At 40.1% G+C, this 72,089-nt stretch overlaps 1 protein-coding gene across 1 annotated transcript; it reads left to right on the top strand.

The window, feature by feature from the left end:
* Window positions 1-45,737: 45,737 nt before the first annotated feature.
* Window positions 45,738-63,613, top strand: IMPAD1 (inositol monophosphatase domain containing 1). The gene is made up of 5 exons (XM_008492201.2): window positions 45,738-46,483; window positions 58,246-58,405; window positions 59,319-59,414; window positions 61,253-61,414; window positions 62,862-63,613. The coding sequence occupies exons 1-5, from the start codon at window positions 45,854-45,856 to the stop codon at window positions 63,131-63,133; spliced, it is 1,320 nt and encodes a 439-aa protein (XP_008490423.2). The 5' UTR covers window positions 45,738-45,853; the 3' UTR covers window positions 63,134-63,613.
* Window positions 63,614-72,089: the final 8,476 nt, after the last annotated feature.

Raw genomic sequence — 72,089 nt, 5'->3', positions numbered from 1 at the left:
CAGGGATATTCATTTGCACAGGGTTGCCTGCACAATAAGCTTTCTAAAAGGCATGTTTGACCTCTGCCTTAAACATATATAATGCAATGTTATAATAAACTCAAAAAAATAAGGTATCTCCAATAGATTTTTTTCTGAGTCTCATTATTCCTCTCTGAGGCCAATAGGTAATGGTGATGAGCAAGTAATTGCTCAGTGCAGAATAGTACTATCCCTGTACACTCTCCTGGTGAGGCCACAGCTCAAGTTCTATATTCAGCTCTGGTCTCCTCCCTACAAGGACATTGAGATGCTGGAATGAGTTCAGAGAAGGGCAAAGAAGCAAATGAAGGTCTGGAGAACAAGTCTTACAAGGAGCATCTGAGGGAAATTGTGTTGTTTAGCCAGCAGAAAAGGGGTCTGAGGGGAGAACTCACTGTTCTCTACAACTACCTGAAAGGCTGTAGCAAGGAAGGTGTTGGTCTCTTCTCTTAAGTAACAATCCGTAGGACAAGAAGAAATGGCCTCAAGTTGTGCCAGGGGAAGTTTAGGTTAGATATGAGGAGGGAACTTCTTCACCAGGAGGCATATCAGGCACAGGATGCATAGGGATGGAGTCACCATCCCTGAAGGTATTTACAAGATGTGCAGATGTAGTGCTTAGGGTTTAGTGGTGGTCTTAGCAATGTAATGTTAACAGTTGAAGTTAATAATCTTAAAGGTCTTTTCCAACAAAAATGATTCTATGGTTCTATGAAGTGAAGATATGCAGGTTCAGAGTGTTGGAACAACACACAACTATCCCTCCCTCCACCTCTCCATCCTCCTCCCATCTGGGCCTTGTGCTCAGCATCCCTCCACCTTCTCCTCATGGATGCTGCCACTGCAGCCCCCAACTCTGGGGCCAGGTTAATTAGCACCAGCACCCCCATTATTCATCACAGTTTTATACCACTGCTGTGCTGACAAGGACCCAGGGATCAATGATGTGCTGCTGTACAGGAATAAATAAGAAGGGAAAGGGATGGAGGCATGGCTGGTCTGCCTTCCCTCACCACTTAGGGTGGGCAGGGTGGCCTGTGCTGGGGTGCTGTGGAGCTGGGGTGTCCTTTGTGGGTCCTGGAGCAAAGACCTCCCACCCTGGGACCTGCAGTTATTCACAGGCAGCATTTCCCTCACTGCTTGATCACCTGGGGTGTCACCAAGGTGGTTTTCTTTCTGTGCTCCTCAGGCCATAAGGGGCTCATCCTCCTCCTCAAGCAGCCTTTAAAGGAGTCCCAGAGATTTTAATATTATTCAAAGAGATACTTGAATGCCTTGATGTAGAAGTCTTTGGGTGAATGCTACCTGCACACCTGGGGTGATTTACCTACACACCTGCAGAGGTGGTACACACCACAGAAAAGAGCAGTAGAGCCTCCCTTTGCAAAGTGTTTTTCAATCATATCCCTCTAGCATAAATAAGAAATTAGCCTAAACACAAAACATCTGTAAGGACAGCAAGCTGTATCAGGGATTTTTATGGTAGGTTGATTCAGTGGTGACCAGAAAAGAAACAAAAGATTTCCAAAAGCACAGACACAAAGGTGTTATTTAAAATTGAAAGTTGTTGGTTTTAACCCTTCTTGACAAAGTTCTGTGTAGACTTAGATAAAGAGGTGACACTGAGCATTGGAAAGATGAGATACATTGATTTCTTCAGAGGTGAAAGGCTCAAAGATAGACTTCAGGGAGGTTTACTTACAATTCTGATGCATGAAGGCTTTTATTCTTCCCACACTTCGCATTTATACAGAATAAATAGGTAATCTGTGCAACTGGAATGAACCTCCTATGTACAGGTTACTGAATGTAAAATCTCTGGTCCTGTATTTAAACAGGGACTTGTCTTGTTAGCTGGAACTATGGGTGAGACACAATATTGTTCCCCCACCAACTGCCCCCACCCCACCCTGAGATTCTTGCCTTGTTCATATCTATGGGCTATTGCAGATACCAGAACACCAATACTACGTAAATAACTTCAAATAAGTTGCCAGTCAGCCCAAAGGTACTGGATCCACAAAGGCTTATGCTTTGTAAGATCTTTGTTTCTCTGGCTAATTAATCACTTGAATTCGGTGGCAATGTTCACAGTGCAGGATGGCAAGTCTAAGCACACATCTTTATTAGGGCAGGACCTTGAATGGCTAGGCATGTTATATAAATGTACTAAATAACCTCTTGGCCCACTATAAAGAAAAAAGTTTAATACCACTATTTCACTGAACAGGCATTGAATAGAAGGATGACAACAGAGTAAGTGAAAAAGGAGTCGGCCGTAAGTGTCTGTGAGAATCAGCAGATTCTGTTGGTTCTGAAGAAAACAGTGTTGCAAAAGCGGGGCAAAAGGAGCTGAACTCTGGTATCAGCAAAACAGACATTAAATGCTTGAAAAACACAAGAGTCTTTGCTGGCAGAACAAGAGGAATAATCTGAACAATAACCAAAAATCCAGCTTGGCTAAATACAGAAAATCATTACTGCAGCCTGGTAACAGACAAGTTTTCCATCCCCCTTTTTTTAATAATTAGAGGCATTCAGGAGCAACTTAGCAAATTATATGAAGCAGGCCAGAAAATCAGCTGGGTCCTGGGATGCATCAAAAGAAGCATAGGCAGCTGGTCAAGGGAGGTGATTTTCCCCCTCTGCTCTTGCAAGACCCCAGCTGGAGTAATGTGTCCAGTTCTGGAGTGCCCAATGTGAGAAGGACATGGAGCTCCTAGAATGTGTTCAGTGGAGAGCCACTAAAATGATCAGAGGGCTGGAGCACCTCCCCTATGAAGACAGGCTGAGGAAATTGGAGTTGTTCAACCTGGAAAAGAGGAGGCTCCAAGGTGACCCTATAGCAACCTTCCAATATCTGAAGGGGGCCTACAAGAAAGCTGGGGTAGGGCTTTTTACACAGGTATGTAATGAGAGGACAAGAGGAAATGGTTTAAAACTTGAAGAGAGGAGATCTAGGTTAGACATTAGGAAGAAATCCTTTCCTCAGAGGGTGGAACATATTACCCAAGGAAGCTGTGGATTCCCTTTCCCTGGAAGTGCTCAGTGCCAGGCTGGATGGGGCTCTCAGCAACCTGGTCTAGTGGGAGGTGTCCCTGCCCATGCAGGGGGCTGGTTTTAGATGATCTTTCAGGTCCCTTCCAACTCTAGCCATTCTATGATTCTATGATTTTTTAAATGAGGCCAACAGAGAAATATTGTTTGCAGCTTTATTTCTAAGTGAATAGCTAATGAAGTAGCAAACTTCATCTGCAAATTTGAGCTGCTGTGCACCATCATGATAACTAGGCACTATTTTCCAAATTGCTTGAACTGCATGAGTGGGTCAGAAATAAGATTGTGTTAAAGAGAATTGCCTGGAATAATTTTTCTTTTGTAAACCTTAAATAAGTGCTAGACATTCTTATCAGTTCCCCTGGTGGTGCTCATTTAGTACCTCATTCCTCTTTCATGAGCAGGGCTCCTGGCCCAAACTGCACGTGTGCTCTCTTTGAGACCAGATTTATGTAACTGAAGACAAAAACCCTTCGTCATCAAAGTCTTCACAGACTAAAATAAATTTGTACACCATCAGCATAAAGTAGTAAGTACTAACAAGTGAAAGGAGACAGCTCGGAGGAGGAATAGTATTTAAAAACGGGATAAGACAAAAGTCACCAAATAGATGCTCATGGAAAAACAGATTAAATCTGGGAGACAAAGGATGTCTCCACAGTTAGAGACCACAGGGCATTTATTTGGATGAGAGTAGAAATCACCCAATGTACCCTGATGGCCTTAAGCCAAAATGCTTGCAGTTCATTCCACAACACAACACAGTTATGTTGATAAAACAAGCCAAATAGATATAAATATTTCTGAACTTTTAAGGGAATTGACAAGTTCTAAAGTTCTTTCACTCAAATAGACACCCTTCACTCTCTTTTTCACACTGGTTGGTTTCTTTCTCTGGACAGGATAGGTAGGAAAACAGTGTTTCTGGATATGATTGTAGGGACTTTGGTATTCTCATTATTGCAACTACTCAAATATTGCAGTTTCATGGGATTACCAATAGCTGTTCAAACAGCACAGGCTAGTATAGTATTATAATCCATGACAAAAAGAAGGGAAGAAATTTCCACTAGGAACAATGAGAAATGAACTCTGTAGAAAGGGCCACTAAAGCTACAGCCAGATGAAAGCTTCACATAAGGGAATGTAGAATGAAATAAAATGGAGATATATTCAAGTGTCATGATTAGCTCATGAAGTAAGCCTTGCTTTGTAACATGAAAAAGGTCTGTATCAGGTCTTTACAGGTCCCATCAGTTATTTACTCTGTGATTTCCTATGGTAAACACAGGTAATTTTCACTGGAATATACACTACCTGCCTTCTGCAATGTTCCCCACAAAGGGGAACCAGTCTTATCTGCCATTGAAAAGAAATGGGCATTTAATACAATTGATAACTATATCTATAGGCTATTTTTAACTTGCCAGGACCACACCAGGTGTAGACCTCTGTTTTTCACTTCCAGCAGCAAAACGTAACTCTGCTGGGCACCACAGCACGAGTCATTGGTCAGGCCCCTTGAAAGCAGAAGACAGATTATCAGAGACTGAGCATTTGGTGGGGATTTCCTGAAAGAAAACTAATGATTAATAAATATTGCTAAATGGTGAACTCCTTCCCTGACACCCTTTCATTCAAGTCTAGAGATGGTAAAAGAAATGGGTTAGCCCAATTTGTTCAGTGAGTGGAAGTGGGAGGGAAGATGAAGACCAGAACTGAAGGAAGGAAAAATACAACAGAATTTATTTTTCATTTTCACATAGCAAAAAACCCAATAAAACCCAGTACCAGAGAAACAGTTTTTAGGTAAGCCTTCAACTTTTTTCTCAGGGAAAAGAAAAATCAGTGTTTCAATTATGTTACTCTCACTACTCTTTCTTTGAGACATAGATCAATTTTAAATGAAAACAGTGTTCTCTTGAAATGAAAATAAGAAACTTTTCATCTAGAAACCATCAAGCTAAATAGGCTGATATTATTCATTATTAAAATGCTTAAATGAATGCTTCTGCTTTCCACTATCTTTCCCCATTTTTTTCAATTTAGATTGCTAATCCAAGTTCAGAGACAAATGATGCCTCCAATATGTACACTACTTTTGGTCAGGAGAAAAAGGAAGCATGTCAGAGCCAGAGGACCAGAAAAACCCCACAGTGAACTGCTGAGGCCATCCTCAACTCATGGGGGACTGCCCACAGTCAGATGTCTATACTCAGGTCACTGTGACCTTCTGGTTTGGCAAGAAAAAAGGCAACAAGCAGGAAAACCATCTCTGTGGAAGTGGAAGAAACATAAGAATCCCTACCTTCACTTTGATGCCAAAATTGCCAAAATAATTTTCTTTTAGCCAGTAAACTATTGTTAGGGTCAGAATTAACAGCCCATCAATTTATTTTTTTTAAGTTGGGTTTTTTGTTTTTTTTTTTTGGTGTCTCACCACCAGTCCCTAACCATTCAGTTCTGCTTCCACAATACCTACAGTAACATTTTCTCTCAGTATCATACCAATGCCCCTTTACCTTGCATGCTGAGGAGCCCAGAGCAGCTGATACAGCTCAGACTGCTTGCACTGTCTCAGATCACACAGCCCTTTTTATAGAATGGAATTGTCACCCACTTCTCATCTCCTGTGGGATGAGAAAGTTCCCAGTTTTTTTTATGAAGTCACCGTAGCAAAAAAAATTTCAAAATATATGGTGAGAATGGGGAGAAGGCTTGCCAGAATAGATCTCTGTTATTTCTGCAGGGAACCTGAGGGATTGCACTTGCCTTATATTTGTTAACTCACACAGGTACCAAACTCTTGAAGATCCTTGCCCACTCTCCTCACTGCCTAGACAGTGTCTCAAACCCTTTCTTTTTCTATGGATTTCATGGCTCCATTTTGCAGCAGTAAGGGATGAATAATCTGGATCTCAGTGTTCTCAAAGAGAATGCACATCGATTGTGAATCTGTGTAGCTTTTTATTTCTTCACATCAAAAAAGGTTCACATCATTGACTTGCACACTGAGAACTGCAACTGCTTTTACTTCTGACACTCAGAACTGAAAAATTAGTTGGACTCTTGCAATTTACATGAGTTTTCATCCAAATATAATCCAATATTCAATCAAGGGAGGCACTATGCAGAACTTTGAACATTGTGATCAATATATTAAAGACCAGGGAGTCTTTGAAGATGAGGTGTTCTAATTAATCTCCTTTATTTTTCATTTTGCTCTCCAGTCTGTTCACAGTATTGACAACTGATCCTGCCCAGCATGGAGGGTCTGATAAGATGCCCTCCTGAGATGACACCCAGCCCTCCATTTCTCAGATGCCTTAATGAATGAGTTAATCTTTGAGCTGCAACCTGCAAACAAAACCAGAATTTGTCTCTTTTGCAAATGCATCCTGATTATCCTAGGCTTATAGGTGCAAGCCTTAGACTTGCCTGCTTTCCTTAAGGTACCTCCTGATGTTGTACCAGCCAAGTCTTGGTCTAATGCAACATGCCAGACTAGGAATCCATTACAACAAGACCACTAAATATATACTAGAAAGAGTAGCAGATGTGCCCAATAGCTTGGGAAGAGCAGATATTTTGTTTAATTGTGTGACAGAGTTTAAAAATAAAAATCACCTATGCAATTAATTAAGTGCAGAAAACTTTTACTAGATTGAAGTACATAATTATAAGCGAGTAGTTTGCTCAGATGAGACAGTTTTCTGAAGTCAAATCACTAACTAAACCTGAGCTGTCTGTCTGGGTCCTAAACTCCATAATGCTTTGAATCAGAGTTTAGATCATCAGGGTAGGAGTATTTAAACTCAGATTCAAATACCTTCAGAGTGGAGTACAAATTAATAGTTTAAACTTGCAGCCTTTTGTGGTGGGGTTTATCATCCCTTGACCCTGAAGAGGGAGCAATTACCAGAAGTCTTTGGCAATTATGAAATATAGGATGGTGGTACTTTACCCATGACAGGCTTCAGACACCATTAAATATACCTATATGGCACTGCAGTAAGGGGATCTCAAAATTGTGTCTTATGCTGAACTTAACAGCCCTCAAAATGCTTCATATGCAGCCTGCAAAAGGGTGCCAATGATGGAAGGAAGGAAGTCCACAAAGTTCCAGAACCAGCACTCTCCCAAAGCTTACATCCCCTCTCCTCTTCCTCTGCTGTGTAGGGGCTGGGCACACCAGCAACACTCAGGTTAGGACATGAAATGGTGGCCTATCCCCAGGTATATGTGTTGTCACTAGCATTTTTGTATAAGGCCTAAGCTTCTCCAGGACATCAGTTAGCTCAGACAGCAGTCTAAAAAGTCTGCAGAAAGCAAAATTTGTACATCATCACCATTTCTGCCCTACTCTCATCACAGATAGTGGAGAGTTTGTCCTGGCTGAAACACTACAGGGGCATCTTGTGCTTAGTGTGGGCCCTAGCATACAAGTGAAATGATACTCCTCATCAAACTCCCTTGTTATTTTCCCCAGTTTTTACTGATTCTCCCTGTTCTACATGCTTGAGAGATGTGTAACTGAATATTGAGCAAAGTGGTGTATAAATGACTGTTGGATAGCACTTTGGTCACTTGGCACAGCCAGTTTTGCCATTTTTGACAAGATTCTTTTTTGAGAAAACCAGAATGTGATTATGCCATTATTTGAAGGACCACAGCTCAGCCTCTTCCATGAAAAGTGCAAAACTTTGATTGTAGCAGGAAACTTACCTATGACACTACAAGTACTTTATTTTGCCACCCTACTACTCATTCTGTGGAGGTTTTAATGGAACCTTATGAAACATGAAAAATTATTAATACCTGAGGACAGATAGCTCAAAAAGTGTTAATGAAAATATGCAAATAAGGAGAAATGTTAGTATGAATTATACCTTCAAACACATTGCCCTACTCCAGTCTTGGGTTTAGCAGGTCATTACATATGCTGTGTTTGCAGCCAAGTACTTATTGCAAGATATTGCTAGCAATTGACTGACAACGGTTAATACAATAAAAAAGTTCATCTGAGGGAGCTGCAAGATTTATGGACTCTGTAACACTTAAACAAAACATAAGTGATCTTGAGCTAATGCAAAATTTCCGGGACAACAGGGCAAGCCATGGCTATAGTGGAACTTTAACCAGCTCCCACTGTAGTTTTAAAATACACACAAAAGTCAATATTGTATATTCTATGATAATAACTTACTTTCAGAGATATCTAACAGTAACCAATTAGCCAGAGGCACTGTAATGTACCAATAATGAATTATTTTAACCAGCGCTTTGCACTTAAGTGGTGCCAATGTGCTTTAAAGTTTAAATACTCAGCTGGTTTAATCCACTGAAACTGGAGTAGTTTCAGAGGATCTACACTTGTATACATGAGTGAAGGATGTAAAGATGTTTTATTTCACGTACATTGACATTCAGCGATGGATGAACAGCTGTCTACTAGCTAACAACACTGTTTCATGTGACTTCAGATAAGACTTGTCTGCTTGAAACCTGGAGGGAAATAAGATAGAACTGAATCATGAACTGAGAGGTTTGAGCCTTAATGAAGCAGCCTGGGGCCAGTTTGTAGCACTACTATTGATTCATATACTGGAGCACATAAGATAATTATTTACCTCTTGATTTTTCCCCTATAAATCCATGCAAGAACAGACATATTTTGTGTACAGACGTGTTGTTTTGCCTTTTTGACCTCAGTCATTACCAGTCCCATCACCAAACACCTCACGGTGGCAGTGACATTTCCCTCATGTAGTTTCTTTGCATATCGCAGTCTTGATATTCCTCCCACACGCAGCAGAAATCTCACAAAGAGGTCACATGGAGGAAAAGCTAAACAAAAAATAAAAGTGATTCAGAACCTCATGATTAATCTTCAAGCATTTTATCTCAGATGGGGCAGATATCTTGAGTCAGTTATTAATTACTTACATCTGTTTCTGCCATAGGTGGGCCTGCCAGAGCTCTCTAACTCTTGGATCCATAAAGCAACTTTCCCATGTGTATCGGTTCTTGGCTCTGCTGTTTTGGTTGGGTTTATGCCATATCTCTTTTCTCTGACAGAGTGTTTTTGTATTTTAAACCAAGAAAACTCCATCTGCTGCATGGGAAACCAAACTGCAGCTAATGCCACTGTATTTCTCTTGTCCACAATCAGGGACAGAACTGCCATTCAGAAAGTACTGTCACAAACCTATAAATATCCAGACAGGGTATTTGTTTCTCTCTGACTCCTTTGCACTAAAATGTAGTAACAACAGAAGAAAAACAGTTGGTCCTGCCTTGAGCCCCATAAAGGTGAAGTTACTTCCACACAAGTGACCCACTGGGACCTGTATCACCCCAGAAGTCTGTGGTCCCTGCCTCCCATTGACTCCCAAAGTCAACTCCCATTGAATTTCAGGTGTTCTGGATCAGGCCCAAGGGCTCTGCACAGCTTTTCCAGGGACCCTGGTTTTCCACAGCACTTAGCACCAGTGCTTCCATGGATCAGGTGGGCTCGCAGCCTGCAGCAGCCTCCAGCAAAGTCCTGAGCAGAGGACTTCCCCTTCAGGAAGATCTGGGACACCCAAACAGTGGCTGGAGGAGACAAGTTGACCACTGGATAAAAACATGAGGCTCTTTAAGAGATGGCAGCTCCAAAAGATTAGAGATTTGCATTGTAAATAGCCAGTTCCCCAGTGACAGACAGATCCTACCCCCCAGTAGCATGCATACCTCGGTGACTCATTTATACCAATTGCTGACTGATTTATCTAAATAGTTTCCATTTTGTGCACTCCTGACTTCTCCAGTTCTTCTCACTTGTATGCATGTGCCCAGACCTTCTCCTGCAGGGGCAGCCATGACATTGCTGCAAGCTGGGGAGGAGGTGAGGAAGGAGCATGGTCTGGCCACGACCATGTGCCAGAGCAAGCCAGATTGCTCCCCAGCCCAGGCAGGTGGCAGTGCTTGGCACAGGGTGCCAAGGAGATGGAAGGAGATGACACACTGGGATTAACTGGGATGTCAGCAGAGTGCTAGGGCATCAGGAAAAAAATAGGCCCTTAACAAATTTATTAAATAAAAAAAAACAAAACAAACACTAAAAAGTTTGTTATAATTTACAGAACTGCAGAAAGGCTCCACAGGGTAATTCTAGGTGAAACTAAAGAAACCAGTAAATCCAACTGAGATTAACTGGGAAAAAAACCTTAGGCAAACATGTGATAAAGAGGCAATCTGAAACTCACAGATTATGCTTTTGCTCTAAGATTTCAGAACCACACCTGACCTTTGGAACATGCAAATCTTAAAGAGATTTCATAAACCAGAAAATTCAATCAGTGAACTTTACTCACTTTGTCAAAATGTCAAAGTTGCTTTTTAATGAAGTCCTAACACTGTATCATTTGTCTGGACCCTGTGGTTTAATATCTACTCCTAATGTTTTTCTTTTGGTCCATGTCAGGGAAGGGATGAAAAAACATGTATTTGTGTCAATGGGTTTACAGATTTTTGAAAGGTGTGGTGCCAGGTTAAAAAGCATTTATTGTCACTGCCTGCATTACCTTACTGAGTTCATGAACTGTGTTCTCATCTCCTGTGGTTGTCTGAATGCTCTGATTCAATGTCAGAGCGTGCAACCCTTAATCTGATCAAATTCAAGATAGGGCTCAAAATGCAACACTCAGAGCCATCCTGGCAACCCAGTGAGTCACTGTGGACTCTCTACTTCCAAAAGTCTGCTAAATGCCCAGCTACAAGACCATGAGATACATTCATAAAGCACTTTTTATTCTTCTGGGGCAGTAGCTTGCTCAAATGCCACTCAAGCTGTACTGGTTTCTGCTGGTCAGTGTTCCACAATTCATTGTCAGGAGACAGTGCGTGAAGATTCAGAGTTTTCAAAGATTTTTTAAAGCAATCTGGAAAAAAGCCAATGGAGCAAACTAATAAAAACATGTAAAGTAGATTCTGGGAAAAAATATATGGCCTTGATACAAGAACAGCATCTCCAAACTGCTTTTAGTCACCAAATCCATCCTCACCAATTAGATTGCATGATAATTTGGAAAATAAAATGGCTTTGTGATACTTTAAGATTAATATCCTGTACACAGACAAATGAGCTACACTCTCATATCTGCTCTCATGTCATGCAGTCAGATAAACTGCTAAAGTAGAAATAAAACAAAAACAAATACCAGATTTCTTTTTTTTTTTTTGTCTGGTTTTAAGAAAAGTACACTATGCACCCTAAATAAATCCTCATTATATTACTTTTCTTGAAATAAGATTTGTGGGAAAATAGTTTAGCACATGAAAAATTCCTCTTCTACCATAGATTAGTTGGCAAGTCCTGATAGAGAGGCCAGAGACATTACTTTTATCTGATGGAAAAAATCTTTCTTCCTGGACTGAGCTATGGCAACTTTATTCGTTAGCATTTTCTTCTTCTGTTGAAAAATGCCAGTGGGTGAAAGAAGCAGACTGTCTTTAGTAGGACATTATTAACCTAGTCTTTGGGAAGCTGCAGTTTGCTGCTTCCCACAGACTGGGAAAATCATTGAAATCAACACTCAAATATATTCTCTGAAGGAGCTGAGGCATCACGTCTCCGTGCTAGTTTATGATCAGGAAAATAAGGGTCAAATATTATGTCACTTTAAAGGAGGCATGAAAGAATTACACTAATTGACTTACCCAGGTAAAATACAGATATCCATTAACAAATTATAAAAAGGATTTCTGTCTCTGAATTGCCTCTCTTCAGCCAAAATAAAGTGCAGCATGTAGTAAGAAGAACATTTGCCACCCTGTACTGAAAAATATTTTATCACATGCACTGGTAAACAAGGAGATGTAAACCCGTGCTTGGAGGGTTAATTTCCCTGTGATGAAAGGAGGGTGATCTACAGGGTAGGGAGTCATGGATCACCTTTCTGTTTCACCTTTCTGTTTGGTGTTTGTAAAGTCATCAGTGCAACAGTTGTCCTGATCCATGACAGGCAACAAAGCTAACAATGAACAGGCTCCCAAACAATTTGGACAGCAACTTAACTTCTGCAGATGCAGACAGATCAGGTTTACAGGAATGAGCACATAAGATATTGCAGAGTTTAGATTACTTTTCAAAATACAAAGCTGGGGAATGTCAGTCCCTGAGGTTTTTAAAGCAGGAGTCAAAATAAGCAAACAGAGCAAAAGAAAGCAGCACATTTGTCAAGCGAAACAGGGATATCACGACGTGGCCAGGAAGGTTCTTCTGTCACTTGTGGGAGTTTCCTGAACAGTGGTGGTGTAATGCAATTAGAAATATCATCATTCATAGGAAAAAAAAAAACCAATACTGAAAATTAGTGTCAAAACCCATGAATTTAACTAGAACCTTTTGGTAAGTAATGCCACCTAAAAGCCGAGCATCACAGGCAGGTTTATCCATTGCCAAACAAGAATGATTTGCAAATCAAGGCATCAAAAATTATGTAATATTGTAGCACAATGTAACTTCTGACTACTAGGTTGAGAAACTCGGATAAAGAGTTTTCTTTGATCAGGCAAACTAATGTATACTTACAGTTACAGCTTGCTTTAGTGGTGGATTCTAGATGTTAGCACCTTCTTCCTTTGGTTTCTGTACTAGAGATAAGTGATATCCCAAAGTTTGTAGCTCTCACTAGCAACATATTCCCACAAAGAGAAAGACTGTGTCAGATTGTTCCAACAGTTCCTCCTTGTACCATTCCATACCTTTGTGAATAGCTTTTTGTCAAAACAGCCTGAGGGATCCAAAAAGTCACAACAGTGTGAGCTGTCAATGCACACGTAGCTCAAGCAGAGACTGCGTGACAGCACAGAATTGCTGTGCTGACTATTGAGTACCCAGCCCAGGTGGCACGGGTGAAATCTCCAGAAATTTAACTTAATGCTCTGTTGAACTTCATTATGAGAACTGCCAAATTAACACCCTATTAATGATTTACTCTGGCACTTGTACACCAAACTGCTTATGTGGAAAATTAGATCAAGATCAATGTCTCAAATGTCTAAATGTCTTATTTAAGGGGATCTTTCAAAAGTTTCAGAGCATAGGTTGAAATTTTCCTTTTTTTTTTCTTCTTTCTTTTTTTTTTTTTTTTTTTTTTTTCTGTGTATGAGAGGCTGCAAAAGACAGGAATCTCAAAGACATCTCATGAATGTGCACAAATACCTGATGGGAGCAGACGAAGATCACAGAGATAGAATTTTTTCAGTAGTGCCTACCAACAGGACAAGAGATAATGGACACAAATTAAAACATATCATATTGCCCTCTACTCTGCTCTCATGAGACTCCACCTGGAGCATTGTGTCCAGTTCTGAAACCCCAGCATAAGAAGGACATAGAGGTGTTGGAGCAAGTCCAGAGGAGGCCCACAAAGATGGTCAGAGGGCTGAGGCAACTCTCCTATGAAGACAGACTGAGAGAGTTGGGGCTGTTCAGATGGGAGAAGAGACAGGTCCTGAGAGAACTTATAGTGGCTTTCCAGTACCTGAAAGGGCTATAGGAAAGCTGGAGAGGGACTTTTTACAAGGGTATGTAATGATAGGATGAGAAGTAATGACTTTAAACTGAAAGATGGTAGATTTAGATCAGGTATTAGGAAGAAATTTTTCATTATGTGGGTAGTGAGACACTGAAACAGGTTGCTCAGAGAAGCTGTTTCTGACCCCTCCCTGGCAGTATTCAAGGCCAGGTTGGGTGGGACTTTGAGCAACCTGATCCAGTGGGAGATGTCCCTGCCCATGCAGAGGGGTTGGAATGAGATGATCCTTAAGATCCTTTCCAACCAGAAACATTCTGTGGTTCTGTGATACCATGATATTCCATCTGTGCACAAGAAAACTATTTTTCACCATGTGTGGTCAACCACTGGCAGAGATTGCCCAAGAGCTATGGAGTCTTCATCCCTGGAGATCTTCAAAACCAGATTGGACATGACCCTGGGCAACTTGCTTTAGGTGACACTGCTTGAACTGGGGAATTGAACTTGAAAACTTCCAGCAGTCCCTTCCAGCCTTGACCATTCTGTGGTTCTGTGATTCAGTAATTCTGTTCTATTCCTAAAGATTGTAATCTCAGTTCTGATGCACTCTGGAAAGGTTTCTGAGACAATAGATGATCCCAGACTGCTCCACTAGGATTCTTCACAAGCCAAAATCTTACCCATTCCAGAGTATCATATGACAGACACAGGCATCTACTAAACGTTTGAAACAGAAGAGAAAAAATACAGTGCTATTGTGGACATGGTGGATTATGCAAAGTACTACTTATTGTAGGTGCTGATGGAAATATTTTAAATTTATTCCAGGATTACAGTAGTTGGCCTTGGAAATCCAGCTGTCCTTGGAATCTCACCTTTACCATATCAGGAAATAACTCCACTTCTCAAACCCAGACAGGGCTGTGGTTGCTCATTACAAATCTGAAGACATTCTGCAGGGCTGCAGGTATCCTGATGGATCACGCTTCACAGGTGATTCATACTAAAAGCTAAAAATTGAAATCAAGAGAAAGAAAACATGGATTTTCCTGACATCTTATTTCATCTTTCATTGCTGAAAATAGCTCCAAAGTTCCAAGTTTTCAGTCAAATCTAATGAAGTAGGCTGAAGAGTCAATGCAGTTGAGGTTACTAAGCAACATATCTAAGGATTTGGGCCCTGTTCCTGTGAATACTTTAACTGGTAATTAGTTTTTTTTCAAATAATTTCAGTACCACTGCTCACACTAATTATTTGCATGGCTGGAAACATAAGTCAAGATACAGTCTATTGGTAAGGTGACTCTGAAGGCCCAAACTCACCAAAAGGATGGGGACCAAGGTGGAATTCAGTTAATGTGATTTGAATCTTCATTATTAAATTCAATAACATGAATCATGAGCATATCTTCATGATAGAACTCTCATTAAAATGTGACTCTACAGACCATAAATGTAGCTCATTTGAAAATGTATGTCCTACCAAGCCTGATTCCAGAGTAAGGCTAAGTCAGCAACATCTTAATGTCCATTCCATTATACTTCAGATCCACAGATATCCCTTTTTTCCCATTAAAAAGAAACAAAACCCACACGTCACATTCTTGGCTGATTTCAGTAATATGATGTAGAGCTTCGAACACCAATTCTGCTACTCAGATGTGCAGCTTTGGAACAGAAGATACACATTTTATGAGGAAAATTAAATGAGAACAGGTTAAACTACCAAAAAGATAAAATTCCCCAAAACAGTACTTATTTGCTTTTACTGATTAATTTATGTCACCTACATAAAAGACTTTTAAAAGATAAGTGAAATGTGGCATCTGGCTGGAAGCTAAACAGTTTTTTTAATATATATCAGAAACATGTATTTTACAAAGCAAGACATTTGTCTCTCTTGTATTACACTGAATAATTAGACTCAGTAGCTATAAACTGCTTCCAAGTGAATAAGATTTTAATACAAAATGCTATCAAATTTCAGTGATAATCTGATTATGGTAAAATTAATAATGGAAAAAAATGGCTCCACACTTGATGCATCCCTTAAAAAACAAGGATTCCTGGGTATTACCTCATTCAATAAAGATGCTGCAAAAACCAAAATCCCCAAGTGTTACACTTAGCAGTTTTGAATATTTGTGCCTTTCATCTGATTAAAATGCATTAAAATTTGCATACAGATATCCAAATTTATCTGGAGTTAGAACTGCATTTAAGTTTACTTTCTCTGCATTGCAACTTTGCACTTCAAATTTATGTTTCAATTTATGTTTCAATTTATGCTAGACATGCCTAGGAAAAACTGGAATCTAATAGTTTTTTGGCTCTGTTTTTCAATAATTTCTGGGGTTTTTTTCCATATTCTCCCATCTTAATCATAGCTAGCAATGATTGGCCATTTTCTGTGCTGTCAACCAGCAGAGGTTTTATCATTCTGCACTACACAGCAGCTACCCTTGTTAATAGGTAAGATTTCAGACTAAACACTTTTGCAGCTCTTGGTCATTTCTTTTAGTTGCCTAATTGGCAAAATAACTCTTTGGAAAGGCATGCACTTCTAAGACTGAGTGGAAAAGGAATTATTGATGAAATGTTAGGAGTACTGATGGGATTCATGAAAGTAAGTGAAAAGGAAATTTCTTCTAATTAAAACTCTGGGTTAGAATTTGAAAATGTACAATGTCCTACATAGGCCATTGATCTGAAAAGATTCCTCTTAAAGAGCTAAATGTACTGCAGAAGATGTTCTTGGGACAGGAAAAAAATAATTTATCCATTTAGGATAACAAATTCCCAGGCTGCAAGGAAGCCATTCCCCATTCTTCTCCCATCTTCTTCAACAGCCCTTCCACTTAAAAACCTCCCATATTAAGGAGGAAACTTAAAGGTCAAAATCCCTTGAGCATTTCCAAAAAAATGTAGACCAAGATAGCACACATATTTTACACTTAATCTGAATGGGAGGGGGTTACCTATGTTGAACGACCTTCTTTTATTACCTACAGAGGCACTCGTGCTACAAGAAATCTTGAGGCTCTTGCTCCCAGGCTCTGGGATTGGTCCATTTAAACAAGCTGTAGGGGAGCAAATCAGGTAGGAAATTAAAAAAAGAAGATTTCCCTGGGAAAACTACTTTGTTTCTTCTGAAATTATCCACAGACTGACATGATTTTACAGGATGTTTTGATTTCGTCCATACTGTTTTTTCCTGACAGAAAAAGAAAAATAAGGAAAGGGAAAGGGAAAGGGAAAGGAAAGGGAAAGGGAAAGGGAAAGGGAAAGGGAAAGGGAAAGGGAAAGGGAAAGGGAAAGGGAAAGGGAAAGGGAAAGGAAGAGGGAAAGGGAAAGGAAAGGGAAAAGGAAAAGGAAAAGGAAAGGAAAAGGAAAAGGAAAAGGAAAAGGAAAAGGAAAGGAAAAGGAAAAGAAAAAAAAAGGAAAGGGAAAGGGAGAGGGAGAGGGAGAGGGAGAGGGAGAGGGAGAGGGAGAGGGAGAGGGAGAGGGAGAGGGAGAGGGAGAGGGAGAGGGAGAGGGAGAGGGAGAGGGAGAGGGAGAGGGAGAGGGAGAGGGAGAGGGAGAGGGAGAGGGAGAGGGAAAGGAAAAAGGAAAGGGAAAGGAAAAGGAAAAGGAAAAGGAGAAGGGAAATGGAAAGGGAAAGGGAAAGGGAAAGGGAAAGGGAAAGGGAAAGGGAAAGGAAAAGGAAAAGGGAGAGGAAAAGGAAAAGGAAAAGGAAAAGGAAAAGGAAAAGGAAAAGGAAAAGGAAAAGGAAAAGGAAAGGGAAAAGGAAAAGGAAAGGGAAAAGGAAAAGGAAAAGGAAAAGGAAAGGAAAAGGAAAAGGAAAAGGAAAAGGAAAAGTTTCCTCTGAAATTTTCCATGTGACTGCATTCCAGATCTTATGCAGCAGAATGTTTCTTGTCAAATCCTAAGAGTTAAGCGGAAGAGACCTAAACAGCCTGGAGATCAACAGTTTATGTTTGGCTGATGTTAAAGTGGGTTCTGGAGGTCTCTTGACAGTTTTGATCAAAGCATAGAGTGAATTGCTATAAATATCCTGACATAAAGCAATGTTGTTCCAGGACAGGAACTTAAATTAAACCTTCTGTCCTCAGAAAGTTCACTCTTTAACCACAAGCACCAGGGGCAACTCCCACCTCACCAGTCTCTCTGTGTGGTTTCTTTCTGCAGCAGGGCAAGCACTTCCCTGCAAACACAGCCTACCTATACATGCCATTTATCCAAGCAGATGAAAAAAGGGTTTATCCAGGATCTGCCATATTCACTAAATAATTCAACAAAATATTTTTTCTTTAGGCTAGTACCTGAAGTACATGTACTTTGGGTCTGAGCCTAGCACTTGTTGTTCAGGTTCATTAAGTTCCTACTGTTCAACTGACCTTGTCCCTTTTTTGTTGGTTTGGTTTTTATGTTGTTTTGGGGGTTTTTTATTGTGCCTTTTGAGTGGTTTTGATTGCTATTTTGTTTTTTTTTAACATTGCAATGAGATAAAATATTTTTCCCCCAATTAATATAAACACTCAAATGTTTAAATATGGGCCGGCTCCATCAAGACTGCTTTGAGGAAATAAGCTGTTATTTTATTTCCTGGTGGAATTAGTTCTTGTCAAATACATTTTTAATACACTTCTGGTATCTAATGAATTATGTAGCATGCTCCTTTTTCTTCTGTCAAATGAGGCTTGGAAGAAATCAGGTCAAGTCCAAAAAAATGGCATAGCATTCTGCAATAACTCCTAATCTGAGTGGAAGAATCATTCTAATGAAAGCTAATTCCTGTTGAAAAAAAGGGAAAACATTACAAATGTGCTAGGCTTCCCTATTTCTGGGGCCACCACTACCAAAACTTCTTCCAATGAAGCAGAGGACAAGTACAATTTTTACAGGCCTTAAAGGAAGCTGATAAAAACCATTCATATGAGCTTGTCCTGTTCCTCCTCCTTCCTGGGCACCCATTGTCATCATTGTGGAATACAAAATGTACCTTAGATGACTCCTTGCTCTAAACTGTTATGATTATTCTTGCGTTCTCATCACTATAAAATAGTAAAATCCTAGAATAAAAGAAAATTTTCCAAGGTTATTTTTATTGTTTGGTCACAGGTCCAAAGCCCAAAACAACTCTTCTTTCTAAGAGAGGAGTGACTCAGATTTCTGTGGAATAGCACCCTTAATGCAGTAGGGTGTATGTTCAACATGAGAAGTGAGGATAACTTCTAACATCTCCCTCCCTCTAGGTTTGCTTCTATGGTGCTGACACACTGATTCACTCCAGGATGAGAGGAAGATTATTTTAATTTTTTTTTTCTTTTACAGCACTGTAACATTGTGGTTATTGCTATTAAAAAGTGAACAGGTACATAATTTCTAATTAAACTTTGACCATCACATTTGTTCTGTTTTTAAAAATAGCTCATTGGTAATTTTCCTGACAAGAATCAAATTAACAGTTTTGCATTGCCTTGAGCTCATACCATTCTCAAAGACCTGTGAGCTTCCATGCTCTATTTCGATTGGGATAAAAGGCCTTTCCAGGTCAGACAGGGAAGATTATTTGTCATGGGGGTTTTACACTTAATTAAATACCAGATACATCATTTTTTTGACTGAAGCAATTTAAGCTCAAATAATCCCTATGGAACTCCTGAGATGAAAATTGTTCTTCTACCTCCTGTTTCCAACATATTGTTTTTCTTCCAAAATTTCATCTCCTAAAATAACCAAAGATGTCACACACACCTTAAAGGAAGAAAAAAGGACAAGTTCTTGTAAACTCAAGGCTTTTTCTTTTCCCCAGCAACACTACTGCTTTTCAATTTTATTTTTATTTTTCCTGAAGAGTTGTCATTAATCACTAATAAGGAAAGATTCAGTTAATTAAAACCTACCTTGACATGATGTCTGAAATTTACCCATTAATACATCATGTCCTATAGATTCTGCTTTTCTTCTGGTCCAGTCATGCTCATACATTCAAATCCCCTCTAGAACATAAACTTGGCTTATCCACTTCTCAGGAAGGTGGCCTCATCAGGAGTTTAGATAAGCTGGAAACAGATTCCTCTTAATTTCTTCTATTGAATCTCTTCCCTGGGATGCACTCAATTAAATATTAATTGTCCCCAGAGAAAAAAATGAGGAGAGAGCGACTTCTACTGGGTGAAAGTGGGAAAGTCATGCTTTAGTCCCTGCTCTGATGATATAACTACGTCAGTAAAACACCTTTTTTTTTTTTTTTTTTTACAAGGAAAAGAGATCATTTTGGGGCACTCTAGGTGCAACAAATCAGCTTTTCACCAGGTTCTCTGTCACTGGAAAAGTTTTCCCTAACGACAGAACAGGAAAGTACAGATGGGGCAGTAGCAATGTGCTTCCCTGGGATTTTTCTGCCCAACCAAGCATATTCTAAGATATTTTACCTTCAGACAAGTCTTGTACACAAGATGTGGAGGCAGAGGTGTGGGCTGAGCCACAGGTTATCAAAACTGGAACAGTTTATGATACGTACAGAATATGTGAGTGGCCAATTGAAGGTGTAAGGCACACACAGCTTTGTCACACCATGTGAGGAACAGCCCTCACCATCACCGAATGCTGGACACTGTGCCCATGGAAAAGTGCCAAGGGAACTTCACAGGTGACAAAATAATGATGAGGTTCCCTCACCAGCACTACAAGCAAAGCCAGGAATGTCTTTATCAGATCTGACCCCTGTGTCTCAGAGAGGGAATGAGAATTTCAAGACATCTGGACAACAGATGTGAAATGCAACCCACCCGTGTCCATGCCACTTGTACTGTTATAACTGAGCAAAGCTCAGAGACATGAATCATCACTGCCAATTACTGCAATTCACATCCAGATGGGCAAGGAGACTCACAGGACCAAAGTAATAAGACAAACAAGAGGAGGCAGGAGTGAAGATGAAAATTAATATATAAGGAAAAAATTGTTACTGTAATAGGCAGTAAACTGCCATTATTACTATCTGGTTTAGTACCTTTGGACAAATCTTGCAAATGGGATAATTATCCATGTTGTTTGGACTTCTGTTTGTTTATTGACTTCTTGCTTTCCCTGCTGGCATAGGTGTAAAACTCTAGTGGCACAAGATTCCTTTAGGATGCTCAGAAATTCATGCACATGATACAAATGGGAGGAAGAGCTTCTGCCTTTCCCATGGGGGTGGCTGGGAGTGAGAAGAAATTCAGCAATGCAGCAGCAGGGATAGAAGCAATTTAGCAAGCCAGACTAACCACACAGTAAAACTTAGGACCTGAAGTAGGCAAGCATTTCTACCCTCACTGGGTTGGAAATCCCAATCTTTTGCTTCTTTAAGCAGGAACACAAGCTACAGTCAGAGAACAGCACTTCTTTCTAGCTGCTAACCATGTATAGAGGCCTCTGCTTCAAAGAGGTAACAATGGAAATGGGAGATAAATGCTGGATAACAGAAAATGCACCAGTGAACTCCAGCTGACTCAGGTTTTCCATAGAGACCTTTTTCACACTGAAAAGTATATGGAAAGACTGATTTGGAACACTTTTATTTTTTAATTTATCAGATTGGCTCCCCCCCCCCCACCCGCAGGAACTGAAATGGAACTTTAAAGCAAGTTAAAATGTTTTGGCTTGACATTTTGAATTTTTTCCAATGTTTTCATTCTGAAATACTTTAATTTATTTTTTTTGTTTCTCAGACGTTAAGATAGTAACAGGAGGAACAGGCCCCTTTTATCCCTGTCCTTTTTAAAATTATCTGAAAAACCTTTTTCAGACAGAAACTTAATTTGGTTTTGGTATGAACATTTAAAAAGCTTTGATTTCAGTTAACTTCTATTTTAATTTGTTTTTACTATTAGTACAAATATTAGTATTTTTAATTTAAGTTAAGCTATGGAATTAAAAATTCAATTACTTACAGAACTACCAACTAAGATGACTCCACAAATGAACAATAGCAGCCCTTCAGTGTTGATTTTTTTGCAGGCATCACAGAAGAAATAAGTTTTCAAGAGAGCCTAGGAGAGCAATGCAGTGACTACCAGGATTTTGTCAGGGGAAAGCATGAGAGATCTTGACTGGGGGATTGATGGAGTGCAGGATCATCAGGAAAGCAGAGAAAAGGTTGGTTATTTTCATTCTAAAGGAAGGGATGGCACCAAGCTGAACTGCCATGGTTTTGCCAAATGGGAAGATGCTCCATAGTCTTTTATTCTTGTTCCATCTCACTCATGCACAAATGAAAGCTGCTGGAAAGAGCAGCAGGTCATGGGAGCTTCTCGTCTTCTCTCTTCTCCTCACACTGACTTCCCTTACATCCACCAAGAAGATGCTGGGGCAGCATAACATCCCTGGTAGTCCAGGAGTCAAAGCTCAGCTGCCCACTGAATAAAAATAAAATATCAGCTACAATGACAGTCAGAAAGCACTGAGACCATAATTTATTTTATTTTATTTTATTTTATTTTATTTTATTTTATTTTATTTTATTTTAGTATACCAGCTTTTTCAACTCCTTTCTGGTCAATCCCTCAGCATATTTGTCCCTCGAAACAAAGTCTCAACATATTCTGTTGCAAGGGGCAGGCAGCACCATGGTCAGGCTGCAGACACAAATGTGGGCTTTGTCTCCTGACTGCTGAGCACAGGGCTGATGGGAGGTTACAGGAGATAAATGGATGGTTGGGGCTTGCCTCTGTGTGATGTTTCTCTTCCCAAAGAGTCTGTCACTGATACCTGCCCTTCTGAGAAAGGCAAGACTTCAAAACAAATTGAAATGAATCGGTCCAGAGACACTATTTCAGAAGATGATAGATATTTTTGGTAACTCATAACAATTTGCTGTAGGTACAGTGGAAAAAGATACTGTATAATTATGACCATAGCTTTTGCAGCTGTGCAATCAAGCATGGGTACAGTGAAATAGCAGTCAAGACCTGCTGTATGACACCAGTCAGTAAAAATAAAGCTTCATTTTTGCACTCAAGCTACTTCATAGGGTGGTGGCTGAATATCCTAGCAAATCTGGCCTCTTGGAGACTTTCTGGCTAAGGTAGGAAGAGCTGCTCTGACATAAAAATAGGTTTTGTGTTGCCAGACTGTTTATCTGGGAGCTGTTCCTAGGGAGATTTGGGATGGGTCCATCAAAAATAGCTGCTGCACAGGAAGAGGGGAGACATAGGTCCTCTATCCACTCTGCTCACTGCTGCCACAAGCACAGTGACCAGTCTGGCTTCAGGTGGTGGGGTTGTCTTCTCTTGAGGAGGAACAAACCACAAAGCAAAAATGGGAGAAAAAATTAATGACTGAGCAATTAGCTCTGCTGAGCCCCATCACCACTGATACCTTCACTTATTGCCCTTGGAGCCTCCAACTGAAAATACGTAAACATAGATCTTCTGAATGTGGAGTTTTTATGATTCTTCAGGAGGAGATGGTGTGGAAATCAAGAAATAGAAATTAGTGAAGGAGGGATAATTTAATCTACCCATCATTTGAAAATGCAGCATCAGTTTAATATTACTAGTATTTTAGATTGTTCTCTGGGTTGAAAGACTCATTTAAGGGTTATCCTTTGTACACTAAAAGGATACTCTCGTATCTGAAGGATACAAGAGTATGTACAGTTCAATTGTTTCATTGATATCATGAAATATGATTGTCATGGTACTCTCCAAATGGAAAAATCATTCACAGAAACCATTTCACTTTTATCTGGGCCCACATTATTAGCTCTCTCCATCACCTCCTGCTGTTGTGTGTTACAGGCACAAATGCATGGCAGGCAAAAAGTTCCTGGGATGGGAACACAGGTTACAGGATGCATGAGTGTGCAAAAGCCAGTAAAAAGCTGCACTGCAGCTCAAAGAGCTGTGGACTGAAGCTGAATCCAAAGGATTGTTTGACAAGAAGAGCTCTGGAAGTGCATCTTGCTTTGAGGAAGAAAGTTAGGCAATGTTTGTGACCACAGTCTATAAGGCACCTATTTCCAAAACTTTATAAATAGAAGGTTTATGGGTCAGGCTCCTTCGCTAGCAGTAATGCAGAGAGTGCTCCCCATCCATTCACATAAACATGTGGGGTCCTGGGAGGACTGTACAGAGGGTAGAGCAAGGGTCATGGAAAGAGACAAGAAGGGGAAGTGGTAACAAATACTGATTTATTACCATTTGGTCTATTAATCTTTTCAATTTGCCAAGCAGGAACACATTTCTATCTTTATGCTTTCATGTATGAACCTATTATTGAGCCATTAATATTAAAAAGGAGTGCCATATTAAAAAAAATACATTTGAATAAAGCCCTCAAGCTAAGTCTGTTGTGTTTTGGATGTCAGAGTACAGTAGTCAGCAGCACTGCTATAGCTACAAATGTATGCAACTGAAACAATTACTGTTTTTTATTACAGTAACAGAAGCTTGGACTTGTTTTAGCAGGCATACATTTGTTTTTAATTTTCATTAGTCTGGAAAAAATATCATTAGTATAGTGGGATTTCATGCTCTGTATTAAATGTAAGTAAATTAACATGTATACAGAAAGAATCTTTTCCTTCTTACAAATCAGGTTAAAATGGTGAGCAAATCTGAACTGCAAGGTAAAGAAGGCCCTGGTGCACAAAAGCCTAGGCTTCAAAGTTCTCTGTTTCTCAGAGAATTATTAAGAGAATTTTCTCCTCCTTGGCACAGGCAGTTCCATAGTTCTGTTTCCTTTAACCAGTAAGCCAGATTATTGAAACCTTTCCACTTGCAAGTAAATATTTACACCCATTGGTGATCAAAAAAGCATCTTAGCATGTTTGAAAATCCCATAGATGAGGCTTCAAGGTCCCTATATTAGCAGAATTCAATGCATTGGAAAGAACTTGTACATCAGTTGGGTGTATCTGTCTCCCCTGAAATAGCTGCATGTATTTATTTTACAATAAAACCTCTGGTTAGTCTGAGTTATTGACATAATTACAAGGTAGGAAGTAGGGACCAATTCAGATAAGCTGCTGAATATATCAACCTCTTTGATGATCTGGTCAAGAAATACATTTTCAATTCTTTCAAAAGCTATGAAATTGACAATATCCTGAATCCTGAAATAGAAAATATATCTGGGTCCTAATCACTTTAGTCCTTGCTTTAAAGGAGGATAAAAAATATTTTTGGAAATAGGATCTGTTGCTGAAGAACTGGGCTCCCCAGTGCTCTTCATGGGTGGTGGAGACACCTCTGATCTTTGCAATCTGGTGGGCATTTGCTTGTGGGGCTGAAAAATGAACCAGCAAAGTCTCCTCCCAGGGTGGCCATCTCTTGCTCCCCTGTAAAAAGCAAAGGACTCAGTGCTGCCCTCACACTGAGAGGGTCCTCAGGGGCATTTCATCCCTTTTGAAGGGAAGTGTGTCTGAGGATGCTGCAGAGGTGCCCTGGAGTAGGGACAGCAGTGGGGACACTTAGCCCTAGAACCTGGTGCCCCAGAGCACCCATTTTTGATCCATCCCAGTACCCTCCAAATGAAATCAACCAGCAAGAGAAGAAGGGCACAGAGAAGCAGCTCCTCTTCTCACCTCACTTCGACTCCATCATGAGGACACTGAGGCCACACTGCACCTCTGGGAGACCAGGAGTCACAGCTCAGCTGACCTCTGGTAAAAATAAACCTGCACCCACAACAATAGTGTCAGAAAGGACTGATAGGATCATAAAGGCAAAAGTAGGCATAATATTGTTCCCTTTCCTTTGTGAAATACAATGTAGAAGGAATTGTTCATAACACAAAAGAGGAAACTCTTGCTTGCAGTGACTATGGTATTGCTTTGGCCCCTTTTAAACATAAGTTTTAGGCAGCTGCAGGTTTACAAAGATTCACAGGTCCTCTTTGCAGGCCTCAAGAGGCAGCCCTGGGTATCTATCACATAGCCATTTCCAAAACCTGAGCAGCAGCATCCCCCACTGTCCCTTTCTGGCAACCCAGGTTTAGAGACAAAAAAAAGCCTCCTCAGGAACAGCTGCTGAGCTGGTCAGGACTGGTCTGCTCCTAGGACTTACATTCTGCTTTCTGCAAAACACACTTCTGAGCTGTCTGGGTTGATCCCTTTGCACTGAGTCAGCCTGGACTGCTTTGTTCTCTAGTAGGCAGGGAAAGAGAATAAAAAGGCACCCTTTTTTTCTATTTTTTTTCCTCTAAATTCTCTCAGGAGATATACCCCGTTTTTCAGGAAGTGCCACTATCTTCATGTCTAAAGCTACTTGTAATAGATCCTTGCCATGTATTTCAGACACTACAAGCCCACATTAGGATGCTGACTGACATGACCAAAAAAGAGGGACTTTGCCTATTTATTTAGGGAGCAGGTCAAGCTTGTGATTTTTGTGACCTTTCCAAGGTGTCTGCTAACCTTTGTATAAGCAGAGCTTCAACAGGTAAAATTAAAACTGTAAAATGCAGAGTGGTATTTTTCTTCAGACACACATTTCCTCTGACAGGTGCATATTTCCTAATTGGGTCATCTTTGTTACCTTCTTGTTTTTCTCAGCCTTCTTGGATTTTTTCAATTGCCAGTCCCTGAAAGCTCTTTTTCTCACTTACTTCTTTTCTTGTCTGGTTGCATTTTACTCCCCTCTTCACAGGTATATTTTCTATTTCTGTTTATGTGTTGATTCCCTGAGAATCTGCAAACCTTTCCATGTAATGGTATTATTCAGCCAAAGCTTCTGGCACCTACAATGAAAATGTAAGCTACCAGGTGGCAAGAACCTCCCTGGAGTAGTAAGCTTCTGTTTGCCAGATTTCTGCCTTAGCCCTTAAAAGCATAGCATTTGGATTGGCTTGTATTACTCACATTTTGCGCAGTCCCCTGCCCAAAATAGACTCCATGAAACTCTGATGAACTAGGATCTTGGCTAAACTTTGCTTAAGGTGGCAGCTACTGACAGGTCAGCTCAGCTGAGCAATTTCTAAGGGGATCATTGCAAAAAAGTGCAATGGAAAACCTGCACCATGCTGGCTCTGAACACTTCCAGAGCTGCAGACTGATGGGTAACCTCACCTGACCTTTCAGAGGCTTTTTAATCCACAGACAGAATGAAGTCTATTCATTAAACACACAAATGCACAAGATGCCTCTGAAAGGGGCCAATTGTTCTTGCACTTGTTCTGTGCACTTTTTGTGACATTGTCTCTCATTACATGCACATGTACAGCTCTTTTCACAGGGCATGAGTGCACTCTGGGCAATGATCACTGACAGAAGAGTTACTTCATGTTTGCTCTTTTTCCACTGCTCAGCCTGCATCTCACATTTACTGCCTTACACCAATTCAAGAGGATCTCTTCACTGCCCATTCCAGTCTGTTCTCCTCTGCACCAGATTTCTTATCTCATCCATCCCTGGCCCCACCTCTCAGTCTTCTTATCTTATTTTCCATTTTCTCAGTCAAGCTCAGCCTCATCTGGTCTTCAGCTCCCACACGCCCATTCCAGGTTGATCAACATAGAAGGTGCTTCTGCAGATGGAGGTTCCTTAAACTAATTAACATGAGTGAATTAAACATCAAATGTGGAAACAGGGCTGAAAACCTGCTAAGGCACTGAGCACTTAGTAACCTCTTTGGGCTGAACCTCACATCCTCAGTGTTCAATGCTGACTCCAAGGTCTGGGAGCAGTCACTCCCATTTCCAGTGCCAATTCTTGCCAGCCTTCTTCTCCATGTCTATTTTTTCTCTTCCAATGCCTAAATCAGTTTTTGTCTCCTCTGCATACAAACTGAGGATTTTTTTCCTCAGTGCTCTCTGGATGTCACTATGGGAAGTTCTGAGACAGCAGAAATGGCAGCAATATTGCTTTTATTCTCTGTGTTTCCAAAACAGATCTGACTTCCCTCAAGAGCAAAAGCAGTCTAGGCAATATTCACACACTCTGGGCCCCAGACATTAGCTAAAAGTCAAAACCTCAGCTGTTGTGTGACCTTGCCTTGACATTTTGTATGACACCAATACAGAAAGCAGATGTTTGCAAGAGCCCATCTATCAGAGATGAGCTTTACACCACATTTATTCCAAGCTTTGAGTTTTACTCATCTAATAAGTGTGTGCAGGGGCCTTCTGCAAAAATACAGTGCCAATGGGAAAGCTTGGTGCAAATGAACACTTGATGATCAGCATCACTGCAGTAAATATTTATGTTTTGGATGACACAAACTCATTTTACATTTGCTTACCCAGGATTTACTGTGTCAAAACGAATAGCAAAATAGGAGATTTTCTTCATCTTTTTCATAATGCTTAATTTCGGTCTGCAGCTTTTATTATTTTGCACTTAGTTATACCTGTTGCTTTCATAAAAGCTACATCCAAGGAGAAAAAGTCCCTAAATAAACCCTAATTTAGTATCTCAGAAGGCATTTGAAAACCACCTCAGATGAATAAACAGTGCTTACATAGCTGCCTAAAACTGAGGAGTAAGGTGCTGCTCTGAGGCCTCCAAAACTTTCTTGTAGAGCTGAGACTTGTGTCATCCCTCTTACCAAGGGAGGAAGTCAATTGCTGTGTGGTGCACAGTGGCAATAAGACTCTACATTTCCCTTATCTTCCTGTCTTGAAATGTGAAGTATGTCTGGCTCCAGGATTTATTGCTTTCACTCTCACCCTGTGAGGATCCCTCAAGTCTTACGCCTCTTCCTTGCCATGTGTTAATGCATAGCCAGGGCCAAAGGAGTTCAGGGAGCAGCTTCTACCCTGGTGGGTTGCCTGAGCCTGTTCTCACCAGATGACTTACTTGAAAAGTTTCCATCAATCTGTTCATGAGATTTGGGATTCACTTAGCACTTTCATTTGAAGTATCTGCTTCACTCAAAACCGGGTTTTGTTTGCTTACGTTCTTCTTGTGGCTTTTTGAGAAGTTTTTGGCAGGTGTCAGCCAAGCTTTGGGGAAAATTTTTCAGAAGCTTCTAGATAGATATGCACACATATGTCTAAACCTGCTGGTTTGTTGTTGTTGGTTTGTTTTTTTTTTTTTCAGGAGGCAACTGATAACACCTTTTACATTTAACAAGAAACTGTGGGATGAAGGGATAGGGCTTTCCCATTAATTTTTATTCCCACAATTACAATATTCTCCACCTCTAATTTGCAAGTTGATGTGTTGTTAACTGTTCTGAGGTTGCTGGGTTTTGCTCCAATTTGTGCTTGACCTGATGTACACAGCCAGACCTCCTGGGTTTCTGGTGTCAAACCCAGCAAGACTCTGTCAGGGACTATTGGCACCAGTTCCGGCTACATGGGGAAGGCAGGGAGTCAGAACAGAAACTTCTGCACAAGGGAAATGCAGAGTCTACCCAAAAACCAACCTACCCATACTTAATGAATGGCACAATACAAAACCTCTGCCTTATGAAACCATGTTGCTTCCCTTCCAAATTCTGAGGGAGCAGCTGACAAAAAACTCCCACTAGATATGAAAAGGGGAGAAAAGTAACTCAAGCCAGCTGTGTCCCTGCAATCCTGATATCCTGGGGAGCCTGGGAGCTGTGTTCAAGAACTTTTCTACTCTCATGCATTTAGTACTGTGATGCAGTTAGGAAATTTTAACTCACTACTGAAAGTATATGAAACGCTATGATATAATAGTTATTTAATAACTGCATGATAAGAGAGTGATCTCAGGCACAAGGCTATACGGACAGCAGTGTATACTTGACTAGAAAAGGAATTCTACTAACAGTTAAATGTCCATATATCTGTTTATGTTTTTCCAACTAGCATTAGTTAGCTGTTTTCACACTATGAATTCCATCTGCAGGGATACAGAGATTTCACATACAGTGGAACAGAAAATCTAAACACAATGTATAATGAAGACACCATTCATGTGTAGCAATCTCAGACTCAGTCTCTTTGATTCTCTATGCATGAAATTTACCCACACATGTTGTTACTGTCCTTAAAAAAAAAACTAAACATTGCTCTGAAAAGGAAGCAACAAAAGAAGCAATCACATTTCAGTGGCCACAGAATACAAGATTTACATTCACACTGCAATAAGACATCAAGCACCTAGAAGCCAAATAAGTGAGTTTCCTGCATCATTTAAGATGATTTTTTTGTTTTTAATTTGGATGGACTTAATGAGTTAAATCCTCATGGCCTTGTGTCTTCTTCTGAACCCAGGAACGAAGATGCAGTGCTAAAGCCAATTATAAATGTCACTTTTTCCATAGCTACCAAACCTTCCAGGCCATCACAAACCAGTTAGCAACATCTACTAGAGAGCATGTAAGTGAGTGTAATTGATAGGAAAATACAGCCAGGAACAAATACTGTCTCTCTGTATACACTTCACCCATATCCAGGGTTACACTGCAGCAGTTGCTTCATCACCCAGTGTCCACTCCCCAACCAGGAAAGGGAACCAGGAAAAGGAGAGAATCTCCATGAACTTATGAAATTACAACAGAAACTATGACAGATTCAATGAAGTAACAAAACTAACACAAGCACCAATACAAGCTTATTCTCAGCCTACTCTTTGGGAGCAACAGGCAGCCGAGAGGAAAGAGGCCCCAAAAAGGAAGGAGGCTCAAGAAAGTTCTGGCTGGATCCCTCACACTTTCAATACTTTCTGCATAATAATGTGAAGGAAAGGTACTGAGGCAGCAAGGGAATACATATTTCCTCCTGGATGGGTCGAATCCATTTCAACTGACATAGCAATGTAAGAGCTAACTTGTCCTCTGGGTTAGTATAATATAGTAAACCACAGTCAGTAGAGAAAAGCAAGTTGCCTGAGAGAACAATTAACTTTATCTTATGGCCAGAGAAATACAAACCAGAGGGTTCACTCTGCTCCCACTGACTATAGATAGAGCTGAATTACTGGGAAATTACAAAGGCAAGTGAGACGAATTCTACACAAGATATCACACCTTGAAAAATGTACATTCATTTGATACAGGTCTCCAAAATATAATTTGCATCATGAAGTTGTTTGACATCAAGCTGCAGGGTGGTAAGAGCAGTCATGTTACTGTAATTTTAGGTTTTTTTTTAAATACAGTCATGCTTCCTGGATAACTGAGTACAAGATCCTTGCCCATTATAAAATATATATGCCTAACTGTCTCTATAACATATCAGGCTCTCAGTTCTGGCTGCCTCATGCTATCCACAAAATTCTTTGCTTTAGGATAAAGCCATTTGTCTCTGAAATAGTCTTCCAAAGAAGTGATGGCCCTCATAATTAGTGGTGTGCCACTTGGGAGATGTGTGAAAAGGAGCAAAGAAAAACACTCCTTATGGCTGCAATTGTCCACGATGCCTTCAAGCAGCTCAACCCAGCAGCAACTTTCAGCCCAGCTTTTCCCACCCACCTTACAATATCTACACAGATCCCATTATACCCTTCAACTTTGCAGTTTTCTCATCCCCTGGCTCTCCCACTGCAATTTGCATCTGCCATTAGTTAGTGGCAGTGCTGGCAAAAGCCCCACACTTCACAACTCTCTCTTGGCAAGAGAGATTCTCCTCCCAAGGCTCTGCTCTTCAGCTGCTTTGAAATGACAAAAAAAAAAAATAGAAATTTGGCTGAACCACACAGTAAGAGTTGCAGCAGTCTGGGGGTCTCTAAGTAGAAAATATTTCAACAAGACTGTGCTGTGTCCCGAAAGCATATTAAACACGAATAAGTTTCCATACTATAAAAGCACTGATAGTCTTGCCTGAGTTGGTCTTCTGTGCATGAGACATCAGCATCACTTAAAATGAATCAGAAAGTTACTCAACATTAAAGTCACAGCTTCTAAACTCAGATTCTGTTCTGACTGAAGGCAGCATAAATCTGAAATAATTCTGTTGCTATAATTACTCTAGGCTCAAGTCAGTGTAATAGAGAATAAAAAATATCCCAGCAAGCACTGCTAGTTTTCACTTTAATAATATATTTTAATTTTATGGGGGATTTTAACTAATGCAATTTAAAGAGGAAGATGGAACTAGAATTTGGAAACAAGTCACTTTCAAATGAATTAAAATATAATGGCTCCCTGTGAAGCAGTTTGCAAGCAATGCAGTTGCTCATGCAGAACAGGGTTATTTTTAATTTTAGCTAATGTTGATTTAAATACCATTTTAGTGACTATGAAAGAAATTTAACACTTGATTAATTTTTATTGTGATTAATTATTCCCATATTTCTTAAGCTTGTTGTGTTAGATTCTGATTTCACTTACATTTTGTTTTCCACTACTTTCATTTCAATAGCCCCAAAGAATTTATTTCAGATTTTTGTCAGGATAACTTGGAAAAAAATAGGCCTTATATAATTTTTTAAATAATTTAAAAGTACATACTTCAACAGTTATTCACACCTCTTTTTGTTTATTCTGAAAACACGAAAAACCTAGAAACTCCAAGGAGCTCCAAGGAGCAAGCAAAGCATGATTTAAACACTACTGAAGTGCAGGTCTAAAGAGGTGACTTTAATGTGTTTAATTTTCTTCCTGAGTGCTTGAGTGGGTAAACTGTTGGAGCAGACAGCCCAGGAGAAGCCATCAAGACAAGTCGGTTTAAAAGAGGCTTCCAGGAGGCTGGGTTAAGGTTTGACCCTCAACCCTAGAATCACATAATTCCAGTAGAATCTTTAAAAAAAAAAAAAAAAAAAAAGTAAATCAAATCATAAAACTTTTGAAAAAAGGGCCAGGCTTAGTGAGTACTGGGAGATGTGCCTGAATCTGCAGCCAACATTTACAGCTCTGAGACATGTCATCTACTGAGCTAGGAGCCTCCTCTGCTTCAGCAAGGATGCTGAGCCTCCACAAGACTCGTTTTCTGAGGAGTGAATAACTCCTTTCTCAGGAGTGAGTCTCTCCAAAATGTCCAGATGGTAATGTTACCTAAGAAAAATTCTAGAGTGATGCTAAATTTGCAAAGTGCCCACAGCAAGGGATATGTAGAGAGGCATCTGTGTTTTAATGATCCTTCCTTCATCAATAGTTAGAATTAGCAGCAATAACATAACAGGACAAAAAATGTTTCTTCATGGGATATAGCTTATTGCATCCCTCACTGATAATACATTGCCATCCAGTTTTCACTAAATTAATATTTTAGATGCAATCTGAACATTATCTCTCACAAATTAGAGATGTCCTGTATGGGCTCAGGAAGTGAAGCAAGATTAAGTCAGATGGCAAATGTGAAGAGCTCAGTTATGATCACAAAGGTCCATTGGCTGATTTGAGACCAATGAAACACACCTGACAGACAAGGACACCATGAGAACTTGGGCTGGTCCACAGCAGAACACTTTCTCAAAGAGCCAGAAATGTCCAGCCAAAATTGAAGTTGCTCAGTAAAGCTTATCACAGCTTCTAAGCTCATCACTTCTAGATTAGAAGTTTAGAGTTCTGTGACTTCCCAATGTATTAGTGAAATATCCACCCACATGACATTCTGCATTTGTAAACCCTAAAATGTTTTGCTGCCTTGTTATTTCATAATATATACACTTACCTACAAATACAAGCAGAGGTATTTTTATGACTCAGAGCATGTAAAATAAGACTGAAATTATGCATGAATGTAATACAGGTGGACAACCAAGTAAGTAAGCCACAGAATTGGTTGTGCAGGCTCGCTAAATCAATGCATGTAACCTAGGCAACCAGGGGAGTAATGGTGATGTGGCAGCTGTCTGTAACAGCTCAGTGAATTCAGAACAGGCGGGCAGCAGAGATTGGTTTGCACTTTGCAGGTACAACCACCAGAAACAAACATCTCACTCTTGCTAGCAAGTGAACTGTTCAGTTATTAACATACATTCAGTTGTTAACATACATTATTTAAAAGCTAGAAGCTACACCATGCATGCTCTAAGGCTTTCAAAGTGTCTGTCTGTACCTGCTAATGGACACAGCTACCAGGAAAAAAAAAAAAAAAAAAAAAGATTCTGCTTCCACTAGAAGAGTTTCCTTATGCAAGAAGCAATTCTCTGATAGCCCCTCTGGCAGGACACAGATGTGAAGTGCCAGGAGAAACAGGGTTAGACCCTAAGGAATGAGTTTATGCAGAGGATCAGTCTGCTCTCAAGTGTAAATGGCTGAGATGTTCCACCAATTGCTAACACAGAATCACTCCAGTGCAAAACTTGATTAGTTCTACTTCTCTGACAGGTAGTTTTCCAAAACACTGAACTTCTGTAGGTATTTGAAGTTCAGCCCACTCTTGGAAGTAGTATTAAATTTTTTCTAGTTCAGCATAGTGTCTTCACTGCGCAACACTGTTTGAAGCCAGTTTAATGCTACTACTACTATTACAAATAGTTTAGGAAATGGCAGATTCCCTTTTCTTTAGGTTTTTTTTCTTTTCTGGCCTCCAGTTATTCAACTTAGATTTATTTCTGTTATTGAATTTCTCTAGCAATCCTATTTCCCATCAAATAGAGCTCTTACACACTCCATTAACAACAGAGGGATAGTTATGTTGCACAATGAAAGAAGTACATATACTGAACCATGGTAAAAAAAAAAACATTCAGTGTACTTTTCCAGTCATTTTAGCATCTGTCTTTAGTAAAGTTCCATTAATTTTCAGCCTGTGATTCTTTTCTTTTTGCCAATACTTCTGTTGTTTGTGATGGGTTTTAGCATTCGTCACAGTACTGGATTGTTAATGTACCCATCTTTTTGCTCTTTTCAATCCACTCAACTACCAGATGCTTTAGAGGACATTTCCACTGAAGGATTCCATTAGTATTGACTCTATCCCACATCAGATGTTAAATGTGAAGTGCTAGATTTAATCATGTATTTGTTTGAACATGGTCCACTATTGTCTTGGCTTGTACTGTAAAAAAACAGATTAGTAAAGTTTCTCACTTCACAGATTATTGGATCTTTTTGATGAACTGTGCTGTTTGTAGTCTAATAACTATAAGCTTCTAATTATTAAGAATCTTGGATAATTCTGGATGGAACAAGATGCTGGTTTTCAGGCAGCACTTTGCACTCAGACTTATTCCAGTAGCTCTTGCCTGCCCTATGGAGCAAGTCTAAATACACAGTGAATGGAAGCATGACTTATTGTCTGTGTAATACGTACATAGGTGTTTTGAAAAAGATCTCTGAAGCACAGGTTAAACCCGTTTTGGCTAGGGCAATGTGAGAAATTTACACACAGACATTCTGGACAAATTCAGCTCAGTTGAGCTCCATCACCAGCATGTTAAAGTGCTTGTTAAGGTTGCATGTAGCCCTCTGGTAACTGTGTTGACGGATGAGAGCTTTCCAGTGTACAAAGCGATTGAGTGCCTAGGGATGATTCTTTCACATTAATTTTTTTTTTTTTTTACTATGAAGTTATGTTCATATGCCAGTATCTTAGCAACAGCAGTCTGATTCAACTAAGTTCACTATTTTCTCCCTGGGAAATTAATACAATTATGACATCCCGGATTAATCTTCTATTCCACTGCCTTTTGGGGTATAGAAGATCAATTTATTTGGCACTGAACACTACAAAGCAACAGCTCTGGGAGCAATCAGCCTAGAAAGAGTTTGAATAATGCTCCTGTCACAGGGTAAGCAATCATTAAAATAGAAATACAGGGTCAATAACACATAGATAGCTCTTCGGCAAGCAGGTAGATTTGTAATCTAAGGGGTTTAATGTCCTAAAATAAGGGACCAACAATAACAAGGTAACATGCAACTTGACGAAACACAGCCAGAAGTTATCTTAAAGTGCATCTGCAATAAATTAAAAGTTCATGGCAATGATATATTACTTAAGCTACAGGGGACAAGAAATAACCTCTGTGGGTGATTATGCCTACACAGCTATAGGACTGCAGTCACATTTGGCAAAGTACTATCTGAACTGTTAGGAAGGCAACATTCATATATATCCATATATTTTGTGCTTAAGCAAAGATGAGAAACCAAGAATTAGGCTCCATTTCCTCCTGACACTGCTGGCTCTTCCATTTAAGGGTATTTCTTACTGTATGGAAAGGCCTTGCTAAAGTTAAATGGACAAGTAACATGACCTATTTTTACTGCTTGTTCCTAGATGTCAGTCAAAATGTTTACCCTTGAAAAAATTAAGAGTTCAGTGATACAGCTAGAAAAGCTTTTGGTTCTTGCTTTTTTTAAAAAAACAAAACACAACATACAAAAAACAAAAACAAAACAAAAAACCACAAACATTACCCCTTTGTCATCAATATCCAAAAGTTCAAGGTGTGTGTTGAGAGGCCAGTTGTGCAGTTCCTAATTACAAGAGCAGTCCTCAGGAAGAAAGCTGAACAGTATTTGTGAGTGATGCAGGCTTCATGTACACAAGACAGACCAACCCCCTCCCCAAGTATTGATTCCAGGCTTAAAAGTTCTTGTGCAGCAAAGAATATGGCATATAATGTGCTTTAAATATCTGACCAGCACTATCAGCCTGTCTCCATCTCTGATTCAGGTTTTCTAGATACGTATAGAGTCTGGAGACAGATATTTGGTTGTGCTCAGTTTCTAACACACCCTAACATTTTTGGGTGAGTTTTGAAAGCACTACATGTCTCTAACATTAATGCAAGAACCCACTGGTTAGAGACTTGTAGGGGATGTGCTGACCACAACAGACTTGTATGGGAACTTGATAAGCATCAGAGGCAAAAATATTGTCTGTTTTATTGTCTCACAATAAAACTAGTCCCCTTCTGAAATACAACATATAGTTGTTGCATTTCCTGGCTGTTAATTTGCTCCAAAACTCAACAGTTGCACACTGTAAGTGAAGAGCAATCCCAAGAGGCAATTCTAGTGCATTGGCAACATTTTAAAATCACAAATCTTAAGAATTAAATGTGCTCTTGGTCATGAGATCATGCACTGAAGAAAGGATTTGCATGAATTATAGAATGCTTTGGGTTGGAAGGCACCTTAAAGATCATCTAATTCCAACACCCCTGCCATGGGCAGGGACCCCCCAGGTTGCTCAAAGCCCCAACCAACCTGGCCTTGAACACTTCCAGGGAGGGAGTAGCCACAACCTTCCTGAGCAACCTATGCCAGTGTCTCATCACACTCACACTAAAGAATTTCTTCCTAATGTCTAACATAAAGCTACCCTCTTCTAGTTTAAACCCATTACCCCTTGTCCTGTCACTACATGTTCTTGTAAAAACTCTCTCCCCAGCTTTCCTATGGCTACCTTCAGGTACTTCAAGACTGCTATAAGGTCTCCCCAGAACTTTCTCTTCTCCAGGCTGAAGATTCCCAGATCTCTCCTCCTGTCTTCATAGGAGAGGTGCTCCAGCCCCCTGATCATCTTTGAGGCCCTCCTATGGACTTGTTCCAACATCTCCAGTCTTGTGTTGCAGGCTCCAGAACTGGACATAGTATTTTAGATGGGTCTCCTGATAGTGCAGCAGTAGAGAGGGAGAACCACCTCCCTTGGCCTTCTGAACACATTTCTTTTGATTCAGCCCAGGAAATGGTTGGCTTTCTGGGTTGCAAGCATGCACTGCTTGCTTATGCTGAGCTTCTCATCAACCAACACCCCCAAATCCTTCACTTCAGGAATGCTCACAATCCATTCTCCATCCAGCCTGTATTTGTACTTAGAATTGCCCCAACTCAGGTGCACGACCTTGCAATTGGCCTTACTGAACTTCATGAGGTTGTCATGGGCCCACCTCTCAAGCCTGTCAAGGTTCCTCTTCCCTCCAGCTTGCTGGCCACACCACATAGCTTGTTGTTGTCACCAAAGTTGCTGAGGGTTTTAATAGGGGTCACTGTATATTCAATTTAACATTCACATAAATGTCTTGCTCTCCAGGAAACGTTGAGTCAAAAGAAAAAAGGAGGCAAAAAGTGGGATTTGTGGAGAAACCCTTACTGCATTGGATTCAATGAAACCTAAAACCTTGGCTCTTTAAGTATCTTGGAGGAGTTTCAATTTATTTCAGAGCACTGTGCGTAGCATAAAATTAACCAAATTTTGTTTCCAGACGATTATTCTTAGCAATAAAATCAGTCAACATGTGGTGCGTGTAAATAAATGACTAAGACAATAGAATAAAAATAAATCAATTTTTATGGAGAGTAAAAAAATATCTATTTTTTCTCCAAATGTACTTTAAAACTCTTTAACATCAAAGTGCATGTGTTAGTCAACAGTAGTTTCTTTTCCTGACCAGGAAAAATTGTTTAAGGCATCGATGTAGAGATTGGCATTGATGTGAAGATACCATGATAATGCCCAGTTTTCCCTTAGAAATGGGGAGCTAGGCTTTGGAAGAACCCCAAGAACACCATTCTTAACAGATCTCCATAATTAGACAAGCCTTATAATAGCATTATTAGTCAGAGCAGCAGAATGGCAGATTTAAGAGAGTGGCTCTTTGGAAAGTTTCAGCAAAATGTTTGTCACAACTTCTAACAGTATGTACAGGGACAAAAGTTTCTCATAAATGCTTGAGAACAGCCTGCACTGCTAATTTACACAATTCATCCCTCAGCTGATGTCCTCCTCTCTTCCTACTTCTCCTTTTCATCTGCCTAGTTTTACACTTAGAAATGTTTTTTAAAGGGTGAAAGAGGATTTACTCTTCCAGTTACATCTTCCTGGGTAGTCTTTAAATCTCACCTGTAATCACCTGATTTTCCTAATTAAAGTCATAAAACATCATGATTTAAAAAACATTTTGCAAATTAAGTATTCAGAGATCAACATAAGTATTTCTCACAGTTAGGACCAAGAGTAGTTATTACTATTAACAACATAAACCAGTTAGGACTTGATTAGGGGAGTTAGAAGATAAGAAATGAGATACAGGTGTGGCTGAAGGGTGAAGCCAAAAGCAACTAATTACAATGGCTTTCAAGAAGAGAATTATAATGTGATTAAGCTTTTAAACATTTAATACCATTTCTTCCTTTGTCAGCATACCTTTGCAGCTCTTTATAATGACCATGAAACCCACTGTGTAATATAGAGAAAAGCAGAATGCAAAGTTTAACTGGAGCCTTTTCTTTAACCAGTAACTGGATCTCTCTCATACTGATCATCTTGGATTCACAGCAGATCTGCTGGGCAATGACAGAGCTATGGAGACATGATGTGTAATCAGGCACTCTGCAGGGAACATGGACCAATATTTCTGATATGGCACTGCAAATAGAGTCAAAGAGATCCACTTGGTGACCGTCACATGTTACCACCTAAAGCCCCATCAGTTGTCCATGGAAACCAAATGAAACCTAGGCACCAGCTCTGGATACTGAGTTGTTAGACACCTCAACGTACAACAGCTCTTCCAGTTCAAAACTGCTGCAAGTCCTGTGGGACAGTTGCACTGGAAGCCATGCTTAGTACAGAAGAAGATCTGGAGCCATCCCACATGGAAGAATACTCCAGAGTACATGGAACCAGAACAGAGACCTTTGCTAGTGCAGGCAGAGTATTCACTGAACCCCTGTGCTATTCGTAAAATATCTAACATGCCAAAGAAATTTTTATGATAAGCAAAGAGACCAGCTAGTAGCTATCAAACTTATTGCTCCTGGCAATTTGAAAATGAAACATTGTCATTTCCCCTTTGCAAAGTATATGGTGTGGCTTCTGGCTGCAAATAAGTCTTTTTTTGTGTTGCTCCTGGCATTACCCTACCTCAGCAGCCATATTAAGAAAGACTAAACTAGAGCCAGTGAAGCCATCATGCCAGTTCCTCTCTCACTGCTTCTCAGATATCCACATAGTAACTTCTGAATGTGAACTTCTGTTTGCTGCACCCCAGGAGTCATCCTGGCTGTCCTCACACTGCCTGAATCCTCCTTGTGCCTGAATTTCCTTGCGTGGGGAGCCAGTGTTTGCTCTAGGTTCAAGTCAGCCTCAATCAACCTGGAGTCTGTGAAGACCTGGAGAGGATGCAACTCAAATGCAGAGCTGATATCTGTGCCATCCCAACACATCCAGTTTTAGAGGTATGTCAGACCACTAGGAGGGGAATTCAGGCTCAGGAAAGAATCCAGTGTCAATATTTAGAATAAAATTTCTGTATAACAGGGGCAGAGTATCCAAATAATAGAAACTGCTGTATACAAATTAGACATCATTGGGTCAGTTTAATATTTTAGTTACACTGCTAAGAACAAAAGGACAAAAAATTTCTCAAATAGTTGGCAAGTAGCACCTGTAGAAACATCACCTCCCCTCAGAAATCTCACAAATGCTTGTCTCATATAATCACACCGAGCACAAGAATAGAAATCAATTGATTCATTCACTTTTCCAATAGGAAGGGAATCCTTCCTTACAAACAAGATCCTCTCACACAATATTTTGTTTCCAGCAGCCCTGAGGCTACTTCCCCCTTGGCAGAATTGCTGCAGCAGCAAAGACAGAAGCTGCAAGATATTCAAAGGAGCCAAAGGAAATACATAGCATGGTTTCCATCAAATTGCAGTACCAGCTGGCTGTCTTTTGTGTCTAGGCACAAAAAAACCCCTCAAGGTGAACACAAACTGGTATGAAAGGGAAGAAATTTTGTGCTGGCTAGTTTAACTTTCATACACTTAATGACCTTCTCATTAAAGCCAAAACTATGAAAATTATTACTCAATTAAGAACAATCTAACAAATAAACAAAATAAACTTTAGAAGTAGTAGATGGCATATTAACTGCTATACTATTATCCCTGTCCACAGTCTCATGCAACATCATTAGGTTTTTACTAGTGGAAACTCTAGATTTTAAATTACTTATAAAAGTAATATAATTTTACCTGATGTATGCAGGATAAGATGCTTGTCCTCAGATTTTTACTAAGAATGTATATAAAGATAAGCATCTTCTATTTAATACCTTTGCTTGATATTGTTTTATAATATTCATTACTAGGTCACTGGTTGGATGATGAATGGTTACTGAGATCAGTGAAACTGAGTAATTAACAGTAACATGTAGGTTTCCCCAAAACAATCTACTAAGGTGTCCATTTCAGCTTCTTTCTAAATCCCCAAACTAGGCTGTTGGCCAGTCAAAGGTTATAAGTTATAAAAGTCTGTTATGTGTTAAAAGTATTAAAGGTATTACAGAGTTTAATATTAAAAGTTATAGGTTGAGAATAATTTTGAAATAATTACCATAAAATCAGAAACTTTTCAGTAGTGTCCTCCCCAATTAGAAGTAAAAATATTCACTTTATTTCAACATTCATTATTCAAATAAAGCTTTCATCTCAGTATACTGTAATAAACTTTCCTGAAGGTAGTGTTGTAAAGCAAGCTTAAAATTAAAAAAAAAAAATATATATAAATAAAGGCCAGAGTAGAGGATCCAAAGAATTGCTTGTTTCCACAAACTAAAGAGCTGCTTCAAGGAATAATGGAGTTTCGATAAACTCCTGGACTTTCAAATTTCTCCCTAAATTCTGCTAAATTCCCTAAATTACCCCTTCTTAAAAATTTCCTAGACCAAATCTGAAGGGAGGCTTTGGGACAGTATCCTCTTCTTTTCTCTGCAGAGTAGTATCCACAATTCAGAGGCACTTGCCACTTGGGTGTTTCTCACCAAGTGCAAAGCGTGAATATCTTGATACCAGATGTTAATTTTGAGGGCTGAGACCAGGAGTGCTGAACTAAGCCTCGACTTCAAGACTGCCTTCTTCAAATGGATTGACTGTGTGGGAAGACCTAGGTTTTATTACTCCCTTTTGAGGTAATCTCAGATGTTCAAAGAAAAGCACTGGCACTTTTATTAAGGGTATTAGCACTCTTTTTCAAAGCTTCTTTGAAGATACAATAGGAAGTGCAGGAGGCAGTTTCACAACATAAGACTTCATAGACACTCCATAGGAGCTTTAGCGTTCTTTGCCCTCACTCCCAGCCCATTACATGCCATTACATCCACTTCTTTAGGACAAAGCAGGAAAAAAAGTCAAATTTGCAGTCCAAAAGAGCTGTGTAACATTTGATCCCCATGCCATGCTCCATGCTTTCTGTTTATTTTTCCAGCCGAGTTTTCAGATTTATGAGTTCTACCTGGCCCAGCTCCCTGCATGGCTTCACTCACAGCAGCTTGCACAGAGGTAGTGGGAACAGAGCTGGGAACAGGACATAACAGGGAGAGCAGGTAATCTGTAGCTTGCACCAAGAACTCAGGTGGGCAGACAGACATAAAATTGCTTTAATTCTGGCTTAGTTCACTGTCCCAGTTTGCAGGAGAGCTCCATGAATAGCTGTGCTGGTACAACTGGGGGAAGCAGAGGAGTGTGGGGCCAGAAATGAGCAGGTGTGGGTGGAAACTGAGGAGCAAAAACTCATTCAGCTGCGATTGCTGCTGAACTACTCTGCAATTGATAGTATTTGGTGTTATTTCTGCAGTGCTGGAAAAAGAACATGCTTTGTTTTGGGTGAACAGGCAATCTGTGAATTATGGTGACAGTTCAGAGAGGTTCCTCTGCAAACCAGCACAGTGTTAGAATGAAAATGAAGTTCTGCCTAGCTGAGGGTGTTTCACCACCACAACCCTTTCTGGAGGAGTCTGTTCAAATCTATCGGCAATTAAACCCTTCAGATGATTATTAATAGAGTTCTAAAGGAGATCCTTCACAAAGCTGTGAAACATGGTGTTTCACCAGCTTGTACTTATATGGCCATCTATTCCTTTATAAATTCGATGTGAATTTCACTCCAGTAGATATTTCCAATTAATATGTAAATACTGTTCTAATTTGATAGAATTTTCACTCACTTTACAGACTTGGAAGATTTTGCACTTAAGACTATAAGGTCATTTAATATCCACTCTTTGTCTTGGACCTCTAGACTTTACTCCATGCAAACTAATTTATTTGATTAAGTGCTGGTTGTGCTTGACAGCTGCCACTAACTCCCTTAAGATTTCTACAGTTCAGTATCTCCATTACTGTTTTATCATGGTCACAGCAGTTTCCTTATTGTCACCAGCAGATTTTTCTGATTTTTGTAGTATTCTCTCAAACTACTTGGTACAGCTTCAACACACTTTGCCAGGTGGGCACTTCCTAAGCTGAAGTGTCTGTGCACTTGTGGTTGACATTCTCCACAGCCTTGGAGTTCAGTTATCAGTGAAATCACTTTTAGCTCTTGAGATGTTTACCAGTGGTGAGTGTTCTAGGGCAGTCATGGGAAGTCATGCAGTATGAACACAATTTTTGTTTCTTATAAATAAACCCTGGGTAGGTGAATGGGCACCAAGAAGTCATCTAATCCAAGTCCTGCAGCAGCCATAAAGTCAGTTTATATTTACCTTACCACTTCACTACATGTGAGGCCCCGATGTCCTTTTCAAAAGGAACATTTCTATTATATTTTTACCTCATCCTTCATGTAAAGGGATAAATCTCCTTTTGCTAAGAATAAACAGAGGAAACTTTTTTGTTTTTCAATTTTATCTCACAGGTTGAAGCTATAAAGAAAATCTTGCCAGAACTCCCTTTATGCCATCTGCCAGGAGCTTTTGCAAAGATCTTTGTGATATTCTGGAGCCCAGCTGAAGTAAACAGCACCCTGGATAAAGATGATGGACCTAATTGAGGAATTTTGGGAAAACAGTATGGGAAGTGCCAGACCAAGGCCTTAAAACATTGTCTTGGTAATGACAGAGTCAGATTACTGCAGAGAAAAGTTTGTCAGTATATTGTGTATTATTTATGTGACTGCATTCAGCAATAAACACTGTTTATTCCAGAACTTGGCAGAGATGGTTCCTACAGTATCAATGAAATCAAGGAACCCTCTGTGCACAGTCCTCTTCAGAGTTTACATTACTCTTAATATTTACTGCAGGCACAGAAATGCTAGCAGCAAGTAATAAATCCATAATTTTCTATGCCTCCCTACGGTCTTTGCAGACTTCAGTGAGATAAAAAGCCTAGTATTTTATTTTATTTCCACTAAGAAACCAGTTCAGAAAGTTGCTGATCTTTCTTCTCCTGGGTTTCCTATACCAGTAGTTTAAAATAGTAGTTTCAGGTAACTGAAAAGAACAAACTGTTACTGATAGCATCAGGCAGCACAGCTCTAGACTACTTTTTCCAGCATTTTTTAAAAGTGGAGACATTACAAGCATATCTGGTTGTTAGTATTATTTTCATTGGTCATTTCAGACACAAGCTGACTTTGTCCAGCAGCAACCCTGTGTTGCAACCCTCAGTGCACCTGCTTAGTCCCCCTTTGTGATTCAATTGCTCAGTAACTCTCAGTTTCACTACCCAGGGCCTGGAGTTGAAGGAGTCCCATAGGAAAGCAAAGGGCACAGCAAACTATGACTTGGAAACAATTTTTCAAGTACAAAAAGAAGACCAAATTGAAACCTGTCACACCAGCTGCTCTCTTGTGTTGAAGAACATGGAGCTCAGCTTAGCCACAGATAGGCCAAGCAGAGACCAAACAAGAAAAAACAGATTAATAAGAGAGTTTGCTTGGTGAGAACAAAGGTCTGGTTTGGTTTGGTTTGGTTTTTCCCCTCAGTCCCTGCACATACCTGTTCACTTCAGAGAGGGTCTTAACCTGCAGGATACTTGGTGAGTAACTGTGGCATTGAAGATGCCACTAAAATAGAAATGCAGAGGACATAATAGGGCAACTTCAGTTTGCAAGGCCAAGCTTAATTTTGGTCTTTTCTGGTTTTCACATTTGATTATATAAGGTAACACTTAAAAAACCTGAAACAAAACACTAAAATTTAAAAAAACCCAAATATAAACCCCCCAAGCCCCCAAAAAACCAAAACCAAAAAACAAACAAAAACCAAAGAAAAACAAACAAACAAAAAAACAAAAGGCCAAATAAACAAACAAAAACCCCACCAAACAAGCCCCAAGATCCCAGGAAAATGTTTACAATTCATGATCCTTAGCAATTACTTCTTCCCAGAGTCACTACCAAGATCTGTTTCTATAACCTGTCTATCAACAGACAAAACTATTGCTTGAACATGTAATTAATACACACAATGCTCTATTAATTATTTTATTCCTAATATAAATTACTCCAAACTACTAGAGAGAATTAGAAAAGTGAAAAAAAAGTAACCCCATGTTTCCATCCCAGATATCCATCCTGGTCATAAACACGCAGTGTCACACAGCCCCAAACCAACTGACTTGCAAGGAAGAGGTATAAATTAAAATACATAGGCCTTTAGCACATCACTTGGCTGAGAAAACAGTTGCATTTGCTTAATTTAACAGACTTAAAGGGATTCTTATTACTGACTTCCTAGCCAGCAGCACCAGGGGGCTGAGCGCCCCAAAGTTCCTTAACCAGCACCTGAAAGAGATGCTAGGCACTAACGCTCAGAACTGCTTCAGAAATTAAGAGGCAATTTATACAAAACCAGTTTCCAGCAGAAAACTCCATCCCGGCCTGATAAGCCATCTTTCCGACCTTCCCCGGTTCCAGCCCCAAAACCCATGGAGGGTGAAGCCCTTCTTCCCTCAAAGGCAGCAGCTGCCAGGGGCAGGTAGGGACATGCAGGGGCAGAGGCAACGGCAGGAGCAGGAGCAGAGGCAGGAGCAGTAGCCTAGGCAAGAGCAGAGGCAGAGGCAGGGGCAGGAGGAGAGGCAGAGACAGGGGCAGGGACAGGAGCAGAGGCAATAGGAGAGGTAGGGACAGGACCAGAGGCAGGAGCAGAGACAGAGGCAGGGGCAGGGGCAGGGGCAGGGGCAGGAGGAGAGGCAGAGGCAGGATCAGAGGCAGTAGGAGAGGCAGGGACAGGGACAGGGACAGGGACCGGGACCGGGACCAGGACCAGGAGGAGGGGCGGGGGCAAGAGGAAGGGCGGGGGCAGAGGCAGAAGCAGGGGCAGAGGCAGGGGCAAGGGCAGGAGGAGGGGCGGGGGCAGAGGCAGGAGCAGAGGCTGGAGGAGAGACAGAGGCAGGACCAGGACCAGGGGCATAGGCATAAGCAGGAGCAGGGGCAGGAGCATAGGCAGGAGCAGGGGCAGAGGCAGGAGCAGAGGCAGGAGAGGCAGGGGCCTGGGCAGGGCAGGTCGTATGCTCCTGTCCCACCCGCTGCCTAGGAGGTGAAGCACAACCCCCCCCAAAACACGCACTGCATGAGAACCAGTGGCTGAAGTGGGTGCTGTCAGGCGTGTCCACAGTAAGAATCGAAGGGGTTTCCCTTTTCCTGCCGCCTCCTGCTATAACCACAAAGTCCTCCGCCACACACCTAAAAGCACAGACCCCAGACTCCTGCTCCCCCGGAGAGCGATGGAGCCGTGGGACATGCTCAGTGCGAGCGGCAGGCCCCGCCTCCGCCTGACCCGGATACAGACAGCGCTGGCTCCCCGCGGACGAGCGTGGAGCCCGGCCGGCACTGTTGCTGCCGTCGCAGAAGAGGGGGAGCGTCCCGTGCCGTCTCGTCTCGTCCCGTCCCGGCTACGCCATGAGGCTGTGGTGAGCGACCGGCATCCCTGCCCGCCCGCCCCGTCGTGCCCCCCCTCCCCCGCAGCCATGGCCCCTATGGGGATTCGCCTCTCGCCCCTCGGCATGGCCGTGTTCTGCTTGCTGGGGCTGGGCGTCCTCTACCACCTCTACTCCGGCTTCTTGGCCGGCCGCTTCGCCTTCTTCATGCTGAGCGAGCCGGCGGGCGGCGGGCCCGAGACCCCCCGTGGCTCCGCGCCCGCCGGCACCGTGGACCTGCGGGAGCTCCTGGCTGTGTCCGTCCTGGCCGCTGTCAGGGGCGGGCAGGAGGTGAAACGGGTCCGAGAGGATAACGCCTTGAACGCCAAGGCAAAGGGGAAGACGCGGGAGGGAGCCGAGGAGCAGCTGACGAGCGGCGACCTCCTCTCCAACCGCAGGATGTTCTACCTGCTGAAGGCCGCCTTCCCCGCCGTGCAGGTGAGTGCCGGCCGCCATCCCGTCAGGCGGGGAGGGGGGTGCGGGAAGGCCGCTGGGTCCGGTGCCGAGCGTCCCCCCGGTGCAGTGCTCGGCTACGGGCGGCCTGAGGGGAACCGGCGGGCCTTTTAGACTCGTGTGTGTCACCGCTTCGTGTTGTAACCTCCGGGGGAAAGTGCTGCCCTTCCTTCCCCTCGGGCTGGTGGAGTGGCGGTGCCACCTCGTACTTGTTGCTGTGAGTGTTGGGTTGCAGGCGAAGGAGTTGGATCGCGGGTAAGCGAGTTGCGTGTAAGGTGAAACTGGGTTGGTACGGACTAGAAGGAGGAAGAGCACCGGGTCTGAATGTGGTGGGTGAAGTGTGTGGCCTCTCTGCTCAGGGCTAGCGGCCAAATCCACGTGTGTTTGCTATGTCGAGGTTAGCAATGTTCTTATTTTCTTGAATTTGCCCTTCTTGCCTTAAGTGATAGGAACGGCGAATTTGAGGTTTAGGAACGCCTCGTTGTAACATCTTGAGCTTTGAGCTCTCCTGACTCGGGCAGCTGATAAGCCAGCGGCTGTGTCACGTTATGGATTACTGCCTAGGAATTTACTCTCAGAGCTGAGCACTGCCCTCTCCTCTCACTTGCCCCTGAAATGTGGGGTTGCAAACGAACCAGCAGCTGACTTCGAGGGTTTTTGGTTGTTCTCAGCTCTGTTTCCAGTTTCACTTTAGTAAATAGGAACTTTAGTCTCTTGAAGTTAAACTCCTTAGGTTTTTGCAGCCGTTTGAAACTGAAGGAAAAACCCAAGTTTGGATTGGAAAGGCGATGATGGCATTATTTTCCTGGTTAGGCTGAGGGAAAAAGTTAAGTTTAATGTTTGGTAAGTTTTTAGTGGCTGTTCTGAAAGTTCTTCAGGGTGGTGTGGGTTGGGCTTTTTGGGTTTTCTGTGGCTTGGTGTTGGGTTTTGGTGGGATTTTTTTGGTTTTGGTTTGTTTTTTTGTGGTTTGTTTTTTCTTTTTTACAGTGTTGTAGAGAACTTACTAAATGTAAAATTGAAGAATTTGGTGTTTCCTTTAAATATCTGAAATAGGCTTGGTCTGTGACTAATCTACTACAGAAATTTTATGAAGGCTGTGTTCAGAAGATTGGTGTCTGTGAGTGTCAAGCCACCTTCACAGGTGGTAAAGGAAGGAAAAGTATAGTTTCCTGTTCTCTTTTGCTGCTTAGCATCCTCATGGAACTTGGCATTACAGCATACCTGTACCGCTGCCTGAAGCCTGTATGCTTTCTCCCTTTTCACGCATGGAGGGACTTCTTCAGTTTAGATATAAAAATTTTCCATGCTTCCAGAGAAAGCTAGGAGTTTGGTTTGGGCTTGAAGAGCTCAGTGAACTGTATTTCCTGTTCTGTGTCTGGTGGTGAGCATAAACTCTGCTCTGGTGCCTGGGATGTATAGCAGTGACAGTCTAACTTGTACATTTTTTGTTTCACAGCATGTTAGCTTTGAACATCTACTTTTAAAAAACTTTGTTATGCCTTTTTATTTTTGTTACACTTGATTTGTTCTGCTAGTCTTTAAAAATAGATGGTACTTTCTAAAGTGCAGGTGTATTCTCCAGCCAAGTATGAAGTGAAAAATGTGTGTCTACATATGTGGAACTGGAAAAAAGCCTAGCATGTGTTGTTTATGTTATATTTTATTTATTTCTCTCACACCCTCCTTAGATTAGCTGCACTTGAGCACTGATGATGAGTAGGAAGAGTTTGAATAACTGAAAGATTTGCCAAACAATCTGACAGATCAGCTCTGGGGTATTTAGTATTCTAAGTACATGATCAGGATAATAACAGCTTATTTCATGCAGAATTTTAAAAATATCCACTAAGCTCCATATTCTGGTAAGAATGCTGTCTTTTAAAGTCTATACTATGATGATGTATTTGAGCATTTTCATCTGTATTAAAAGTTTGTTTCACTATATACCTATGGCACTATATGCTTCTCCAGTGTGAAGGCAAAGTCTCATCTCAGTCTGCAAATCCTTTATGTATACCTTCAGCACAACACACCTAAAACTGGTACTGTTTCATTAAACAGAGGTGCTGCAGTTTTAGTGTGAACATGAGGGTTATAGAGGATTTCCCTAGACACCTTTCATTTGAGGCAGTATAAGCCTGTATCTTGTATGAATGCATATCTTGCTTCATGCTTCTAGTCTCATCCCTGAGTACAGAGGGATGTTCCAGAAGAGAAAAACATTGAAGTCAAACAAAACCCCTCTTCTGTTCTTGCTAGAGAAGGTGCTGCTAACAAAAGCTGTCAAACACAAACTGAAATATTTCTGGGAATTCAAAGTGTAAACTTATGCAAAATGCCATTATACTTACATTGTGGAGTTGTTGAGCTTAGTAAGGGTATCTCAACATTTAAATTGGTGCCAAATGCTGCAGCCAGCAAAAAAGCCCACAAGAAAGCAGCACAAAAACTGAGAGCCAAAATATGCCTGTATTTCAAAGGAAATGATCCATTAATTATCCTCTAAGAATAGCAATGGTTTTCCAGTGTTTAAATATAACTAAATAGAAGTCATTTGACTGGAATAAATTTAAGTCAGTGAGCAGCCTCGGATTCTCTGTATTTTGATGCTGGACAGGGTAAGGGAAAGCACACTGTGTGCCTGAAGCAGATCTCTTCTTAGGTGTGTTTATTAAGAGAAGGTGAAAGAGTTAGGCTTCTCACTAATGGAAGCTGAAATAAATCTGGAACAAGTCTTACAGTCCTGACAGTTGGTGATTTACAAAAAACCTTTGAAAATCTGAGAGGAAAGTAGGGAAAAAAACCCCAACATAGAAAATGTTTTGCCTTTGTCTTTAAGTAAAGGTATTGTCTGTACAGAGGAAGAGGAACTCCACTGCTTACATCACCTGCTCTATTTGATATAAATAGATGCATTTGCATCTGTTCAAGACTTCTCACAGCTAGGTTAGGTAAGACCAAAGAGGAACAGACCAACTCTGTTTTACACTGTGTAGTGTATCGAATGTATTCAATGGTATTGAGTATTGTTATATACTTCCAAAATAGGTGTGAAAAAGACAGGACAGGAAGGGGCAGGATCTTTTTTTTTTTTTTTTTTTTTTTAACACTGCTTTCCCAGGCATCAGCATCAGGAGCTTGATATATATGAAAGTATCCAAGGTAAAAAAGTAAAATAAAAATTATTTAGGAATATTCTGCTTCACTTCACATTATGGCCCTACCAACCCGCTGTGTCAGCACCTCCGAAGGAGTGGCCCTGCTTGGTCACAAAGGCAGCAGTGATTGACAGAGGAAGATGTATTCCTTAAACACTACTTTGGCCAAAGTCTCTCTGTCCTCCAGCTGTGAAAAAAAGCCAATTTTAGTGATGCATACAATTCTGCTATTTTGCTTCTGAACTACACTAGCATTATGTTCACAGGATACAGATCTCAGTTTTATTTGCCAGAATTAATTCTGCCCTATTATACTATCTGGTTCTGTACTCTCGTTTGCAGCTGTTAAGGCTTGTTTCTGACCACTGCATTGTTTTTATTCTGTGGTTGCACCAGCTATATGTCTTTTTTTCTACTGTAAATACTGAATAGAGAAATAGAATTTTATTTTATTTATTTATTTATTGTTACTGTAATGGAGATCAAGTCTTTCTCTGTGCCAGTCTCTTCAAGCACCGTTTGTTGAGTCTTGCCAGTGCCCCAAACTCAGAGGTATTTTGTCTTTCCCAGTCAAGATGGATGATAAATACCTCATTTCAAGCTTGTGCATGATAATTCTGTAATCAGTCATCAGTGTTTGAAGTGGAAATTTAAGAACATGACAGTTTTACTTTTAATGAGATTTTTTTTCTAAATCCACTTTTTAAAGATTGATTTCTCCTGCATTTGATACTGATTCAGTAGGAAAGACAAATACATAAAAGAAATAGGTTAATAACCAAAATCCTACCTAGACCATAGGAGGATTACAGTGCTTTGCTGAATGAGTTCATTAACTTGTTTCTTCATGTTTGGCAAATGGCATCTTCAAGTTTTAGGATTTTTAACAAAAATTAACATTCTTGCTAACTGTGTGATCTTAGCAACTGCCAAAAGGTTTCTAAGTAAAACAGGAATTTTGAATGTTTATTGAAATCTCATCAGTAGTTCTTGTCTGGAGATACATCTCTTAACATGGCTCTCTCTACCTAAAAAGAAATTAAAGCCTGTAACTTTATGGTAATGAGTTCTGTGGTTATCTTTTCAGATGCAATTGCAAGTAGTTAATTTGGCTTTTGTGTAAACTGGGGGTGTTTAATCTGTAAACTGAGCATCTGGAGGTTTGAGTTTCTTAGTGTAGCCACTGACAACCAGCAAAAGTTTTGTTGGTGTTGCTAATTGTATCAATAGATTTTTAATCTGGCCTTAATTTGGATGTTTTCTTAAAATGAAAAGTAGTGTTGCAACTCTTGTGACAAGCTAGTCATCCCTTTTTCTTTACTAGGCTTGCATCTGTACAGAACTGTAATGGAGAATTTTGCCATCTACTGAAACAACTTATTAGCTAATGAGTGAGTGGCTATTACTTTTAATGGTTTTAAATTTTAGTTGTTTCTACAGATTACTGGTGGAACATGTGAATTCTGTCCCCCCTGCTGATTCCCTCTGTTGTGTTTTTGTTGTTTTCACCAACTTCTATTAATCATAAGTCAGTATAAGCAGAGCTGTCATCTGCTGTTGCCATTTATGAGAACCTGTTTGTTTCCTTCGGTTTCCTGACCAAAGCTATGTAACAGGTTTTGATAAGTACTAATTGAGATTTTTGACATTTTGGCTTGTCTGTATTCTTTGCAGATCCTGACATCTTGTTTGTGCATGATGTGACTACTTGTCATTAAAATTAAAGGAAGATGTAGTTGTTGGTAGATAAGACTCCAGAACTTCTGTCTGGACTTCCCTGCCTTGTCAAATACAAGTCTCCGTTATCTGTGTTGTTGTATTATTATAGAAATATTTTGGGAGGTTTTGTTTCAAATGATTGACAACACAAGGCCAGGGTTTTTTCTTTATACTTTCTATTATTTTATAAATATTAGTATATTTTATACCTTGCACATTTATGTAAAAATATAATTTATATTTCATTAAACTTTATTACCTTTTAACAAGTTATTTATATAGCAAACCATGTGATTCAGGAAGGTCCTGTCTATCATAATAGGATCCACCCTGCTAAAACTCTTGGTAAGCTGGATCCTAGCAAGAGCAACCTTTATGAAATGAATGAAGAATATCACCTCTGCAAGCTCATTTTTCCTTTCTAATACATTGTGGTAATATATCGGGGAAAGGGAAGAAACCCTTTCAAAACGAAGCAGCTGGCTTAAAAATACATTGGTGTATTGAATAAAACAGAATTTTTGACTACACTGCCAAGGCCACTATTCACATTGTTTAAAGACATTTTAAACTTAAAAGGAGGTGATATCTTGATTTCCAAGGTACATTCTTTTGACAGTGCCAAGCAGCAGAAGCTTTCAGGAAGCACATACTGAAAGCTGCTATTCACTGCCCCAAAATTCAAAAGTTGGAAGGGAGGGATCACAAGTAGTTCTGGCTGCAGGTGAATGCAAAGCCTTCCTTCTGTAGCAGATTTTGGAGCCCTGTTTCATAACCAGGATAAGGTAGATAATTTCCTCGATTTGAAATACAGTGCTTTGACCGTTTCGTGATCTCCTGGAGAGTGCCCTCCTGTTGTGTGTATTTATACGTCCTGACTTTTCCAGTGAGTGTTTACATTCAGAGGTTTTGGCATCCAGTTCCTTCACACAGTTTTTGTATGTACAGATGCTGTGAGAAGACAGCTTTCACCTCTGATATATTTGAGGGGAAATAAAACAGAAGCTGAGCAAATGGAGGTAAAACCGGACTGACTTGTAGTGTACTGGGCATAAAGACACGTGACTCTTCGGAGCAGCACAGTGGCAGTAGGTGTTGGAGGGTGAGGTGTGAGGCTTGGCCCATAAGCAGAGGAAAAGCCCAAAGCCTGATGGTTGAACTGCTCCCCCCTCAGTTGTGACATCTCTGAAACACATTCAAGTAATAAAAAAACAGGTACAGTTGTGTGCGGCTACTAAGTATGTCAGTGGGGCTTTCAAGTTGTGTAGTTGTGGGTGTCTTCTTACTGATTGCTCTGACAGAGTGTGCATGTGGTGATAAAATATCTTCCACTGTCAACAGGGGACATCTCTCAGCCAGTAGGAAGGTATCAGAATCATTGTTCATTTATTGTTTGTGAATGTTTGCATTTACTTATTTCCTTCTGTCCCTCCACTACTTTCCTCTGTCTTCTGTCAGGTGAATACAAATGGCAAAGTTAAGTTTGAATCTTGGGTATGTGTAATGCTTAACTTGGGTTATCAGTGGTGAAGTGATTGTGTGTGAAGTGGCTGTGTATGTCATGCAGAGTTACTGCCCTAACAAAACAGAAAAAACAAAGTCAAACAGCTGTTAATGTTTTACTAACATTCCCCTGGATGCTATTTTGTCTGCGCCTCAAGGCTTTTAATTTCCATGGTCCCATTAAAATCAATAGTCTTGAATTATGGAATAGTTTGAGTTGGCAGGGACTTTTAAAGGCCATCTAGTCCAACCCCCTTGCGTGTTCAAACTAGATCAGTTTGCTCAGAGCCCCGTCCAGCCTGACCTCAGCTGTTTCCAGGAATGGGGCTCACACCACCTCTCTGGGCAACCTGTTCCATTCTCCATTCTTGCAAAGAAATAATCAAAATATACTTATTTTGATATTCTGAGTGAATATTCTGCTGTTACCTGAGCTGTGGTGGGGTTTTTTGTTTTGTTTTTATCTTGAGTAGCTTCATTAGTATTTATTTTTTATACTATAGGTGGCATAGTTTTTGTGTTGTTCTCGTTTTGATTTCTATTCTAATAAAACAGCACTAAGGTTTGGATTTGAGAGGACTTAATTATCAGATTGGGATACTGACACTCTCAGGAATAAAGACCTGTACTACGTCTTTTTTCAAGATACTGGATTATTTGCATATTAAAATGCAAAATGAATATTGGGATGGATAAGGATGTGGGGAAGGAGGGGGAGTAATTAAATAAAATTACCATACCACCCAACACTTTGACAAAAGTGTTGCATTTTCAAGTACTGATGTTTGCTCAAAAATAAAAGTAATTTATGTATTTTAACATAATCTATTTATTTTTAGCATGTATTTTTTCAGTTTCAGTTATCTTTAATGTCTGAATTCCAAAGCAAAACTACAGCTGTGTGTCCTGCTCTTTCAAACCAGGAAACAGCCTGAGTTTGTTCACCTCACCATGGACAGCTATCTAGTATTCAAGTGGGTTTGTTGGGTGATGAGCTGTGTAGACATGATGAAGTTCTAGTAGGGGGTAGCCCACAGAATCACAGAATGTTTAGGTTGGCAGAGACCTCCAAGATCATCCAGTTGAACTTTTGACTAACATCACAGTCAACTACTAAACCATGCCCTTAAGGACCAGGTCCAAATGCCTTTTAAATGTCTCCAGGGATAGTGACTTCACCGCTGTCCTGGGCAGGACATTCCAATGCCTGGACACAGGACAAGGAAGCCACTGTGAGGTTCCCTGATGTCTTTACCTGATCCACACAAGATTGTAGTACACTTCGGAGTTACTTTCCATGTCCCTGAGGAGGTTATGCTGGAGGAGAACATGTTCTGTGGAACTAATTTCCAAAGGCTGGGAATGCCTGGGTGTTCTCAGAAGGCACACCCCAGGCTGATCTCTCTGTTGCAGTTTGATCTCTGCTGGCTTCTGCAAGCAGCATCTCTCATCCCTTACAGGATTCCTGCACCTCGCAGGCTCATTTGGCAGAAGCTCTGCACTGGTGAGATGCAGCCAGACTACTTCATTCATAAGTAATTATTTTTGCAGACCTTTCAGCAGTAGTCCATTCAATGGTTTACATGTATTTTATTAAATCTCTGTGTTTGATGCATTTCTTCCTTGTGAGGAGGGCTTTTTCCTTCAAGTGTGACTGGGGAAGATTGCTGAACTGTAGTTAAGCTAAGTTAAGTTGGTGAGCAGCTTACAGAGCTTTTTGAGAAGGGCTTTTACAGCTTGTTGCTGTTAGGTGGCTAACCCCAAATAGCTATTTCTTTCTGTCTTCTGCTTGCTGTCTCAAGTTCCTTCATGATGGGTTGCTATCTAAGTTTGATTATTAGGAGTAGGCACAGTTATGTATATGATAGCAAGCATGTGAACTTTATTTATACCAACATAGCAGTTTAATTTAATTTAAGTGTCTTGCTGAAACAAGCTCTGTTGTCTGAAACATTTGGCACTGTCCTTTTTACTGTAGCTACTCCTAATTTCTGAGTGAAGGCCTAGGAATGCAGTTACCTATGTATCCATATCAGTACAGAAAAACTTGAAATGTAAGGTCATGGCCTCTGAAGGCTTCCAGAAAATGCCAGTTAGAAGTAGGAACAGAACATCACAAATGCATGTTTTCCAGGTATATTTTAATGTATTTAAAATGGAAATGGAATGGGAAGGAAAAGAAACCTATAATGTAGCTTCATAGCAATAAATAGATTCTACAACTGTGTGTGTAGTAATAGTTATGAATTTCTTCATGGGCTGTGACTTGTGGAGTATTCAACAAAGGCTAGAGAGTAAATGGTCATATGAATGGCAGAACTAGTCACCCAGTTGATTTTTTGTTTGTTTTTTTTTTTCTTCCAGATGGCTCTGCATCCTCATCACCACTTTTTTCCTCCCTTTTTAATTTTTTTCTGGTAAATTAATGCCGGCTGTTGAGAGAGACTCCCCACAAGCATTATACAACAGGTTTAACATGATATTCTTCCTTCAGAGGATTGGTTCCAACCCGTAACTTTTTGGAGGCCTCTTCCTTCTCTTGAGGAAATGTGTTCTTATGGTGGTGCATAATGTGCTGTTGTGGAACTGAAACTGCCCAGGGGCTGTATTGAAGCTGCCAAGTCTGTGGGACTAGTTGCCTTGGCTTTTTGTAATACTCTTTTCCCTAGGGGAAAATACAATCATCAGGTTTATTGTACAGTGACAGCTGTTTAATTTGTAAATGTCACAGTAACTTCAAGGATTCTGGGTTTGGCATACATTGCTTCTAATACTGGTTTTACGTGAAAAGACAGCTGTGATGTATGGCTGCAGTTCTGCTTCCTTTCTCTTTTTATGAATTCTCTCAGAGAAGATGGCCCTTAACCCTTTGCTAATAATCTCCTACAGCTGAGGGGTGTGATGTCTTTTCTTGTCATGATGTAAGTTATGTATAATTCCTAGAATCATAAAATGGTTTGGGTTGGAAGAGATGTTTAAATGTCACCTAGTCCAAATCCCCCTGCAATGAGCAGGGACATCTTCAATTGGATTAGGTTGCTCAGAACCCCATCCAGCCTGGCCTTGAACACTTCCAGAGCAAGGAGGCTTTTACCATCTCTCTGGGCAACCACCCCCATCATAAAATTTTCTTTCTAATCTAAATCTCTCTGACTTTATTTTAAAACTGTTACCCCTTGTCCTATTCCTACAGTCCCTATTAAAACGTCCCAGCCTATCCCTTTAAGTATGGAAAGGCTGCCTGGTGGTCTCCCTGAAGCCATCTCTTCTCCAGGCTGAACAACTGCATCTCTCTCAGCCTGTCTTCATGGCAGAAGTCTGATAATTTTTCTGACCTTCCTTTAAACCCACTCCAAGAGGCCCATGTCCTTCTTATGTTAAGGATTCCAGAACCATGAAGCAGGTGGGATCTTACCAAAGCAGAGTAAAAGGGCAGAGTTACTTCCTTTGACCTGCTGACCACACTCCTTTTGACGCAGCCCAGGATACAGTTGGCTTTCTGGGCTGCAAGTGCACGTTGTTGGCTCATGTCAAGCTTTTTATCCACCAGTACTCCCAAGCCCTTCTCTTAGGTCTGTTGTCAATCCCTTCATCCCCCAGCCTGTTTTCATGCTTGGGATTGCCCCAACCCAGGTGCAGGACTTGCTGAACTTGGCATTGCTGAAATTCATGAGATTCACATGAGCATGCTTTTCCATCTTGTCCAGGTCCCTCTGAATGGCACCCCAGCCTTCAGGCATGTTAGCCAGACCGCTCAGCTTGGTTTTGTCTGTAAATTTGCTGAGGATGCACATGATCCCACTGTCTCATTGATGAAGATATTTATCAGTACTGGATGTGGTTCACAGTAAAAATCTGGATTTTGGCTTTCCATTGCTCGTCACATGATGGCAATAGCTTGTGAGTTGCTGAAGAAATCCTGATAACACAGCCTACTGTTCAAATAGGGTCTGCTTATTTCTTTATTTCTGTTGTCTTTTAACATCACTTGCCTACTAGATCTGTAATAAGTTGGTTTAGTCAGAGAGGTTTTTATCTGCTCTGTCAGTCAGTTACTTGAATCTGAGTTAGCAATCTTGACTCCATCTGTAGCAAGGAAATGGATATTGGTGATTCTGGGTTGTAGACACTGAGTACACACTCCTACTGAGTAATGGAATGATGCCTTTCTGAAGAGTTCACACAGGCTGAAGCTTGAAGGGCACAGTAGCAATGATTTCTCTTTTGTTGGCAGTAGAAAGAGCATAGAAATATTGGTGTTGTAATGGAACTGAGGTGCTAGAAGTAAATGGGATGAAATTTTCTAAATTTCTATTAGAATTTATGTCTAGTTGCATTGCAATTCTCCTAGAAATCACATTTGTGCTAGTAGTAAGTTGATATGGGTGGGTTGAGACCCATTTTGAGACATACTAAAATGTATGTTAAGACATTTCCTCAGTAGTTCTTCCTGCCAGGTTATGTGATGCTTTGTAACATGAGAGATCATTACATAAATTGTTTTTGTTATACCGGTATCTCTTGTGATCCAAAAATACCTGGCTACTCCAGTCACAATGACACAGTATTGGGTTTTACAGAACATTATTCCATCCAACAGATTGTGATTGTGTGCTCTGCTGCTGGACCAAACTCTGATGAGCATGCTGAAATGCCCTCCAGTCCAGAATAAAATTCATGAAGCTAGGCAGCAAGTGATGACAGGCTTAAATGTGACTTTTCACTGCTGTTTATAAATGGTTTTTATGGGCATTCTTAGGTCCTTAGTCCAACCTAACCTAAAGACCTATGGAACTTGTTTTTAAAATAACATCCATCTGACAGTTGTGTAATGGCTATATCCAGTTGAGCTGCTTAAATTGCCAGTCATAACTTGATGCCTGAAGCAGGAACATAGGCTGGGATTACTGCTCCCCCAAATGATACCAGAGTCTGCTAAATAGTTGTTGCTAAAATATCTATACATTTGAATCTACTGATCTGTGTTAATGGACTATTACACCTCTACTATATCTATATACCACATGATTCTCCAGATGTTCTGCTGGTAGTCTTTGAAGCAACTGCATTTAGCTTTTGGTGTAAAAAAAAACCTGCAGTTCACGCTGTGAGAATGTTCAGGAGGAAGAACTGCAGCCAGAGAAATGGTGTCCAGCTGTGGTGAGCTTCACAGTAAAGTTCTGAGGGTGGTTTTCTGTTGCTTGTTGCACAGTGGTAATAGCTTGTGAGTTGCTGAAAATTGACTAATTCACTCTCTTCCAGGTGGAGGTGAAGGGAGAAAGAAAAAGTGTGAGCAAATCTGTAATTTTCCGGAGCATCACAGTTCCTATCTGATGAGTTAATGCAACTATTTTTGTCTTGTCATAGATAAACTCTGAAGAACATGTTGATGCAGCTGATCAGGAGACTGTCTCTTGGGATCGCAGTATTCCTGAAGACATAAAACAAAAAATCCAGCCTAAAGAGGTTCCAGCAGAAAGCGTTACTGTCTGGATCGATCCATTAGATGCTACACAAGAATACACAGGTAGCTGATTCTTGTTGACAAATCGTGTGTAATTCTGATGTCTGCTTTTTGTACTGGAGAAAAAATAGTACTCTAAATGGCATCTCTTATTAAAGTTTGCTATGTCCAAGCCAGTGTGACTTGAATTGAACAAATTGCATAAAGAAATCTCTATAAGTAACAGGCTGTAGCATTTACTTTTGTATATGCCAACTCTGACATGACATTGGTATTCTTTGCAACTAAGTAAATGCTAAAATAAATTATAACTATCATTTGTGGATTCTGATGGAATTGCACATTTCTTTATTTCAGTTATAACTGTAACAATACTAAGTATCTCAGAATATTTTTTATTAGTTTATTTGAAGGGAATGCTTAGTAAATGTTCTATTTACCTTGACAGTTTTACAAAAAAGTATGCATGATTCAGTCTTCCCCTTTTTCAGATGTTGTAAGATGCTACATAAGCAGCTCAGGGTAATCCAACTAAAATTGCTGCTGATAAGTACTGCAGAACAAACAAAAATGGGGATTTTTTTTAATTTATTTTATTTTTGCAGGTGAACCTTCTCAGGTGAATGTTCTTTGAGTTATCATCTTTTGAATCAATAAAGGATAGGATGCAGGGAAGAGAAGGGAGAATACAGGAGCACAGGTTTCCATGAAAATACATTGTATAAGATACAGCTGTTAACATTGGATCTAGTAGGTGTTCAGGTTAGATCTACTGAACAGGAAAAATTGCCAGAAAACTGAGAAGTCTTTTGAAAACTGCAAGGTTATTTGAAGATACAGCAAAGTTACATAATTGCAAGAGGCAGAATGTAGGCTAGCCTTCAAAGAACAACATTTCTTTAATGTCAGGTCTGCTTTCTATTTGTATTCTTGGCATCTGGCTGTAAACTTGCTCACTCTTTTGTTTTGCCCACAGAGGATCTTCGGCAATATGTCACAACAATGGTTTGCGTGGCCGTAAATGGTAAACCAGTAATAGGAGTGATACACAAGCCATTCTCAGCATATACAGGTACCTTTTGACTTCATGTATTTTCAGCATCTGCAGTCTTAACATCTTTAGCATCCTTAGTGTTAATTAAGATTTGATGTTTGGGAGAACATATGTAGTTCTAAATGAGAAAATACTACCCAGGGCAAAATACCACTGCTGCAGACCTCAGAAGTAGAGCTGTAAATGTGTTCTGTGCTATAAAATCACTAAGGAAAATGCTGCCCTCATTTAACATTAAAAACATAGATAAAAAAAAAAAAGAATGTAAATTATGTTTTAAGAGTGAAGATCCTTCAATTGGAGTACTCATAGCAAATCAAAGAAAGTGAAACCTACAAATTTTGACAGGTGTGTGCTGTTACTCTTTGGCAGAAAACTGCTTTGCTCATTCAGGATATCTTGGGTCTGTGGTAGTATCACAAGGAGCTGGTATTTATTCAAACTGAGTAACAAAGATTAAAGATCTCAGTGTTAACTGTTTGTATGCAACAGGCAAGACCATCTAGCATTGCCTTATTGATTATCTGACATGCTTTTAATGCCACAACCCTGAACTAATTAATTCTTTAGTACTAATGATGTGTCAGTGAGGATAACTGCAAGTTTGGTAATGTGTATGCTTCGGAGTAGTTTTAGGATTTGTGTCTTGCATACTAAGTATTTGAAATAAGCTTTTCTGTTCTTTTCCCTTAGGCAATACTGACCTCTAGAGTTCAGAAATTGTGCTGTAGCTCTAGCACAGAAACTAAGACTGAATAATAATTTTTTTTGTTCTGTTTTTTTGGCCACTGAACACTCAATGTTTTGTGCTAATATTTTTATTCTCTTTAAATGTGAATGCAGTTTCCAGTCATTTTAAGTATGTGCTATATTCCAATATGTCTTAAGAGCCATAGGGTTTCATGGAACACATATTTTTAAGTATCGACATCTATCTCTGAAGTAATATTTTTTTAGTACTGCAATTTTGAGAATTCATTTCCTTTAATAATAATAAAATGTGAATTGTTCAGATATGGCATCACATGAGATGCAATGAATTGTGTCATTCTGTGTGAAGAGTATTCATTTCCGTAGCTGGAAATAACAATATGTTGTGAGTAGGATTGTTCCTACTAGTACCACACAAATACAAAGCAATAAAGGGCAGTCAGCATGGTTATTATGTGTAACTCGGTCTGTTGCCATACAATCTGGCCCTCTGTTGAGATGAAATTGCTGGTTAGTCTGCAAATTAAATGTCAAATTAATGGTTAGGGGATGCCCCCTACCAAGCTTTGCTTTGAACCTCATGAGGAAGCAAGTGGGAGGTTATGTATTTTAAATCCTGTCCTCTGATACACACCATCAAATGTTTTTCTCAGTATTACTATCCTCCTGAGCCATTTCCTTCCTTAGCATTACTATCCTTATGAACAAAATGTTTTGGCAGTATTTTTGCTGTCTGCTTTGAAACGGGCTTTTTTTCCTATAAAAGGACTCTTTGAGGAAATACTGGATCTATCTCTGACTCAAAGCCATACTTTTAGCATCAGTGGCTTTCCAATTGCAGGTTCTGAATGTTACTACTTGAGATTTTTCCTTACTTTGTTTGTTTTTTTTTTTGACAAGAATAGTCAGGCATGGGATAATGCCATAATTACAGAAGTGTGTATGTGTGGGGAGGCTGTTTCTCTTCTACTTGTATGCACACGCAGGCATGTACCCCTTCCTTCTCTGAGCCCTAACTTTCCCTTTTACAGTAGGAAAGGAAATTAAAGCAGAGGTATCAATTTTCTCAGATAAGTATCTTTTTATCTTTACACTTAACAGATTGTCTGTTGTAAATCTTAGCAGCTTCTGTGATTCTCTTGTAGCCTGGGCAATGGTGGATGGCGGGTCAAATGTAAAAGCTCGTTCCTCCTACAACGAGAAAACTCCAAGGATAATTGTGTCCCGCTCCCACGCAGGAAAAGTTGAGCAGGTTGCACGGCAGACATTTGGAAATAAGACTGTGATAATCCCCGCTGGTGGAGCAGGTTTGGTTCCTTAAGCATCCTATCCATTTTATTGTTTCCCAGTGATCAACAGGATAAAACTGTGACATCTCTTTTTCCTCTTACCTTGTGTTCTTCACACCCCTAAAAGCAGGCACTTGACAACAGGGACACAAATTTTTTTTTGCATATAGAAACCTGCATGGCAACGTTGTTCTGGATTCAGGCTGTTCAAAAATTTAGTGTTAGTGGATCTAAGCCTGGACCAGCAGTGTTCTTCTGATCCTTTTAGTGAACATGCTGATGTGTGTACACTGATGGCACCAGTGCTTCCATGGAGGAGAAAGGCTTGTCTGACCACATACAGAATCATGGAAGAGAGTATGTTCATTGTTAGTTAAGTAGTAGTATGTTTAATTAAACATCTTGTTAAGAAAAATACATCAGTTTGGTACTATTTTCTGTATATATGTCAAAAGAGAAAAGCTAGTGTCTCTAAGGTCTTATTTTCTCCACGTCATATTCAGTTCAAAGAGGTTTTAGCTTACTTTTGTAACCTTACACAACATCCTTGTGCGTGTTACTGACAGAATGCAAATACTTGAGGCACTGGTGTGAAGCAATAGCTGTTTTGAAGTCTCAGAAAAGTCATGCCAAATTTTAATTTTATGGAAATCTACCTTGATGTCTTTAATATGGAAAACTGGAGCTGCCTTACAGCTTATTCTTATTCTTGTTCAGTCAAGAATATCTTGCATAGATTCTTGACAATGAATTTAAATGATTTTTCCTTTGATAAAGGAAATGGAAATGTAGCTAATTATATCTTCTCCAAGACTTGACTCTGTGTCAAAAGACAAAGAAAGGAACAGTTTAATGAAGCAAGAATATTGGTTGGACTGATGAAAAATTGAAAAAATTCAACAAAAGAAAGAGTAATATTTTGAGCAATGACTTTGTACTGCATAATATATGATAAAGGGGAATGCCCTGGGCTGAGTTGCTTTATTAAAGAGTGGTATATGCATCTTCCCTGCTATTATAATAAAACTCGGGGAAAAAGACAGTAGATAGAAGATAGAAGTTAGGTACAGAGATTGAGAATAGGTGAATGAAAATGAGAGCAAAACTATTCACGTTTCTGATCTTGCTCTTTTAATGTGTCTCTAGCTAAGTCTCTGTAGCATATTTGTAAAGATTGCCTACAAATAATGTCTCGATACCAAAGGCTTTAATTGGGGTACAGTGGAAAAATGGTGTGTGTGTGGTGGGGAAGGGGTGGGGAGGTGTTTCTTTTAGAGATTTCCTCTCCAGGTTAGAGGGCAGACACAGTTAATTGATGTCTCCACCATGATACTGGATGGCATGATGTAATTAATCATACCACTTTTTATTAACACTTAATAATAGCTTTCTCCTTTGGGATGAACAGAAACTTGGTTTAATTTTTTTTATTTTTTTTTTTTTTACGTCTGCTCATTTCTTCCAGGTTATAAGGTGCTGGCCCTCCTTGATGTGGCTGAAAAGAATCAAGAAGAAGCTGACGTGTATATCCATGTCACCTACATTAAGAAGTGGGACATATGTGCTGGAAATGCAGTGCTAAGAGCACTGGGTGGCCATATGACTACCCTGACTGGTGAAGAAATCAGTTACACAGGCTCAGATGGCAATGAGGGAGGACTTATAGCCAGTATCAACATGAACCATAAAGCACTAATTGAAAAACTTCCAGATCTGGAAAAAACATTACATAAATAAACGTGACTGATGGAGAAGTATAGGTCATGCTTTTGCAAGCTCCAAATACTCTGTCTGGATAAGCAGGTATGAAAGCCTGCTGGGAAAGAAGCACAGCAAAGCATTTTGGTGTGGGTTTGGGTTCTGTGTTGTGCATTGGGTTTCTTCAGTGGTGGTATTTAAAAAAGAATTAAATAATAATCATCAGAAGTAGGAAGGGGACTGACTGCCTCACACCTCAGTTTCCATGAGTTATTTTTTTGAGACAAGTTTTGTGCAGTTCTTAGACACGAGGTGTATATACAGTGTTTATTGGTGAACATAGGTGAACTGCAGAACAATCCAAATTTATTCATAACTTAAGTAGTTCTCATAGAAATTTTTTTGAACCTTTTAAGTCTTCTTAGTGTAGTTGTAGCCACTCCATAATGAACTAGGTAGGAAAAAATGTTGATTTGTATAGACATCTGAAAACTCAGTAAATAATTTAGCAGGAAACATTGCCCTGTGTTCTGTATCCCCTGAACAGAAAGCACAAGAAAGTTGACACAAATTTATATCCAGCAAGAGTTTGTCTTTTACAGTGTGGCACACCTGCTTTGTAAGAAAAAAGAAATGTTCTGCACTATTTTGACTTTTTTTTTTTTCCCTGAAGATGTAAACCAGTTTATTTCAGATGGGTTGTGAATATCAGTATTTTATTAATCAGTGTAATTATTTCCATAGACCTTTTCAAAATAAGGCAGCGTTTCCTTGTGTAGTTTTAAGAGTTACTCCTTGCCCTTGCTTTCTGCTTACACTGTTGAAGATGCACGCTAGATTTTTCTCTAAAGTAGGATTTTTCATAGTTGGTATTTGTGCCTGCAGAAGCAGTCTCTTCCTTCAGCACCTGTTTTTTGTTTGGTTGTTTTTTTTTTTTCCATTGGACAGTTATGTGGAATGAGTTTAAGAGAAATATTAAGCTGATTGGTTGCTTCCATTTACAACACAAGACATAAACCAGCATTTTCTTCTACAGCCCTAGAATTAACACTGTCCTTTAGGCTAAGGGACACTCTTTTCTTCAGAAAGCTCTTGAGCTATGCCAAACAGCTTGATGTTGCTTGGTTCTTGGAGGTTTATGCAAAGGGATCATTTGAACTTGAATCTGTTTAAATAAGTTAGAAGAACGTGTGGCACTTGAAGAATAGCAGAATCTGCAAACCTTTACCAAGAAATGCACTTTGTCATTCTGTTTTACACAGAACAGGGCATTGTCCCTTGGATATCAAATGACGGCTTGTTGTACCTCCAAAATATGTGGACTTCTATCTGCAAAAATGTAACCATCTGTATTGTTTTCAGCACCACTCTGAAGGGTTTTAGAAGGTTAAAATGTACCTGTTGTTTGAATTATCAGTAGATAAGCTTCCTTTTTTCTCCTCAAAAAAGTTGATATTCTTAATTAGTACAGATGTTTTCTGTTCAAAGTTCATTTTCTACAAGCTTAGGCTGTTTAAAGGAAAGCAAGTAATTATTTGGTTTAAACTTCTTTCATCATACTGCCATCGTGATTAAAAAGAGTTTTTCCTCCTTATGTCATTAGTGTAGCATGTTGACTAGTAGCTAACGTTCACATTTGCTGAAGACCGCCTCAGATGTTGCATAAATACAGATGCAGACTTTAATTTTGTAAACTTAGTGACAAAATAGACTCAAGCTTAGTCCTGCTAGCCTTTTGGGACAGGTAGGGTATTTTAGATAACCGTTTTTCCAAAATTGACACTATTGCTGCTGTTGAAAATAGCTTTTACACATGTAGATAGTTTACAAAGCAACGTGACTTCCATTTTAAATTTAATAAACTGCTATTTGCTGTGACAAATAAGTGAATATGCCCTTTTTAAAAAGGGGCTGATATATTTTGAAAACCTCTTTGAAATTCCAAACCCCAGTGAAGAATAAAAATCAGATATTTATGAAGGCTTTAGTAATATTTTATTAGAAGACTGCAGCATTTTATCCCACCGGCTGATTTAAATTACTTAGAGCCTAATAAATAACACAACTCATTCATTTATTAAAGAACAGTGATTAAAATTGAAATATGAGAAATAGCCATAACTAGCCTAGTAGAAAAACCTAACTTTGTCACAGAGGTTGAATGCACAACATTTAAATAGGTAACTAAAACAAAGTCTGTGGCAGGTTATGGTTTTAGATTCAGGTTGCAATCATGTAAACTTACCTTGTGAAAATGTGACCATTTATTTTGGGTACAATTCTGTCATTTCCTTGCGTAAGCTGTGATCAAATTTAGCTTCTGTATGAGAAATGAAAACTAAGATGTTTCATATCATTGCAAGAGCAATGTACTTACATCATAGTTGAAGATATAGAGCAGTAAACAAAAGTATTTGCCTAACTTATTTTTCCTTAGGAAGGTGAGGTATGAAGAAGAGCTTCAGCCCTCCTTTCCTTTCATACTGGCCAGAATATTTAGTCTTCCATTCGGAAGATGTGTGCTTGTTTAGACCCATTTATATCCTAAATTGCTTTGTTGCAATGGATCTCAACGTTCAGGACTTTTCACTGTGGACCCTTATTGACCCCATCTCACTTCTTGTGGAAGTGAAGAAAAGGTGAGAGTGAGGTGCCCAGTTAATTCTGTACAGTCTGAGCTCGTACAGCTTTACCGCAGCTAAGGCCTAAGGTGGTGCTTGGGGTCTCCCAGTCTAATGTACAGAGGAGCTGTTTTGATATGAGAATAGGTAAGTACCTGGTGAATATCCAGTTTCTGATGTACCTTTACAATAAATGCAACTTTTATGCAGACCAGCAGGTATTCAGAAGTGCTTGGTTAGTGCAAATGTGACCGTGCGTAGTGTTGACACTCAGTAGATCTGATTTCTTTGACTGTGTCTACATAAATATTTGTTTCACCTCCACTGTGTGCATGTGATTTAAGCTTCTGGCCAGAGTGGTAGGCAGTCATACTGTGCCCATGTTTCATTGGGATAGAACATTGTTGTTTACATTCTAGCCTTTTCCACATGAAACTGTCATAGTCTTTCTAGGGATGCTACTTAAAACAATTGCATGGTGTTACATGGGTCTTACAAAAGTATGTATTTTCTAAAAATTTTAATGAAAAAAAAATATTCATGGTATCATTCTAGCTCTGAACAAGGGAAGGAAAATAATGTATTGTTTTAGCATTGGTTTTCCAATGGTGGATTTTTTGAGTGGCTGTTGTGATTAAGGTAGTTGCAAGTGAAATTATTCTGAAACCATATGTACTTTTGCATTCTGCTAAAAGAGTGGATGGTAAAATAGATGATACCTTGTACTGTACCAACAGTCCTAACTTTCATCCCTTGAATGAATGTTTTCTAAATAAATTGAAAAAAAAATAGTCAAATATTGTATGTAACTGTTTTTGAGTTGAACTATTTTCCAGACTTCTACAGATCAACTTATATAAGAGCTGTTTGTTCTGATCTACAGAGCATTTAAATGATAATGAAAACATTTAGCAGAGGTCATGAATTTACTGAATAGGTGAAACTGCAAATTTATCTCATGTTGTTGTTTCATATATTTGTTTTGTGATTTGAGCATTAAAGTGGGCAGATCTTTCTAAGTGGTGTCAGGTGTGAGAAGAAATTTTTTTTTTTAAATGGCTAGTGGTTGAAGATCAGGGCAGGAGAGTCAGTACTGGAGTTCATTGCTGCTTTTTTTTTTTTTTAATCAGCAAATATATCCCAACATCTTTGCAGAATCCTCTTATCTCTTGGTGTTGTACAAGAACAGTTAAATAAGAAGTTGTATCCACATTACAGATGTGTATTGTGCTGGGTCTCATCTGTCTTAGGCCAGCAGAGGCTGTCTGCTTCATGGTCTGGTGGATGTCATTCCAGTTGCAGTTTCTCTGATAGCAAAACTGCTTTCCTAGGCTCCTGTCTCCCCACTTATGTCCAGCCCCTTCACAGATCTATTTTCTAAAGTAAACTAAGCAGAAGCAGTTGTATCAGAGAGCACATTTTCATTATTTGATTTAAATGATGTTACTAGTTTAATTTCTCTTGTCCTTCAGGGGCTAGGTAACCATACAGATAAGATTTAGTGAACCACAGATAACTGCAGAGTCTGGATGCATGGCTTCCCCTCAGGCCATTCACACTGAGCCCTTTTTCAGTGCTTTGTTGTAGAGAGTTAGGCTTTTTCACATGAGTGTATCTTCTGAGTTTCTGTCCTCAGCTGTGTTTTATCCAATTCATTGCAACGTAACTTGTTAAAAAAAGACTGAGGTAACTGGGGACTCAAAGATTGCTTGACTTTTGAACATTTTCTGTATGGCATCTCTTACAATGAAGTGCTACTGCCTCCTACTAGTGTCTTCCCACCCCACTTCCCAACAAGTCACTCAAGTTGTTTTAAGAAGCAGTTGAAGCCTTGTAATACTTCATGGTTTTCAGATGCCACACCAGCTCTTTCAGCTCATCTGCCAGTGGTTCAGAAGTGCTCATCCCATTTCCTTCCAAGGCTCCCTCTAGAGCCAATAACGAGCAACAACTTTGCTCTCTTTGCTCTTCCTCATTTTTCTGTTCATGTTCCTTGCTTCTTTCTTAGTCCATGTGGTCAAGAAAAATGAGAGATCAGAGAGGAAACAATCCCAGATCAAGAACCACAGCAGCAAACTATCCAGACTGTTCATCTTTGGGACCAAGATCTAAGTTGCTGATCCTACCAAATGTAAGATAGATGGCAACAAATAAAGGTATCTTGAAGAGAGGTTCATGTGACTGAAATTACTAGACATTCAGAAAAGATGCAAATGGACTACAGAGAAAGTAAATTGAAGTAAAACAGCTTTTCTGTGTAATGTTAGAATCATTCAGCATTTCTGCTCCTCTGGATGCTGAGCTTCATTGCTTATGAAGGAGGCTCCATTGGCCCTCTATGAAAGGCCTGATTTTGCTGAAGTCAGTAGCAGCATTCCTACTGAATTCAATGTAAGAAGCAACAAGCCAGATAAAACATAAATAGTAAATTAAGCTACGCTCTGAAGAGCCTGGCTTCTGCCAGTAGAGCAAACAAACTGGGTTGTGTTCAGCTCACCTCTGGTGGCTTCAGTTTCCATTACTAGAAAACTTGGAAACAACATCACAGTGTCTTGAGGTTCCAAGTCTTTCAATTATTTTTTTTTATGGTCTACAGCTGATAGAGCCTACTTTCAGATAATGCTGTTTTCAACATTGTTTATTCCTTACTTGTAAATCGCATTTCTTTCTTCTCCCTAAAGGGCCACCAACACTATGGCATTTTTCCTGTTGCCCCACCAAATCGTATTAGCACTTTCTGATTATGTGCCAAGTTGAAATGATTTTTTTAAATAAACTCTCTGAAAATACTAGTCTGTGAGGGTGTTTTCCTAAATCTTACCTTTCTGTTGGATAGTGGATTTTTTTTCCCAGTAATGCTTGTCAGGCTGCTTCAGCTGTGTTATATATATCCTGTGTACAGGACTTTCTGCATGAGGGTTTATTGTTGTTGAACTTGGCTAGTCAAGCCAAGTTAATGATAAATACAATTCAGGATCTACACTGGTTTTACTTTGTGTTTTATTCTAAAAACTGGTGGATTTGTGTGATGGAAAATGAGTGCTTACAAATCCTCCATATAGTATTTTTCCTTGGATCTAGAAAAGCTTGCTTTCTGACATATTCTCCAAGACTTTAAATATTTTGTCATTCTGCTTGAGTCTGTTGTTTCTCTGCTTTCTCTAGTATCCTACCAAACTCTATCATTACTAACCCTTTTACAAATAATGTGCCTCTCTTCATAAGTGGAACTGTAGAGTTAGTTGAAACATGCTTTAATCATAAAATCATAGAATAGTTTGGGTTGGAAGGGACCTTAAGCATCCAGTTCCAACCCCCTGCATGGGCAGGGGCACCTCCCACTAGACCAGGTTGCTCAAAGCCCCATCCAACATGGTCTTGAAAACTTCCAGGGAGAAGGCATCCACAGCTTCCCTGGGCAACCTGTGCCAGTGTCCCACCACCCTTACAGTAACCCTCACAGTAAAGAATTTCTTCCTAATATTCAATCTAAATCTTCCCTCTTCCAGTTTAAAGCTGTTGCCCCTTGTCCTATGACTATATGCCCTTGTGAAATTTCCCTCCCCAGCTTTCCTTTGGGTCTCTTCAGGTACTGGAAGGATGCTGTAAGATCTCTCTGGAGCCTTCTCCTGGCTGAAGAACCCCAACTCTCTCAGCCTGTCCTCATAGGGGAGATGCTTCAGCCCTGTCATCCTCTCCATGGCACTCCTCTGGACTCCCTCTGAGATCTCTTATGTCCTTCCTTCCTATGCTGCAGGCTCCAGAACTGGATACAGTAACATCCCACATCAATATGGCATTTGGGGCTGTTCGTGGGTGCCCCTTCAAAAGTATCTGTTGCAGCTCCCAATATGATGAAGCCGTGTGTCATCCTGGCAATGCTGACTGTGATACAGGTTGCTGATTCTTGTCTTTCCCCAGGTATGAAGCAAAATTGCCAAGCAGCTTCTGTGCCAGCATGGTCCAGTTGGTACTCACAAAAGGTACACTAAATACTAACATGTTTACTGTGTTAAGCACTAATACTGATCACACACACTGCTAAACATTCTCAGGTTTTAGAGCAAGGTGGCTGCATGAGGACTGCTCATTGAGATGTATCCCAGGAAACTACTGAACCATGCCTGCAAAATTGGCTGACTGAGCTGCTTTGCTTAGGTCAGAAACATGCTGAGAATAATGCCATAATACCAACCAGGGAGCTGTGGAGTTCAGGGTCATTCTGGACTGTGGAACTGACTTGGATGGATGTAGATAATATATGCCACAGGAGCACAGTGTAGATATTTTTAAAACCCTTACTGATCTTCTTGCTGTTCTGATAAGATCCTAATCTTCTCTGACTGGAGCAGTGTAATAACATATTTAGACCGAAAACCCATGTGTCAGTATAACTTTTAGCAATGACCCGAGAGTCTCTAATACTAAGGGACTTTTTTGGGGGGGGGCGGGGGGAGTTAAGGGTGATGGGGATGTAGGGAGAAGCAAAGGCCAGCAGAGGGCTCCCGAGCGCTCGGAAGAGCCAGGAAGAATTCGAGGACTATGAATTTACATTAATTTACATGCTTTATTTATGTATTTATTTATTTATTTTAATTATTTTTAAGCCAGGCAAGTCTTTCCCCGTGGTTTCTCGATTGTGGCACGAATTGTTTTTTCTGAAGAGGCCACCCCCAGAGTTGCAGGGCAGCACCAAGTTGGTACTGTGGGATTTGACAGCTTGTTATTATTTCTCCCTCATGCCTGTTAGCAATGCTGCCTGTTGCTGTCTGCAGCTTGGCACGGCTTCTAGCTGGAAGAAAGAAGCAATTTTCCTCAGGCCACATCTCCTGGGTCACTAGAAAAAGGAATGAGAGCAGTCACTATCCAGTTTTGAAACTCCACACTTGAGATTCAATGTTCTTACTAAACTTGCAGTCAAGGGGGAAAAACACTGCATGAATAATTCCTGAGTTCTGTCTCCCCACTGAGGATGTGCTTTTAATTTCTGTGGTTTCAGTCACATATCCAGGACACTGGGAGGAAAAGGAGAGGGACAGAAGAGAAGCTAAGTGGAAATAAAATGGAGGTTACATCATATAGACTCAGATCAAGCATTTAGGGTGGTAATTTCTCATCAGAATGGGGTGAAAAATCATGATGATGACATACTGACACCCTAGAAGAACTTTTCTTTCACTGATGTTTCAGAAAACTTTTAAGCCAAAACAAAAATGGCACTGCTGAGCCACTTACTGTTGGTTTGCTGGGGTTTTTTTTTTCTTTTTTCACTTGAACTAGCAACTGTTTGTACAGAAAGTAATTAAAAATACAAATTTCATTCTTGCATACTTCAGTATTTCAGTGTCATACTGTGAATATATAATAGGTAAAGCACAGGGAGTTTGCTGAAATTATAATGAGCAATTAATTTTTCAAAGTTGTTTTCAGCACTGGAGGACCCATTCATCTCTATTTGTCTGTCTCATCCTAGTTTATGAGTGACACTATAGAAAAATCCCCAACAGATGATGCAAAATAGAGATTTTCAGAATCAGTGGTGCAGTCTTTGTAGCATCTCTAGAAATGTTCTTCTCTTAATTGAAAAATCTAGTATTTCACTACATTAACTATTAAAATTCTTTACAGTAGCTGACAACTCTCATGCTTTCCCTTTTTAGCCACTGAGATTTTTCTTTCTATATTTTCAAAGGTAAGGATCTGGACTCTTCCTTTTATTAACATTTCTGACTTCAGTAAGTATGGAATAAAAACGGCAGATGGACTACCTGAAACCATTAGGATTATGTGCTTCTTGTTTTAAGTAGTTCATTGAAGTAATTCTTTAAAAATCTACCGTGACAGCAAATAATTAAAAAATATACAGATTCAGTATCTCAGTGCTGGTAATCTTGCATCCAGAGAGTAGGAACAGAGATGGTCAAGCTTCTTCTGCATCACCAGCATGATGCCTTTGGTTATGGATTGGATCAAGCATCTCAGATCTGAGGCACTTGGAAAGATGGATTACATAAATTTCCCACTGTCTCAATACAGCCATTTTCCCCTAAATAAACCCATTTTGAGCGCTAGCCAAAGGGCATTCTTATATTGCATTTGGTAGAAATTCAAGGAATCCTCTGTGTAAGCAGGACATGAGGTGGGCTCAAACCTCATATGCAGGTGCCATCACTTTTGTCTCAGGTTTTTTTCTATGTCTGGGAGACTCTTGAAGGTATTTTATGATGAGGCCTGATTGCTACAGTGGAAGGATTTGGGAGGCTTTAATGAGAGCTGTGAATACCTGAGCCCTTTGAAAAATCTTCCAGGGTGGATTCCCTCAGAAGTACTTCAAAAGAAAATTGAGTAGGGGAATTTAAAGGAAAACCAAATCA

This window comes from Calypte anna, chromosome 2, assembly GCF_003957555.1.
Source record: "Calypte anna isolate BGI_N300 chromosome 2, bCalAnn1_v1.p, whole genome shotgun sequence".
Classification (NCBI taxonomy): Eukaryota; Metazoa; Chordata; class Aves; order Apodiformes; family Trochilidae; genus Calypte; species Calypte anna.
The sequence above is the reverse complement of the archived record's forward strand: the minus strand, read 5'-3'. Positions and strand labels throughout refer to the sequence as shown.

Coding starts and splice junctions, on each gene's coding strand:
- IMPAD1 (XM_008492201.2), top strand. CDS start 45,854: ATGGAGCCGTGGGACATGCTCAGTGCGAGCGGCAGGCCCCGCCTCCGC. Junction 46,484..58,245: donor CCGCCTTCCCCGCCGTGCAG/GTGAGTGCCGGC, acceptor GTCTTGTCATAG/ATAAACTCTGAAGAACATGT. Junction 61,415..62,861: donor AATCCCCGCTGGTGGAGCAG/GTTTGGTTCCTT, acceptor CATTTCTTCCAG/GTTATAAGGTGCTGGCCCTC.